This window comes from Taudactylus pleione, unplaced genomic scaffold, assembly GCF_031769625.1.
Source record: "Taudactylus pleione unplaced genomic scaffold, aTauple2 ptg000290l, whole genome shotgun sequence".
Lineage (NCBI taxonomy): Eukaryota > Metazoa > Chordata > Amphibia > Anura > Myobatrachidae > Taudactylus > Taudactylus pleione.
In genome coordinates, this window is record NW_028284692.1 from 214,758 (window position 1) to 286,846 (window position 72,089).

At 44.0% G+C, this 72,089-nt stretch overlaps 1 protein-coding gene across 1 annotated transcript; it reads left to right on the plus strand.

The window, feature by feature from the left end:
- The first annotated feature begins 996 nt into the window (after positions 1–996).
- On the plus strand, positions 997–56,858 carry LOC148511777 (protein-glutamine gamma-glutamyltransferase E-like). Its single transcript, XM_088482742.1, has 13 exons — positions 997–1,054; positions 1,386–1,559; positions 2,349–2,591; positions 5,342–5,460; positions 5,994–6,122; positions 28,143–28,320; positions 32,246–32,375; positions 34,113–34,216; positions 38,652–38,894; positions 43,180–43,545; positions 48,839–48,996; positions 54,617–54,750; positions 56,372–56,858. Exons 1-13 carry the CDS (start codon positions 997–999, stop codon positions 56,553–56,555), a joined length of 2,220 nt encoding a protein of 739 aa, XP_088338868.1. The 3' UTR covers positions 56,556–56,858.
- The last annotated feature ends 15,231 nt before the right edge of the window (positions 56,859–72,089 follow it).

The window sequence follows — 72,089 nt, forward strand, 5'->3', positions numbered from 1 at the left end:
CCTGGGGATGATTTTTTGTTTAATATAATTTTCTAGGCTTGTCAAATTCCAATTAGTTCTCACTTCATTATTACCTATTCCAGTAATCAGCCACAGAGTGTCAAGTCTTTAAGAGTTTTGTACTTTACAGTAAACAGGGTCACTCCGCAGCCTGCACCACCCATTATCATTCACAGTCCCCCTATTCACAGATATAATGTGTCTCTGTAGGGACTAAGGGCCTGATTCAGCTTGGAACACAGTCACTAATACACATGCAATCGGCTGATTGTTTCGCACTGCGCATGCATACACATCGTAGTTCGCGTACAAGCCATTGCGATCCGAACTATGTTCGCAGCGGCTACGCAGACCCATTGCAGAGTGATTAACAGAAAGTGCCATTTGGGGGGTGGTGATAGGGAGGTGGTCAGCCAAACGTAAGTGTGCCAGTGCGTTCACACGTCGTTTCAGGGGCGTGCATAAATTATCCACTGCAAAGCCATACGCAGTGTAAGGTCTCATAGCATGCGTGGCTGTTAGCAATTTCTGAGTAAGGTCAGGCTTGTGCAAGTGTGCGTATGGGTCCGATGGTACTCGATTATACCGATGGTTTAGCTATTCTGCTCAGAATTACTGATGTGCGTATGGTAAATTTGCCATCCTTATGTACTGCTGGGTTTGCATTGCGATCGCAGTGGAGTGTATTGCTATTGCAGTTGAACTGTGTGCATACGCAATATTGCAATCCGTAGATGAATCAGGCCCTGAGACCACGGAAAACTAAGCAACTCATCTGCTTTATATGAATTACATTTCCATTACGGACCTGCTCTGTACAACTTCTAAGTATGATGAGAAGATAACTAGCAAAGATTAGGACAGACTACAGTAGTCAATATTAACTCATCTACTGCTTTTACTACCCTTTAGATATTCTTCTATCACCTTAATAGGAACATTTACCATTGGATCAAGCTAGCCATAGACTGTACGATAGCTAGCCCATCAGACGACATGGACGAGGGAGCGAAATTAGAGCACCTCCATACACTGCAAGATGTACAGTATGGAGGTGATCTCCATTCACTGCCCGTAGTCATCTGAATCAATACCAGGGGCGTAAATTCATCTCAGTTGCCCGGAGGCAGGTTTAGTTTGGCACCCCTCCCTCCAAAAAATTACTTTCTATAATATACTGTTGGTTAAGTAATATTTAATTTAATAAATATATCAACTTTTTAAAGATAACAACAGTTTGTCACTACTCAGTCTGCTTGCTTGTTGACTTTGCACTCCTATCAGTGGTATTATGCAAATCACCTACTGTAGTTATTTTTTTCTTTAAGCTTCAGTTAATAATGTCTAAAATATTTTTTGATTGAAACTGTTTTTATTATTTACAGCTCTAAAATTGAAATCATTCAGTATGGAGGATGCATCAAACATGGAGGAACACAGGACAGACTATTACAACAGCAGCAAACTGATACTGAGGCGAGGACAGAAATTTAGGATAATACTTCACTTTAACAGGCCCATACAGAAAGGAGACCAGGTGCAATTCACTGCTGGCATAGGTAACAATGAATAACTGGATCTGCTAGTTGAGGTGTTTCAGCTATGTACAGTACTCCTAGTTTCCTCCCTGCTATATACTGACACAATGGGCTCTATTTATTAACATTATTTTTACTAAAATAAAATGAAAAAGGGTGTTTTCACACCCTTTTCACATTATTTTAGTTTCATCTACAGTTACTATAGGGCAATTGGAGTAGAATTCGTAAAATTCTACTCCAACCCCTAAGTGTCACTTATTTTTAGTAATCAGATCGCATTTCCCATAATTGTAATTGGAAATGTGATCCGACCAAAGTTACTTTCACATTTCATTTACACTTATTGATTTATCCTTACACATCTATCCTTTACACTTTACTATCACCTTTTTTCCCCTTTTCGTGTGATGCCGTGGGGATGGTCCTTGGCTGGCAGTTTTTGGGGTGCCTTGCTTCTCGGAAGTGAACCCCTTAATGTTAGGGACGCCAGTATAGAGGAGCCTTGACGATTGGCCTGGCGCTTATTCATATATTTGCAAATGTACAGTATGTAACTAATACCTCTGAATCTCTATTATCATGTAGGATTTAAGTATTTTTTTATTTTGCTACAGTGTGCTGGGGGGCAAATCCCTTTTTTTTCTGCTTCCAGGCACATACCCAGCAATATTAAAAACAAGTTTAAAGGTGCAGCTAGGGTTATGTTTTATCTGGCCCCCCTTCTGCTAATTTTGGTCTGTGCTGCAGCCCCTACTGAGCAACTACCACTGGTCATGTCTAATTCCATTGTGCTTTTCTCATTCACAGGCCCAGCCCCTCTGGAGTCTGACAACACACTGAATGTCTTTCAACTCTCTGGCTCAACAAAAAACACTTCCTGGGCAGCTGTAAAAGAGTCCAGCTCCTCCGCTGATGTGACTGTCATTATCACCAGTCCTGCAGATGCACCGATTGGTTGTTACAAAATTAGTCTATGTATCTACTCCAAAAATAAGCGGCATTGTTTCAAATTAAATGATGTCATACTTCTATTTAACCCTTGGGCTACAGGTAAACCAGACAATCATTATAAACAGTGCAATACTTTAAGTTGATCTGTCACCAGGTCCTCTAATGTTAGTTTAATACTTAATTAAAAAAATTCAGTTCCCCGGAAACCTTTTGTGCCCAGGGACGGGATGCACCAATGTCAAAAAACGTGATCAAACCTCTGAAAGTGCAGTTTTTTGGGGTTTGACGGCATTTCTCATATGCACCAAGCCCCAGAATGCGATACTGTCTGGGGCTTGGATGCAATGAGCAATATCATCTTTATTCATAGCTCCCCCCTGGGAGAGATCCAATCAGATCACTCCCTGCGCCCTCCCACAGCACGTGCATGCGCAGAAGGACGCCAGAGGGACTTCTGGGTCATAGACCCGGAAGTCTCTCTCTCACGAAGAACAGTATGCCGGTGTAATTAGAGAGCGCATTCCCTGACCGACTTTCCCTCAGCAAAGCTGGATGGAGTAAGTGCATAAAGGGTCTCCTGGGCAAAAATTATACAAGAAAATCTCCTTGTATTTGATACTGCTGTAACTATGTATTATAGCCATATAATGACAGGTCCTATTTAAATGGCATCATTCTTAAAATCACATGACACATAATGTGATATCAGTGATAGATAATATTATGAAAGTGACATAATCAGTAATATCATTAATTATGAAACTTGCCATGTGAGTTTAATCATTCTGTCACTGTTTAACCCTTGGGATGTTTGTATACCGCATTAAGAGCAAATTGTTTTTCTGTTTGTTAACAGTGATCTATATTCTATTCCTTCCAATAACTGGAATAATATTTTTTGACGTATCTATGTTTAAGTATGTTTAAGGTTCCCATTTATTAAAGGAAGAAAAACATTTCCCCCAGTGAAAAGTAATGTTTTAGCCGGATATAAGGCGTCTTCCTAATTACCAAGCTTTTATTTGCTATTTAAATTTCGCCACCATGATACAAACTGTGATCACCGAAATCAGGGCCTATAATAGTTGGCAGCTCAGCCAAAAGTTGGCAATATCTTTACAATATTGACAGTATTTTTCTCATCTTTGGCATCTTTTACAGACGTGGCACCGTGACCTCATAGGTCACGCACGCTGCGTTTGCCTGCCTACACATCTGCTGGCCAGCCCGCTCGCACGCTGCTCACAGTAACTGATCACACAGTGGTGAGCTGAGTGTGACAGCAGCAAACCCTGCCGATGAGGGACAGAACAGGGACGACAGTCTCAGCTACTGGCCGGTAGGATCCATTGACTGTTTTGTTTTTCTCTTGGAGTCAATGAGATTTTTTTTATGTGCGGAGCAATGTGATTGTTTACTTTTTCTGAGGGTGCCAGCCAACCTTATTGTTTTTTCAGTGGGGAGCAATGTGATTGTTTTTTTTTCTGTGGGGGCCAACGTATGTGTGTTTTATTCCTGTGGAGGCCAAAGTGCTGTCTGTGTTTTTTCCCGTGGGGGATTGATGGTGTGCACTGGCAATTTTAAAATCTTGTTTGGTGTGCCGTGAGTTGAAAAAGGTTGAAAATCACTGAAATAGAGAGTAATGAGGAGCTCACAGTGATTATTTTCCAGGGCCTTATGGTAGATATGATAAGACATAAAGGGCTCTATTTACTACAATCCGCATATTGAATGCGGATTGTAGTGTGATATTACCGAGTGAATTCGCATTGCGAATTCATGCAATATCACAGGGATTTACTATAAATCCCTTGCAGCGACAGAGCTTGCGATAAAGCTCTACCCCTGTGGATCCCATCCGCACTCTAGTCGCGGTATTTTCGGAAAAAATACAGCGACTAAGAGCCCGCGCATGCGCCGACCCACCGTCGCTGCTACCCCCCACCGATGCTAAGCCCCGCCCCCTGGCGCTATGCCCCGCCCCGCGATCGCGGACCCCCGCGACCCCCCCCCCTCCCTTCATTACACTTACCTGCATCCTCCTGGCCTCCGGTGATCTTCTCCGGGCTTCCCGATCAGGTGATCTCCCATACTGCACTGAGGCCCGATCACCTGATGACCGGGCAGCAGGGCACGATGGGAGACCAGCTGACCGGAGAGGAGCCATCACCGGAGGCCCGATCACCAGTCCCTGGATTCAGATAAGTAAAAAAAAAGTGTTTCATTTTTTTTTTTTTTACAGCAATCAGCTTGCGGTCTATTTAGACCACACAGCTGATTACTGGTACCTGCTCCCGCCTCTGCTCTCCCCGTTAGAGCAGAGTGGGAGCCCGGTAACCGGGGTAGACCCTGGATAACGCCACCTCCAGGTGGCGTTAATATCACAGGGCTTCCCCCGGTATTTTTTTACAATTTATTTTTAGTAACTATGGTCGGATCACATTTCCCATTAAAATTATGGGAAATGCGATCTGCTTTACTAAAAATAAGTGATAATTAGGGGTTGGAGTAGAATTTTACTAATTCTACTCCAATTGCCCTATAGTAACTACAGGTGAAACTAAAATAATGTGAAAAGGGTGTGAAAACACCCTTTTTCACTTTATTTTAGTAAAAATAATGTTAATAAATAGAGCCCAAAGAAAGAAATGAGTACACATGTAATACAGTTACTTACATGTTTATCATCACTTAATCAGAGGGCTGACCAGTATCATTAAGAGCACTTATCATCCTCCATTACTTGATTTCAATAATTACCCATCTTTACATACATTGGTCTTTATTTATTTGAGTAATGGCCAAAATAATAATTTTAATTAGTAAAATGAATATCTGTGTATTTTCAGATGATGATGTCTTTATGGAAGATGAAAATGAAAAGCTTGAATATGTTTTAAATGATAATGGTGTCATATTCTATGGTGTCTGGGATTCTATCACGTCATTTGGATGGAACTATGGACAAGTAAGAATATTATTTAGGTATCATAACTGAAATGAACTGTTTTTTAGCCTCAATAAATTAAATAATATTATGGATTTGGTAACTAGGTGTAATTTTTTCTATGTAAAATTTAACACAATATCTGGTGGTTTCGTCTCCTCTACAAATAGAACCCAGATCAACTTCCCAATTAAGTTTTAGGGGATCTAACAACAACTGGTAACAAGTTAGTATTAAGACTAGCATATATAGAGGTGATTTGCCCCCTAGGGGTATATTTACTAAAGTGAGAGTTTTTAGAAGTGGAGATGTTGCCCATAGCAACCAATTAGATTCTACTTAACATTTAAATAGCACCTTCTAGAAGATAATAGCTAGAATCTGATTGGTTGCTATGGGCAAAATCTCCACTTCTAAAAACTTTCACTTTAGTAAATTTACCTTCTAGAGCCAGTGGCATAAATTCATCCCAGACGCCCGGAGGCAAGTTATTTATTATTGCTATTATTTTCATGACTTCCTATGAGTTCAGACTGTTATATGTTTTTGTACAGTTCGAAGAAGGCATTTTGGACACCTGCTTCCAGATCTTAGATAGAAGTTTAAACTACCAGGAAAATAATGTCCTTGACTGTTCAAAGAGAGGTGATCCTGGATATGTAGGGAGAGTACTCAGTGCAATGGTAAGAATATGTGTACAATAGTTATTATTTTGTATTAGTACATACTGTATCAGTGCATCATTCGGTAGAGTTGTATTATCTTGTATTCTGAGCAGTACTCAAGTAATGGATCCCTTCCACCGCCAACATCTAGTAATTATCTCGATCTGCATCTGGACACTAAGTGTACTTTTATTTGATACCATGCTGGTCACTCACTACCACTCATACCTTACCATGCTGATAATTTGCTATCACACATATATTATTATGCTGGTCACTCACTACAACTCATATCTTACCATGCTGCTCATTGACTGCCACTCATAACTTCCATTTTGGTCATTCACTGGCACTCATATCTTACCATAATGGTCAGCAGTACTGTAACAGAGCTCTATGCCGTCCTGTGCTGGCCCTGCCCCTTAAATATGTGTCGTCACGTCATGCCCAAGGGCAGGGGCCACCGGCTCCAATAAGTAGAGCAGCTACACAAACTACAGGGTGCCTGTCTGGAGTGTCCCTAAGAGCTAGTAGCTGCAGGGTGCCATTCCAGGTGCCACATGCAGGTGCTGTGAGGCAGCGATGATGCCGCCCACAGGACCTTGCGCTCTGTGCAGCGGAACCACTTGCACACCCCTATTTAGGGCCCTGCTGGTCAGTCGCAAACACTCATATCTTACTATGCTGGTAATACACTGCCACTCATATCTTACCACAATGGATATTTGATATCACTCATATCCTGATTAAAGAGGAGAAATGCGACTGGCCCTAATAGAATAGGTCTTGGGTCTGCAGCCAAGAAGACAAGGATATGCCTCCCACAATACTTCCAAATCAATAAAGGTTTCTGACATAGATCTGTCTGCAACGCCTTTAGCTAAGCTCAATAGAAGTGAAGTGAATACATTTTATCCTAGATATTGCATTATCCACAATAGGAACTCTAATAAACTCCAGGGGGTAGATTTACTAAAGCTTCTAAAACAGACAAGTGGTGGTGTTGCCAATAGCAACTATTTCGATTCTGTTTTTCATCTAGAATGCAGTAGAGAAATGATAAACAGAATCTAATTGGTTGCTATGGGCAACGCCTCCATTTTTAATTTTTAGAAACTTCAGTTTTAGAAACATTTTTATTGTTGTTAATGGATACCATAGAGCAAGGACCTAACTAGGGCTGTGCAAGCGGTGCCGCCATACAGAGTGCAGGACCCTGTGGGCGGCACCATCGCTTTGCTACGACACCTGCATGTGGCTTGAATCTGGATGCAGGTGTCGCTGCCCCACGGTACTTGCATCCAGCGCAGGGCCCTGACACGGCATCATGCAGCCACTAGCACTACTGCAGAACTGCCTGAAGTGTTCAAGGTGTGCTCCAGACATGTGCCCTACAGCCTGTGGAGCTGCCAGGAGCATCTTTAGGATGCTCCTGGCAGTGCTTAACTTACCAAAGCTGGTGGCCATGCCCCTTGGGTGTGATGTCATGATGTCATGGATTTAGGGGGGGGGGGGTCTGTGACGGGGCAGCATACAGCCCTATTACGGCACTGCCATACAATAAATGAACTACCTTTGAACCTCAAACACCACATAATGAACATTCTATGTTTTATATATAAATCACTACTAGTGAGTAAGAAGATTGACCTATCATTGTCAAGAGGTTTAGATAAAAGGCTGATCACTACCTGCAATTGGTAATCTTTTTGACTAACTACAACTCTTATCTTACCATACTAGGTATATCTTATCATGTTGGTCACTCACTGCTACTCATAACTTACTATTCTGGTCATTTGCTATCACTCATATATTACTGTACCTTGCTAGTCATTCTTATACTTCACACCTGCAAAACTGACCTGACTTTTCCTGGAGTTCAGATTTTCAACAATCGAGAGCTTAGTAAGAAGGTCTGGATTAAGGGCCACATAGGCCTGGAGCTGAAAATGCTCAATGGCCTATACTCAGTAGGGGAGGAGCTGTGTGGTATCAGTGCCATGTTGGCATGTGCACCACAAACACTATCAGCCCCAATGTCTCTCCAAATACAAAAAAAAAATAAAAAATGCATAATTTGGGAGAAAAAGTAGAAATACAATCTTGATACTTGTGATTTATGGACAACCATGTGGGGAGCTGGGCACCATCATGCTCCCATGTTGATGGGCCTATTTTTATGTGGAAGCCTGGAGCTGGAGCTCCATCCACCCCATTGTTAATCTCACACTGTTAATAAGTAAAGAGGGGACTTTTTTAAGACCAGTTTCTAGAACTCCCAACATTTACAAATGCCAAATCGGGACAACATAAGCCCCATTCTCAAACCACCCACACTCCACATCAACCCTACCCCAGTCCACCCAGAAATACCCACTTTTGTCAGTACTCCTCCCATTTTGTGGTCTGCGACTAAGTACTGTCCCAGAGCAATTGGGATGTATGTATGTGCGCAGCTGGTGGGCCCGCAGGAGAAATCAGTTATTTCTCCGTGGGTTTCCTCTTGTTAAATAGGAGGGAGCAATGATACATACTTTTCTAGCAAAATGCTTGATAAATAGACCCCATAATGAGATACTCTATATACTCCTGCACAGTCAGCTCTATTACTGATAAACGTAATTATCACGTTTTCTAATTACTCTGTACAGGAAGATATTTTTATACAGGAAAGACAATAAGAAACAATTTAATGTATATTTATTTATTAGTTTAAGCAATGTGCAGCTTAATATCAGTACCGTAACTAGGGTTGAGTGAGGCACAGGGCACCGCAAGGCAGGGGGCATCATTCGGGCCTGTCAGTTTTCTGTTTTATAATAATTCTTAAATCACTTGCACCAGCGGCACCTGATAACTGAAGGAACCGACAGGGTTGGTAAGTATACCATCCCTACCCCTCTAACCCCCTAACTCTAACCCTCCCTTAGTGGTGCCTAACCCTAACCTCCCCCATAGTGTCTAACTCTAACCTCTCCCCGATGGTGCTTAACCCTAACCCCCCCTTCCCACACCCTAAACCTGCCTAACCCTAACTCTCCTGCCCATAGCCTTTCCCTAACCCTCCCTGGGGGGGTGCCTAAACCTAAGTCCCCCCAGGGGTGCCTAAACCTAACACTCCAATCCGCAGCTATCACCTAACCTAGTTTACCTTATTTCAGGATGCCGACTGTCGGGATTTCAGTGTGGGGCTAAAGATAGGTGTCAGGATTTCAACGCCTATCGTTAATCCCGGGTCGGGTCGGGCTTCCACTGTCGGTATTGCGACGGCCGGCATCCCAGCCGCCAGTAATCTGACTACATCCCCTAGTGTGGACTACTCCACCAGGCCATCAGTAGCTGGAACTCTCACACTGGCCCTCTCCAAATCGCATACTAGTGCGGACTACTCCACTGCTCCATTCTCAATATTTTATGCAATTCAGAATATGAGTTTAACATCTGAGTGTCACAGGATTAATATAACTTTTTTTATTTTATTTTTTTTTTCTTAATTTTCAGTACTTTTTGTATATTATTGCATGTGACTGGGACCTCTTGATATTTTACCTCATTTCACTTAAACTTTTTGCAAAGGAAAAAAATGGATAAAACCAATTATAGAGAAAAGGCCCCCACGTGGAGTGATACAGCGGCCGATCCAACGGATTGGAACAATATCGCAGCTATATCGTTCCTTTGTGGGCATGATATCGGCACCTGCACGCTCCTATGAGGTTGTCCGTCGCTCCTCCAGATCTTTCTGTCTGCACAAGAGATCTGAGGAATCGACAGACAATCTCATGCTAGTCTATGTGGAGGGGGAGGAGGGCTGGCATATCGGACGGTCGGGCAGCGGATCGCTCTGTGTGTGGGCACCGTCTGATATGTCGGTCGTCGGATCGTGCATTGCATCACTAGGTGCACATTGCACCATGTATGGTGCCCTTTAGACCATATTCCTCATTCTGAAAGCTGCAGAACTATTTATGCAGTGGGTCTCCTGTTATTCACTTTTCATTTTACCCTTGTATTGTGGGTTGTGGCCGGCCGAAAACAGGTGCATTTCAATGGCGTTGCAGGAGCGTGCATAAATTAGCCACTGCTGTGCCATACGCAGCCTGAGGCCTCATAGTGTGCGCTGAAGTTAGCAATTCCTGAGTGAGGTCTGACCTGCCTTAACTGTGCGTATGGGTCTGATGTTACTCGATGTTACCGATTATTTAGCTATGTTGCCAAAGTATATGGATGTGAGTAAGGGGACTTGGGCATCCTTATGCAAGGTTGCGATCGCACTGCGAATGCAACCATTTGCATATCAGCGCTGATATTATCAATTCCGTTACGTGCGTATTAGCAGAATAGCGATCCTTGCTGAATCAGGCCTTATGTTCATAGAATCTGTAAAGCGCCTTGAGTCCTATTTTAGAAAAGTGCTATATAAATAAAATATTTTGTATTATTATAATGGTATGCGTTTGGCATCCCTAATCGCCGGGACGCCGACGGTAAGTAGCAGGGTTGGGGGAGGGTTTGGGTTAGGGGTTAGGCACTAGGGGGAGGGTTAGGGCTAGGCACTAAGGAATAGGTTTAGGGTGCGGGGAGGGGGAGGTTAGGTTCAGGCACCAGGGAGGTACGGTTAGGTTTAGGGTAGGGAGAGGGGGAGGGTTAGCATAACGATCACCAAGTGTCGTTATGTTAACCCTGTCGGGATCCAGGCGTCGGGATCCCGTCTGTCGGTATTACATACCAATTCCGTTATTATAATGATACTAATTATTATTACTACTACTACTACTACTGTATCACCCCTATATGATGATATTATTAATTTGCATTCATTATAAAAATATAATGTTTCCCTACCAATTCTTGATCACATATTACTTAGAGGGATTCAGTATGATTTACCGCCTAGCCTAAACCTAACCTCTCGAGGGGGGGGTGCCTAATCCTAAATCCCCCCCGGGAACCCTAACCTAACAGTCCCCCACCCCGCGTGGCTGTCCGTGCCCGTTGCCTGGCTTACCTTCAATCGGTAAGCCGGGTGTCGGGCTCCCGGCATACGGAAAATGACAGGCGTCATTTAAACCTTGCCGGGATTATACAGTCGGGAAGCCGGTGGTCGGGATTACGTCCATTGGCTTCCCGACTGTTTCCCACTCAGAGGCATCGATCAAATCTCATCATAAACCCCTCTCATTTGCATTATCACCTCAGTCTTTAGGCTCTAAGCCTGCAGGTCTCACACCTTTACCTATACTTTATCTAAGATGAGCTTTCATCCTCTCATCCTCCCCACCACCATATTACTTCCATTACCAACTCTGCTCTCATTTGCCTCGCCAGGCCTTACTTCAGCCTTTTCACCTTTTGAGAGCATTTATTAATAAAAATAAAGACAGCTTCAAGCAAAATATATTTAAAAAATAAATATAAGATTTTATTTAAAGTAAAATGTAACTTTTTTATTTAGTCTGCATAATAAAATAGGGAATTCTGGACAAAGATTGGTCCAGAATTCTTACCCTCTTGTCCTATAAGAGGAACAAGAGGGTGTGGAGTGATAGATAGACAGTACTAAGTTAGACAGTCAATAGATAGACACCAGAAGGTAGACAGTAAATAGGTTGATGGGTAAATGGTCGACAGTGCTTTGGGTCTACATGGTTAAAAGGTTGACATGGTCAAAAGGTTGACATGCAAATGGTGTTTATCTATTGACTGTCTATCTAGCCCCTTTAGCACTCATTTCTGGTGCTAAAATAGGTGATGATTGCAATGCTATATTTAGTAAACAGCTCTAACGTTGTTTCTAAAGTCCCCACAGGGTTTGAGCTCTATGCACATACGCAGACAGTTGTCATGTATGTGCATTAGTCAGGAGTCCACCACTGGACCTCGCTGGACAGGTAAGTGATGGTAAGTACCAGCAGCATATTCATATGTATCACAGTGATACGAAACAAAATATGCCACAGACATTTAGTATCTCTCTTACATGGAGCCCAAACTATGATATAGATTTACTGATGGCAGAATTGGATAAAAACAAATGACTAAAGCACAATATGCTGTAATTCTCTCACACCTCTGCACATTGATAACAATGGAACAGTTCGCAATACTGGCATACTGGATTTAGGAGGCAGAGCATAAAGAATTTAATTAGAAACAGTATAGTCCCATCCAACACCCACCTCCCAACTGGAGCACTGTGTAAAAGAATTAATTAGGAACAGCATAGTCCCACCCAGACAGTGCCCACCTAACACCTATAAGAGATGTCCCAGATGCAGCTGCTTTGGGCTGTAATGACACTGTCCCACTAGGTGTGAGATTCTGTTTTTATCCAATACTGCCCAGTCCCCAAGGTCATAAGTCATTTTAAAGTAGTCACGCTGTCTGCCAAGGCATGGAACTAAGCTGTCCTTGTCCAGTCACTAACCTTATGCAAGTATCTCCTACTGCTGGTGTGTGGTGCAGTGTCAGTGAACTGGTAGCGTATGAGAGAGGCAGCAACAGAAAAGCTCTGATATAGGCAGTTACCATTATGACATCACAACAGGGACGGTTCTCCCATTACGCAAGGTACGCAGCTGCGTAAGGCGCCACATAGTGAAGGGCACCTCAGCTGTGTACCATGCGGGCCACGGGCAGAGTGTGTCTCTGTGACACAGCTGCACCGCGTATGTAGCGCTGACCGGACGGAGTTCAGTCAGAGCTACACAGCACAAACACACAGCCACTGGCGCCAGCAGCCGTGTGTTTACTTTAGCAGCTTATGAGAGTCAGACAGACTCTCATCGGCTGCTGCTCCCACTGCCAGAGCCGGACATCTTCCGGCTCCCGCAGTGGGTAATGGGAGTGACGTCATGACGTCACTCCCATAATGCAAAGCGGCAGACGGAGGAGCTGATATCGGCGGCGGGACCAGGAGCAGGAGCGGGTTTCAGGTAAGTGTTTTTTTTTTTTTTTTTATTACGTCTATACTGGGGGCACTACAAGGGGGGATTACTACTGGGGGCACCACAATGGAGGGACTACTACTGGGGACACTACAAAGGGGGCTACTACTGGGAGCACTACAGGGGGCTAATACTGGGGGCACTACAATGGGGGATTACTACTGGGGGCACTACAGGGGGGGATTACTACTGGGGGCACTACAAGGGGGGAATACTACTGGGGGCACTACAAGGGGGGGAATACTGGGAGCACTACAGGGGGGGCTACTACTGGGGGCACTACAAGGGAGGATTACTATTGGGGGCACTACAAGGGGGGGAATGCTATTAGGGGCACTACAAGGGGGGGAAATACTACTGGGTGCACTACAAGGGGGGATTACTACTGGGGGCACTACAAGGGGGGGATTATTACTGGGGGCACTACAAGGGGGGCTACTACTGGGGGCACTACAAGAGGGGGGACTACTACTAGGGGCACTACAAGGGGGGGGACCACTACTGGGGGCACTATATAAGGGGAATACTACTGGGGGCACAAGGGGCTCTGCACAGGGGGGACCACTACCGGTGGCACTGTAAAAGGGGCACTGCATAGGGGGGGGGCGCCAAAAAATATACTCGCTTACCGAAAAATTTGGGCTAGGGCCGACCCTGCATCACAGCATGACCTCACACACCCCAAAGACAGGCCAAGACTGGTTATTTCTGGTTTGAGGCCCCTGGTGTCTTTTGTATGACTGACCTAAGGGAAATGTGATGTCACTCCTTATTTACAACTATTACATTCACATCAAAATATTATTTTTTATATTAATCTTTGGCTATATGGGGCTTTGTATGAAACCAATTCCACTGGTCTCGTTGTTTTTTAATGTTACAGTGTATCAGTGATTACCTGATTAAACACTATTTATGGCATTGACTTTCCTCAGACGTACTGTATTGTGATACTTTTAAATAAACATCATATTGGCCATAAAACTCAACAACATATTCTCCCTTCCCCATTAGGATCTGCACAGCAGCTATTAAATGTGTTGTCCAATTGTCAAGTAGAACTTTACTTGGAAAAAAATATATATATTAAAATATTGTAATATTAGTTGTCAAAAATCACAAGGTCAACAAGTGAACAGACCTATATAAGGTCACCAGAGACTGTATCTGGGATCTCCGGTACTCTGCTTGATGCACGGCAGAAGTCACTAGAGCACAGTAAACAGCTGAAATTGATTAGTTCATATTCATGTGACTGCAGTAACCAGTCAGAAAAGCCCTGGTGTGGGCCTCCTAATGGGAGGGGATGTTATAAGTGCACCAATCACACCTGTAATTCAACAAGCTACAGCCCTGGGATCCAGGCAGCTCACCTCCATTTGCTATTGCTATGTTATTATGACTATGACTGATGGCCTCTCCAGCTTCATTCCAGGTGAGAAGATGTAGGTCCCTCTTCTGGATGAGCACTGGGAAACTATTCTATGCACCCTGCAATGTACTACTATGTTGACGCTGTTTCTATAACTTAGCTTTATATTTTACATATATTACTCCTTCCAGGATGGCTACATTTGGAGGCATCTTGTGCAGTAGTGTATTTAGTGTCGGACTGGGGCAGGAAAGGCCCACAGGGGGGAATGCAATGGTAGGACCCACTGAAGTGAGGTGGTGTAAAGCTGAAGGTGTGGCTAGCCGATTGAGGGGGTATGGCAGAAAGCATTACATTGCCAATATTATACAGAGTGTGTTGCAGTGACCACCATATAATCCAGAGGGGAAGCAGTCAGAAAGATAAGCCGGGCGACGGGCGCAGACAGCTGTGGGGGGGAAGGTTAGGTGCTCGCGGGGGGGAATTAGGGTTAGGCACCCCCCCCGAGAGGTTATGGTTAGGCTAGGGGAAGGGGGGGTAGGGTTAGGCATCCCCGGGGGGGGAAGTTAGGGTTAGGCACCCCCCCGGGAGACTTTGGGTTAGGCTGCGGGGAAGGGGGGTAGGTTTAGGCACTTAGAGGGGGGTTAGGGTTAGGCACTTGGGGGGGAGGGATAGGGTTAGGCACCCCTAAAGGAGGGTTTGGGTTAGGGGGTAAAAATAGGTTAGTTAGTACTTACCTTTGTAGCTTCGGATCTTCACCCCTGCAATGCTTCCGCTGTCAGGATTAGAACCATACTGATCCCATCCAGAGAGCAGTTATTTCCATATATTACAGGGAGCATGCAGTGAACATCATATAATGCAGAGACCATCAGTGACCCATAATATAACACAAGTAATATGAATACCCACCACGCACACACACAGCCTGAAGCAGTAACTGTGTGCCTGCTGCCACCCGCAGGTCCCGCTCAGACTCCCACAGCATGGTTATTTCTGTGCAGCCAGTTCTAGTGTGTGTGACTGAAGCGCTAAGTGTTGCTGTCTGAGTATGCACATAGCTCTGGGAATTGTAGTTCTTACGCCCAGACATCATTACTTCCCAGAATCGTGACAACACTACAACTCCCAGCATGCCTTGCTTCTGTATAACGGTAGAGTGGCGTCACCAAGTCAACCAATTGGAGAGCAGTTGTGTAATAGTACAGTCCATTCTAAGTATCTCCAGTCTCCTCTCCTCTGCCAGAGCACAGCAGGTACAGCAGCGCAGCAGTGTGACCCACAATGTGAGCCCGGCAGCTGTTCCCTCTAGGCCCCGTCACTGCTCCTTTGTAGCAGACTTGCCTACCCTCCCGATTTGGCCGGGGGCCTCCCGAATATCAGGTGCCACTCCTGGCCCCCTGGAAAGGCAGGCAAGCCTCCCAGCGGCCGCCCACCCATCCGGTCCCCCTGCACTAATGATAGAAACCCCCGCAGAGGGGGGGCGGTGATGCCATTTGCACTGAATCATGTCATCGTGGCCCTGCCCCCTGCTTCACAATGCCACAATGATGCGAACGTGCAGTTGCGCCACTGTTCCGGCCCTCAATACTTAGTCATTGCCCGGCCATGCCCCCGCTGTACACGGGCATTCAGCTCCCTCCTGGAAGGCAAGTATGCTCTGTATCCACTTATTGCCCGCTAAAATAGAAAGGTTACCATCGAAACGCCGTCAAAAAACATTGATGGTCTGCAACCATCAATTTTCATGTCCATCCCTAGTACACTCTAAGTAGCACATATCACCTGACAATACACAGGCCACAATAGTCTGTGTACAACTGACAATACGCAGGTCAACATAGGCAGGTCACACTAGACAGCATACAATCACATATATAACAATCAGAGGTGCCAAGAGGGGGGGGGGGGGCGGGTACAAATTACCCGGGCCCGGGCTTGCTGGAGGGGCCCAGCGGGGGCCCGGGTCTGGCACCGCTACCCCCCTCTTACATTACACAGCAGCCCAGCACACGCTGCTGTGTGCTGGGCTGCCCTGGAGTCTGCTCGCGGCTGCTAAGAAGCAGCCACAGTAGTCTCCTACAGTGTGCCTGTGGGGGGAGCGATCAAGCTAGTCGCGCCCCCCACTGGTTATGCGTCAGGCTGAGGGGGCTCACTGCGCCCCTTCGCCAGCGCGCAAAACTTTTTTTACCCTAGGGGATGTGGCCACGCCTCCTGTGATTAGGCCATGCCCTCTTTTTCCCAGGGCCCGGTGCGGCTCTTAACTGGCCTTAGAACAATGCAAAGGTCCTAGTGTACAATACATACAAAACATATAAACATATATAACAATATACAGGTCACGCTAGACAATACACAACACAAACACCTATAGTAATGTATATGTGTTGGGGTGACGAGGCTTCCTACCCCTGGATCACGGTATGCAAAACACTACTCCTGTGCTCTACCAATTCTCCTTACAGCCGGCTGGGAAGATAAGAAAAATCAACACATTCTGTGATGAATCCACTTAGCTCTCCGAGGCACATCCTCTTTGAGCTGTCTTTTATAAGTTCAGAAAACTGCTGTCTCAAACATTTGCCAAAAATGGTTTGACAGATAAGAATACATATGATTGATTTCACAAGTACATAGTATGTGTCAATGCATCTTTCAGTTTGTCGTTTTTTCAGTGTCCAGACTTAGTATCCTATTCTGGGATCCTTCAGCTGCTGTTGTCTTGTAACTGCTCGTTCAGTATACCGTAATGTGCTTCCATCTCATGATATTTGTGTAAAGGAAAATGGCTTTTTCTGATGAATCATACAGTATGTTTTAAATAAACACTATAAATTATTATAGACTCTCACAATCCCCTCTTTTTATTAAAACATACTATCTTTCCCTTACTGGAGTCATGGCTTTCATAGTAACTATATTACTTCCATAGGCACCCTATGCAAGTAGATGCATGCATCATTCATCACCAGAATACCAAGAATCCCGGCGCATCTTTCCCTAGAAAGAGGGGTTTCTTCCAACATCAGTACTACAGAAAACACATTTCTTCTCAGGTGTGATAAATGTAATTCTTTCACACGCTGAACACTTTTCCCACTCGGAGGCTCTCTTCTTATGTGTGACAAAGAGCGTCCCTACCGTGCAGATGCTTTATTTACCATTTTCCTAAAATCATAAGATAGATAGCAATTCCACAAAATGAGCAAAATTAATACAATGATTATAACGATTACTGGGTGAATGAGACCACTAAACATCCTTCTGTATGCTTGTTCTTTACCTGTCATTAACTGTGTTTGTGCTTTACCCTTTTGCATATTTTGATGCATGGTTCTGAGAGAACATTTAGTCCAATTAAACAGTTCAGAAACATTTGTTGACAGGTAAAGTGTTTTAACCAATGTGCTATTGAACACCTGTAAATATTCATTATCCCAAAATATACTGGCCTGTAATGGGGTAAATACTGTAGGCATCCATATAGCTTCCATTGTAACTAAACTTCTCCATATCTTCTCCTGCATTATTCATTTTGCTGGCTAAAGTTTTTATATCTATACTATTAAGTAACCCTATACCTGTACCTGATACTCCTGACAATGTATCATACCATTCTCTCTTTTGTCTGCTATAGCATTTTGGATCTGGGGGGAAAGAAATATTAAATCTTAATATAGTGGTTTGTCTTTTGGTACCCACTTTTACACAAGTGGAGGGAACTTTAACTAGTGAGTCATTTCTTATAGTAGGCTTGCTACTTAGGACGTACATCCTTGTCATTATTACTGAATTATTTGGTAATTGCGTGGTATTAGTGCAAACTAGCACTACACCTCTTTCTATAGTTGTTGGGCTTCCTATGGGTATACCAGGGTCCGTACTATTGACACACTGAATACCCTATGTCCACGTTTTCTTAAATTCTTTATAACCCGTAAACTTATCAGTACAACACTTAATCTTTATTCCACTTATGATAGTAATATTATCATGCTCCCTTGGTGCCCAGTAGAGATGCCTTATATTATATTGTCCCAAACTTTTTACATATATTGAACCTCCTGACCAGGTTACATTAAATCTGTGTAACTGGTAAGTCTGGTTTCCATAGACTACCCAAGAGTACTCTATTTGTCCTCCTGTTGTCCCCTGGTGTGTGTGCAATACTCTTAGACTAAGTATAGCCAACATTATCACACAAAAAGGATTCATGATGGTGGTTCAATCTTGACCGTCAACTTCTTGCAATGTGAGGAGTATATCCACGTGCTCTGTCTTCCAATTTTCACTGAAGTTGGTGTAGTCAACAGAACCTGATATGGACCATCAAATCTTGGCTCCAGAGACTTTCTGACATGTCTCTTAGTGTATACCCAATCGCCCGGTTCCAATAAATGTACACCAGGTACTGCTTCTGGGTCTGGAAGGGAGGAGAAAACTAAAAAATGGATGTTATTCACTTGATTACAAAGAGTTGCTTCATAGTCTGTTAAATCTGCATGATTGTGCTGCAACTGTTGGGGAAAACTAACACCCTGTCTTAGGAGGTCTTAAGAATAGTATCTCATAAGGTGACAACTTATGTTTCTTACTGGGGGTGGTTCTTACTGAGTATACAGCTATGGACAGAAAGTCCACCCATGTCTTACCTGCCTGTGCCATAATCTTTTGTATCTTTAGTTTGAGGGTACCATTTAGTATCTACATGCCCACTGGCCAGTTAGAGAAGAGGACTGTACAAACGAGGGTGTACTCATATGTCCTCACCCTAGGCAACTGAATATAGTCTATCTGCAGTCTCTGAAACGGGTATAATGGCTTTGGTGTATGCCTTTGTGGTACTTTTACTGTTTGTCCTGGATTGTGTTTCCCACACACCTGGCATGATGATACGTATGCTGTAGCTGCTGCATTAAAGCCTGGTGCTATCCAGTGCTGGAGCACCGTGTTTACCATGGCCTTCTTTGAATTATGCACTGGACCGTGGGCCAGCTGGGTCATCAGGGGATATAAGGCCCTTGGGAGGCACCACCTGGTGGCTTTAGCCCAATGCATATTAACACAGGTGGCTCCCTCTTTCTCCCAGCCTCTCTTTTTGTCTTCTGTGGCTTGTTCTTGATACTGGTGTAATGTCTGTATGTCCAAGGGGTCTTTCTTTGTGTCTGTTTCTATACCATAGAGGGCTGGGATAGGTAACAGGGCAGCTTGCTTAGCCGCAGCATCTGCTTTGGCATTCCCCTTGGCCTCAGCTGTTTTCTCCTTGGTGTGTGCTTGCACCTTTAAAATGGCTACTCTACTTGGAAGCTGTCAGGCTGCAAACAACAATCTAATGAGCTCAGCATGCTTAATGGTTTTACCAGCCAAGCCCATAAAGTCCCTACTCTTCCAAATAGGCCCGAAATCATGGGCCACACCCCAGGCGTTCCTGGAGTCAATGTAAATGTTTGCTGTCTGATTTTCAGCCATTATAAATGCCTCAGTGAGTGCCCTCAACTCTGCTTCCTGTGCTGAGCAGGAAGGTGGGAGTGGTTGCTGAATCAATACCTCATCTAAGGTGGTGACGGCATACCCTGTTCTTGGGGACCCTTCATAATAATATCCAAAGCCATCTACAAACAATTCCCAGTCTGGATTAGATAAGGGAACATCTGTCACATTTTCTAGTTACTTCATTTCCATTTTCATAAGTTCAAGACAATCATGGTCAGAAAAATTTTGATTTGTGTTTTTATGTGACTGTATTTGCAGTACATTATCCCCCTCATTATCCTCACTGTTGTGTTCCTTATTGCCATTACCTGGTATGTTATCAACAGGTGTATGTATGCCTCCCTCACTATTCCCCTCTTTTGAATCCTGCATTGGAAACAACGTAGCAGGATTCAACACCGTGCACCTGTTAATGGTCACATTGGTAGGGCTTAGTAGGGCTACCTCATACTTAATTAACCTGGCTGCAGAAAGATGCTTAGTTCTGGCCTGGTTAAGTATTTCTGTTACTGAGTGGGGAACCTGTATTATCAATGAGTGGTCCAGCACTAAATCTGCTGCCTTGTTTTTAAGCATAGCTGCAACTGCTACTGCTCTTATACAGCAGGGTGCTCCTTTGATTATACTATCAAGCTGCAATGTATAATGTGCAAGGGGCCGTTGTTTACCCCCATGTTCCTGCACTAATACCCCTTCAGCATGTCCTTGTGTTTCATGACAGAATAACATAAAAGGCCTGTCATATCTGGGTAATCCTAGTGCTGGTGCTTGGGTAACTGCAGTTTTTATCTACATAAAAGCTTTCTTCTGTTCTGATGTTAACATTACTGTTTTGTCTTTTGTATCTGTCAACGCATCATAGAGGGGCTGCATTATGAGGGATGCGTTGGCAATCCATTCCATCAATACCCTGTTAGAACTAGAAATGCTCTGAGTTGCTTGGTGGTAGTGGGCTCTGGCACTTTCTGTATAGCTGATATCTCATCTTGTGTCAAATGTCTTGTACCTTGAAAAATACAATGTCCTAAAAAGGTAACTTGTGCTTGAGCTATTTGCAATTTTTCTTTTGACACTCTGCAATGTTGTTCACACAGAAAAATAAGTAATGATTTGGTTTCAATTTGACACTGTCCCTCTGCATACAGGAGCAAATCATCCACATACTACAACAACTGGGTGGTCTCAAACTGTGGTCTCCACCCTTGCAGTATGATGGACATTGCCTCTGTAAATGCAGATGGAGAGGTTGCCCCTCCTTAGGGTTATCTAGTCCAGCAATACTGTTTGCCCATACTTGTAAAAGCTAAATAAAGCTGACACTCTGATGTAAGAGGTACCGAAATAAATAAATTAGCCAAGTCTATTACTGTAAAATGAGTTGCTGTTGCTGGCATTTGGTTTAATAAGGTGTGTGGATTAGGCACTATAGGTATGTCCACCACCAACCATTTGTTTACCCCTCTTAGATCATGCACCATCCGGTATTCCTGTTTACCATCTGCCCCCACCTTCCTTTTTACCAGAAATAAAGGGGTGCTCCATGGGGACCTGCATTCTCTTATAACCCCTGTTTTCTGATATGCAGCAATCTGCTGCTGTATGGCCTTTCCCTGATCTCTGGTCAGTGGGTATTATTTAATCTTTACTGGCACTACACCTGGTTTTAAGGTGAGTGTAACAGGTTGTACATCCAATAATCCCACATCTGTTTTACCTTTAGACCATAATTTTTTTTGAGGGACTTCTGAAAGCCAGTCAGGGATCATCACTTCTATCTGTGTCTGGTGTTGCAGCAAATATATTGTGCTGCTAGCTGACACTGAAGATCCTGCCCTGTACTTCCTTTCAGTATTACATTGCCATCCCTGTACTCAATGGTAGCTTGTAATTCATTAAGGATATCTGCTCCTAACAAATTAACTGGACAGGATGTGGAGGTCAGGAATTCTACAGGGACTTTAATTTCTGCTGACCCCACTGCAACTTTTATGGGCTTTACTAACATGTAAGGATACGGTATGTCCTGTTAGTCCTGTTCCATTAATTGTCTGATTTGTTACATATTTCTTGGGAACATCTTCTGCCCTTAAAATGGTACGGCTTGCGCCAGTGTCTATTATACAGTCAATTTGTTCCCCCCCAGGTAGTGTCAATTGTATTATTCCCTTGGGATCTGAGGTATTAATAATGGATTGTGGGGGACCTGACACTGGACAGCCTATTTCCTATGGGCTATGTGCTGTTTGAACCCTTACTCCAAATTGCTCCCTTTTCTCTGCCCATTACTTATATTTCTGACAATCCCTTTTCATGTGCCCTGCTTTATGACAGAAGAAACATAACCCTTTCCTTTTTGCTTCTTCTGGAGATACTTTCCTATTATCTCTAGGGTCTATACTGAATTTGGGTTCTTACTCTTATCATAACTACTGCATTCTGGGGATTTGGTTCAAACACCTCCTGTGTAGTTACAGCATAAGCCTCTATAGATGTGTTTTGCTATGGGGGTGGACCTGTCCCTTTCTGAAAATACATCTGTTCACCCCCACAGTGTTCACAGCCACAAAGTTCATCATTATTGCCTGTGGCTTCTTACACACTTGTGTCCTGTGTCTGTTTTTATTAAACATCCAAGGCATTAAGGTACCTGCCCACCCTTGTATGGGAATGGGGCTGAAATTTCCTCCTGCATAAGGCAGTGGAGGAGCTGGTGGTGTAACTGGTGATAAGTGTGGAGGTGATGGATAATGAGGTGATCTGGTTAAGCCTTGTTGATCACAGGGTTCCCCTGACCAGGGCACTTGATTCCCACAAAACATTAGATACACATTTACCACCTCCTGGGCATTTCCTGCCATCCCTTACTGGTGTGGTAAATGGAGCCAAACTTGGGTATTTTGGGCTTAAATCAGGGGCTGTTGGTGATGCCTGTTGATTTACAAAAGGGATCACTGGGACAGGCCTCACAATATTTGGACCACAATCTTCCATAAACTCAGTGTCTTGTGTTACCTCCTGTTCTTTATGTATGTCTTTGGCTACCTCTAACCAGGCCTGTACTTGCTTGCCTACTTTCTTACACTCTATCCAAGCCTTGTTTTCTTTTGCAAAGGTTTCCCATCTTACAGGATCCATGGAACCCACACTGGGCATCCCTGCTTTCTGTAGTATCTTTTGAATATCTTTATGTGCACTTTTCCCCTCCCTGGATTCGACTAGATCCGCAGGAGCACATGGTAATTCTTTTACCATGCCTGTACTGCCCTGAGCCCCTATTATGGGTTACCGCTCATAGTCTTTCCTGAATCCCCTGAGGAATCTTTATTTTATTCAAAAGAACATTCACTTATTCCTGCGTTCCTACTGGGTAACTATACAAAAAAACCTGTCTTATCAGCTTCAAATGTCTATCAGCTGGCACCCCTTAATAACTGGACAAGCTACTACTGAACTATCCCTGCACAAATTACTGGGTAGCTAATTTATTAGTCCAACCCAGTCATTATCTATCCTGGTAGCCAAATATGTTGACACCCTATGAGGCAAGCATATACCACAGGGATCCTCTGATTTATTACAGCTATTAGATCAGGACTTATAAATGATCTGGTTTTCTGTAATATCATTACACAAGTACACCCCTCACACTTTAGCTATATGTGGTTCATATATCAGACTCTAGAGACCTGTTATCCCAGTCCTTAAAAAGACAATACAGTATTCCCAATGTCACTATAACACTCCCACAGATTATGACCCACTGTTCTAATTTTTTACCTTCTGGCATGCTACACAGATGAATAACATGTACATCCCTCCAGCCCCAGGCGCCCCTAGGGGTACCAACGAGGAAACGTGAAGGACCTTATCCCGAATCAATGGGCACCTTTCTCTGCACTCCTAAACACTTTTGCTGTGTTTAGGCGCTAGGTGTCACTTATTACAGCTACTATGAGAGCAAGGAGATCAGTGAATGTCTCAACCCAGGGATCACACGTCTCAAACGACAGGACAAGCCTCTAATAGCAGGTGAGAGGTGCAGTCTTTGGTTGACCATTTAAAGATCTGGTTCCTTTATATACATCTCACAGTTAGCACACATACAATCACACTCATTTTACTCACTTCAAGACAAGACAACTTATACTAAAAGAGCAGGTTTGGCATACAATATATTCATAGATCCCCGATTAGCCCATCCATACTGAACCCCACAATACTAATTAGGAAGCGCAGAAGAGAGCATTGAAAAGCGCAAATGCGCATTTATTTTTCAATACTCACCGATCGGAATTTGCTTCTGCAGTTCCAAATTTTCAAGTGGACATCCGTCAGTACAGACAGGCAGTTGGGGATCCCAGACGAGTCCCCAAGAAATGTTGGGGTGACGAGGCTTCCTACCCCTGGATCACGGTATGCAAAACACTACTCCTGTGCTCTACCAATTCTCCTTACAGCCGGCTGGGAAGATAAGAAAAATCAACACATTCTGTGATGAATCCACTTAGCTCTCCGAGGCACATCCTCTTTGAGCTGTCTTTTATAAGTTCAGAAAACTGCTGTCTCAAACATTTGCCAAAAATGGTTTGACAGATAAGAATACATATGATTGATTTCACAAGTACATAGTATGTGTCAATGCATCTTTCAGTTTGTCGTTTTTTCAGTGTCCAGACTTAGTATCCTATTCTGGGATCCTTCAGCTGCTGTTGTCTTGTAACTGCTCGTTCAGTATACCGTAATGTGCTTCCATCTCATGATATTTGTGTAAAGGAAAATGGCTTTTTCTGATGAATCATACAGTATGTTTTAAATAAACACTATAAATTATTATAGACTCTCACATATGTATCACTATATAGTGGACAGCACAAATACAGTACACATAGATAACAAAGCATAGGCCACACAACACAGTGTATAATATACATTTACTGTAAATGTATATTATACACTGTGTAGTGTGACCTATGCTTTGTTATCTATGTGTACTGTACACTAGGATAGGGGTGCTGGGTCAGGTGAGGGGTGCTGACAATGTCCTGTGCTAGGAGAGGGGGGAGTTGTGCTGGGAAAGGGGTGATGTGCTGTGATCTGTGCTGTGCTGGGAGAGACTTAAGGGGTCCTGTGATATGTGCTGGGAGAGGGATGCTGTGATCTGTGCTGTGCTGGGAGAGACTTAAGGGGTGCTGTGATATGTGCTGGGAGAGGGATGCTATGATCTGTGCTGTGCTGGGAGAGACTTAAGGGGTCCTGTGATATGTGCTGGGAGAGGGATGCTGTGATCTGTGCTGTGCTGGGAGAGACTTAAGGGGTGCAGTGATATGTGCTGGGAGAGGGATGCTGTGATCTGTGCTGTGCTGGGAGAGACTTAAGGGGTGCTGTGATATGTGCTGGGAGAGGGATGCTATGATCTGTGCTGTGCTGGGAGAGACTTAAGGGGTGATGTGATATGTGCTGGGAGAGGGATGCTGTGATCTGTGCTGTGCTGGGAGAGACTTAAGGGGTGCTGTGATATGTGCTGGGAGAGGGATGCTGTGATCTGTGCTGTGCTGGGAGAGACTTAAGGGGTGCTGTGATATGTGCTGGGAGAGGGATGCTGTGATCTGTGCTGTGCTGGGAGAGACTTAAGGGGTGCTGTGATATGTGCTGGGAGAGGGATGCTGTGATCTGTGCTGTGCGCTATGATCTGTGATGAAAGAGGAGTACTGTGCTGGGAGCGCAGCACAATGGGGAAGAAGCCACAGTGGGGAAAGGAGCCACAGAGCTGTGAGGCCATGCCCCCTTCTGTGAGGTTACACCCTTTTTTCAGGATCCCATGGGGGAGGGGGGGGGCACCCAAAACCTTACCTAGAGCACTACTTTGGCTAGGGCCGGCTCTGGTAACCACTGTGCATCCGCTGTTGCCAATAGGCTGTTGGGCAGTTCCACTGGTGCTAGGGCTCTGTATCAATCTACTTTCTTTCTCAAGTTAAACTGTCTCTGTCTCTGCCAGTTCTTAGAGGCCCGACACCATCCTGTACTGAGGTCACTCCCCCTCCTCTGCTGAATGGCTGACAGGCATGCCTGTTTTCAATCTCTGCTGCTGATTGGACAAGAACACATAAGCAGCAGGTAGTAATGTATACAATCTATTGTGCTTCTGACACAGCCGGGGCCCAGAACACATGCTGTGCACCATCCCCCCCTTCCAGCCAGTGCAACCGTGGCCCTCTAAGCCCCTCCCCCTTACTGAAAGGGGCATGGCCTCAGAGCTGTGGGGCCCACTGGGGAATTACCTGGCTCTCTGCTGGGCCAGGCCAAGCCTGAGTGTATCTATAAATGGGTGCACAAGGATCCCTGGGTGCAGGGGGACCCATACCACACACCCTAGTCTCATTAAATATACTTACCCTGTGTGGTGTCTGAGGCCACCTCAGAGCAAACCAGGAAATTAAAGAGTTAATCACTCACAGGTAATCGGATGTATTAAACTTCACCTGTCCAGACCAATAATGATTGTATATTGGGACTTTAAATTTGCAACATAGTGAGTGTTAATCCATTCTTTCAATTCCACTGACGAAAGTGCCTGGAGCACCATGGTCATCAATGACTGTGCAGCTCGTAATCTGGACCTCAATCCTTGTGGAAGAGCAGCTATACTAATACCATTAAAGGATTGAGAGTATAAGGTACAGTATATGTAATATAATATATGCAGAAGCATAATTTAGCCGGCATAAGTTCTGCTTCACACTATCAGTTAATAACTTCATGACCAGGGCCGTAACTAGGGTGGTGCGGCCGGTGCACTCGCACAGTACGAATGCCCTTTGGACGGAACCTGCGATTACCCCCTCTAATTGCCTTTCATCTACAGCGGCTGCCCGATTCAATGTATAATAGTAACTGTGTGACCGGCTCCTTCTCTGCCGGGCACACCGCTACTATTACACATTACAGTGAGCAGAGCTGCAGGTGTCTGACTCTCAGGCCCCTGAGCTCCACCCCCTCCCCTGTATGCTGCAGTCTCTCCCAGTCTGGTCCCGCAGTGCCCTGCGCCGAGGAGCCGTTCCGTTGTCGGCGTTGGGCTGCAGCCCAGTCAGTCACTGCAGAGAAGGAGCCACAGTGACGCAAGTAAGTGCTGAGAGATCTGGGGGGCTTTGTACTATGTGGCATTATGTGTAAGGGAGAGGGTGGGTGGGAGTTGTACTGTGTGGCATAATGTGTAATGGGGAGGAAGTTGTACTGTGTGGCATAATGTGTAATGGGAGGGGGGAGTTGTACTGTGTGACTTAAATGTGTACTGGGGAGGAAGTTGTACTGTGTGGCATAATGTGTAAGGGAGATGGTGGGTGGGAGTTGTACTGTGTGGCATAATGTGTAATGGGGAGGAAGTTGTACTGTGTGGCATAATGTGTAAGGGGAGGGGGGAGTTGTACTGTGTGGCATAAATGTATACTGGGGAGGAAGTTGTACTGTGTGGCATAATGTGTAAGGGAGAGGGTGGGTGGGAGTTGTATTGTGTGGCATAATGTGTAAGGGGAGGGGGGAGTTGTACTGTGTGGCATAAATGTGTACTGGGGAGGAAGTTGTACTGTGTGGCATAATGTGTAATGGGGGATGAATTTGTACTCAGGGGCGCCGAGAGGGGGGAAGCGGGTACAAATTATCGGGGCCCGGGCTTGCTGGAGGGGCCCGGCGAGGGCTCGGGTCCAGCACCGCTCCCCTCCTCCTACATTACAACATCCCAGCACACATTGCTGTGTGCTGGGCTGCACTGAGAGACTGCTTGCGTCTGCTAAGAAGCAGCCACAGCAGTCTCCTATGCCTGTGGGGGGAGTGATCAAGCCGATCGCGCCCCCCACTGGTTATGAACCGGGCTGAAGGGGCTCTGGCTGCAAAACCTCTTTTTGCCCGGGCCCGCTGCATTTCTTGGCGGGCCTGTTTGTACTGTGTGGTGTAATGGGGGGATTTGTACTGTGTGGCATAATGTGTAGTGTGGGGAATTTGTGTGGCATAACGTGTAAGGGGCATTACTACAGGTATGACCATACCTTTTTTTGGCACGCACGCCTGCGGCATACGCTGTCCCTGTTTACGAAGGGGGGGGGCACCGAAGCACTTTCTGGCACAGGGCACCAAAATGTCTTGTTACGGCTCTGCTGAATATACAGTAACTAACTAAAAAGAAAAATAAAGTTATCACTAAAACAATGTCTGCATTCTTCCTTGCTGCAGATAAACAGCTTTGATGATGAAGGAGTACTGGAAGGAAGGTGGTCTAAAGGAATGTCAGGTGGTGTTGATCCTCTGGATTGGAGTGGAAGTGTTGATATCCTCACCAAGTGGCGCAAAGGAGGATATAAACCAGTCAAATACGGGCAATGCTGGGTATTCGCTGGAGTCATGTGCACAGGTGATTTACTGTATACAAAATATAATGAACATTATGTAGAACTGAAAAAGGGGGATTAAAAAGACATGTGCCTAATAGTGTAGTATATTTGATAAAGTGATAATTGGTGCTCAAAAATGAATGTGCGTACCAAAGGAAAGAACTTTAAAGCTTATCTGGGTTCCGATGGTATATTTCAAATATTGGTGGGTATATGGGATGTCATCTACTGGAACACCTTTGAGGGAGGCTCATTCAAGCCGGGAAAAAGATAAAGTAATATAGCGTAGTATGTTTTTATATAGAAGTAGTGAGACAGGACTACAAATAGCTGCGTACCATATTTTGCAGTAAGGCATTGTGTACCTGGTGGATGGGGTCATGTTGGAGGGTATGTGAAGCATGCCTGTGCACAGTTTCTACTCCTCCAAGGAATATTGATGAGGAAAAAGAATATTGGGAGATACTTTGGTGACATTCACTATATGCTTGTTTTACTGCAAAATATGGTACGCAGCTATTTGTAGTCCTGTCTCACTACTTCTATATAAAAACATACTACGCTATATTACTTTCTCTTTTTCCCGGCTTGAATGAGCCTCCCTCAAAGGTGTTCCAGTAGATGACATCCCATATACCCATCAATATTTGAAATATACCATCGGAACCCAGATAAGCTTTAAAGTTCTTTCCTTTGGTACGCACATTCATTTTTGAGCACCAATTATCACTTTATCAAATATACTACACTATTAGGCGCATGTCTTTTTAATCCCCCTTTTTCAGAAATCACCTAATCCGCTGGCCATAACGGAACACTAAGAAGACTGCTGCCGCCTTTAAATGAAGGATCAGTGACTTATATTTCATACCCTTTATTTCGGCACATTTACATTATCTCTATACACATCCCATAGAGGGAACAAGTTTATTTGTGCGCTGTCCCTACACACAACCTCACATTATGTAGAACTATTGGTTAGATGAGATAGGTGGAAAAATATTCACTTATTAATCTGCAACAATAACACAAATTTGCCACTTATTGCTGAAAATCTATTACAGCTGCTATTTATTTTTAAAATATCACCAGAGCAGCTGCACAGTGCTGGCTGGTAGCAGTAATGGTAATATTTCCACTTTGCCGTTCCAGTCTTGATGGATCGAAGTATTAATGACCCAGCTCTTTGGATTATGTATGAGCACACGCAGGGGAACTATAATCCCTCACTTGCACTTTGAAGTTTCTCTTAAAAGTTGTACTAAGAAAAAGATATTAAATATATTAAAAAAAAAGAAAATTTTCATGACATTGCGATTTGAAAAAAATATTTTATTTAAAGGTTTTTTTTCCATTGAATATTTCTTTCTATTGCCATCCTCAGATCACCATCATCCTGAGATGGTGATTGCATCACATGTGTCGCAGTGTTACATATACTGTGAATTCTTGATAAATAGGCTTCCACAAGCAAAGGTGCTGTCTGTGGCAGTAAGCCTTTTCTGTTTAGGGCTAAGCAAATTGTTTAAGATATATTGCAAATATATAACCAAATAACCACACAATGCATCCCCTTCTCCTATGGAGGAGGGAAGTGGCCAAGGACATCGTACATCAGCAAAAGTGCAAACAATGTGTGTCACATCGTACACGATCAGTCAAAATCTTTCTGCAAAACCATTTGATCTATGATGACGATACACGACGCCGGGGACGCACATCGGCATCGTAATCGTGTATGAAAACACCACTTTTTATTAGAGATGAGCGGTTCGGATTCTGTGGAATCCGAACCGCTCCGAACATTGGGGATCCGAGTCCACCCGAACCCTGTTCGGGTGTTCACCGCCTGACTCGGATCCCCGTTCGGGGCTGAACGGCGGCCGCCTGATGTCGGATTCTCACTAGAGAATCCGACATCAGGTCTCCTATTGTGTAGGGCAGAGCGCTGTGATAGCGCTCTGCCCTACACAGACACAAACACACAGCCGCCAGCGGCAGCTGTGTGTTTGTTACAGCAGCCAATGAGAGTCACACAGACTCTCATTGGCTGCTGCACGGAGGGAGCCGGCTGGAGCTCACACATGAGCTCCGTCTTCCGGCTCCCTCCGCAGTGTGTGACAGGCTCAGCAGAGCGGATGGCGCGGGAGCGGGGAATCAGGAATCAGGTAAGTTATTTTTTTTTTATAACTTGTGAAAGTTGTGCAAGGGCTGGGGGTGCTACTGGTGGGGGTCTGCTACTGGGGGGGTCTGCTACTGGGGGGGCCTGCTACTGGGGGGGCTATACTACTGGGGGGGTCTGCTACTGGGGGGGCTATACAACTGGGGGGGTCTGCTACTGGGCGTCCATACTACTGAGGGGCCTGCTACTGGGGGGGGGCTATACTACTGGGGGGGTCCGCTACTGGGGGGGCCATACTACTGAGGGGCCTGCTACTGGGGGGACCATACTACTGTAGGGGCATACTACTGGGGGGGCTTACTACTACTGGGGGGGCCATACAACAGGGGGAGCCATACTACAGGGGGGCTACTACTGGGGCAGCCTACTACTGAGGGGGGCCTGCTACTGGGGCAGCCTACTACTGGGGGGGCCATACTACTGGGGGAGCCATACTACTGGGGGGGCTGCTAATGGAGGGCATACTACTGGGGGGGCCTGCTAATGGGGGGCATACTACTGGGTGGCATGCTAATGGGGGGCATACTACTGGGGGGGCCTGCTAATGGGGGGCATACTACTGGGTGGCATGCTAATGGGGGGCATACTACTGGGGGGCATACTACTGGGGGCACTGTATAGGGGACCCTACTACTAAGGGGACTGCATAGGGGGCACCACTGCTGGGGGCATTGTGTAAGGGACACCGCTACTGTGGGCATTGTGTAAAAGGGGCACTACTGTGGGCATTGTGTAAAAGGGGCACTACTGTGTGTCGTAACATAAATAAGAGACACTACTTTATGGTGTAATGTGAATCAGGCCCTATGTGCGGTGTAATGTGAATAAGATTGTGCACTGTGACTCTTTGGGCCGTAGCCCACTATGTAAACAAGTACTGTGACTCTGCTGGCCGTACCCACTGGGTGGGTGCACTACTTTTCATTTCTGCCACTGCTGTGTGGCAATGTGTCATAGATGTGCTTTATACTGTGGTGACTGTGTCATTGTGCCGCTGCTTTGTCGCTTAGTAACCAGTCAGCTCACTGCAACCTTTGGCCAATAATGTTGAAAAGCTGTGATATGGTCTAAATTGACTGGAAATTAATGTTATTGAGGTTAATAATACTCTAGGAAGAAAAAAAGACCAATTTATGTGATTTTAGCTTTTTTTGTCAATTTTTGTAAAAAAAAATCCAAATCCAAATCCAAAGCCAGTCACCGCAGTTTGGCAAATCCAAATCCAAATCCAAAGGCGGACGACGAATTAGAACCAAATCCAAATCCGGCAAAAATGGTCCGGCGCACATCCCTTCTTTTTATATGATTGGTCGTTACGATCCATCGAAAATGGCCATACTGTGTATCAAATCGTGCCGTGTATGGGGGCCTTTAGTAATAAGATGCGCAGCAAGAGATATTTTCACTCCATTGATAAATTGGTATCATAGATTGTTTTTATTAAGCTACAGAAAAAACATCAAACCAGGGGCATATTAAGAGGGGAGGGAGCCCGTGTGCAGTGTCTGCTCGGGTCCCCTCCTCTTTAGCCAGCAGTGCAGGTAATAGACTCTGGCTGCAGCGCCATTTTCCTGGTGATTTGTGCAGTGCTGACATGGGACTCCAGCAAGGTAACTATTAAAGAACATGGGGGTCAGGTGTGCAGTGTGGGCCCCCCTGGACCCTGGGGCCCGGGTGCACTGAACACCCTGCCCTCATTATAGATACACCACTGTTTCTAACCAGTAATCTTGTGTGACCCAACCTATTTTCATCATTTTCAGTGCTCCGATGTTTGGGGATTCCTACAAGAGTGATTACAAATTTCGCTTCAGCTCATGACAAGAATGCAAATCTGAGCATTGACATGATATACAGCAATACTGGAAGATCAATGACTAAAGACTCCATGTGGTATGGAAATATCATCCATTTCTGTTATTTATGTTATGGATGTCCTCACCTGGCCTAGCCATTCAGCAGCATGGCATCACTGGCGGCATCCTCAGATCTTTCCGCATGGTCAAAAGATCTGAGGATGCGACGGAGGACCTGCGGGAGCAGACGTCGGGATCGTGATAGTGGCTACACACTACACGATTTGAACGATTTGTCGTTCTGATGCGTCGGAATCAGACAAATCATTCAAAATTTCGTCTAGTGTGTACCCAGCATAACAGTTTCATTACATTATTTAGGGTAATGTCATAGAAATTGATTTCTTTGGTGTTAATTCTTTGCTAAATAGAGAAAACCAGTGATAGTCAGCATTTTGGATCTTTACCATAGACCACTAGCTCACAGAAATGTCCCTACGTTGTTGTATATCATTACAGGAACAGAACAGTGTTTTTCTGGCTGTAACATTGTGACATGCTATAGCAATGTGTCACAAGCCTAACATTGTGATTCTGACTGTGGGCCTGATTCAGAGATGTACGCTAACCCGATGGTTAGTGCACATCTCCGATGTTTGGAGGACTGCGCATACGCAGCAGGTGTACTGCGCATGTGCAGCCCTCTGACTGCAAGTCAACTTGCAGTGAGTCCCAGCTGCAGCCTGATTGACAGCCTGCGGCATTTGGGAGGGGGAGTGGGGACGTTCCCTGGCAGGGTTCCCGGAAACGGGGTGCGTCGCCCCCGATTTCCGTGAGGGACAAGGGCAGGGTCTGCGTGGGTGCACGCAGACTTCCTGGCCTCGCAAGCTACCAGGATTCGACCAGGCTGCGGGAAGCTTTACGGTTGCGATTGTTTCGATGGTGACCCCAGGCTGCGACATGGGTTGCAGAGCTGGGATCACGCAAATGCAGCAAGGAGGTGTGTGACACCTCCTTCTGCATTTGCATTTTAAAAGGACAGAATTGTACAGCAGCTTGTGTGCCGCTTGTGTGCCGCTTGTGTGTGGCTGTGCAATTCTGTCCATCTCTGAATCAGGCCCTGTATCTCCAATATTCTGTGTTCTGTTTATACTATCACATTGTTTTTGACTGGTTATTATAATGTTGTATTATGTAATTATGTATTATTTGTTGTTGTATGTGCATAGTTTAATATTATATTAACTGAGTTCTTTGTTCACCCCCTATGTATGGCACCGTGAACCATTTATAGTTACAAATAATAATAATAATAATAATAATAGTAAACAAGGTGCTAGAAGTCAATCCCAGTGAGTGGTGAATAGCACATATTTATTTTTATGAAAAAGCCCTGAAGAGTTACAATTGGAATATCTTTTTACTGCAATTCGTCATGTCCCTGATGCTACAGTAGGATACAGGTTTAGTGCCCCTGATGCTAGGACACAGGTTTAGTGCCCCTGATGCTAGGACACAGGTTTAGTGCCCCTGATGCTAGGACACAGGTTTAGTGCCCCTGATGCTAGGACACAGGTTTAGTGCCCCTGATGCTAGGACACAGGTTTAGTGCCCCTGATGCTAGGACACAGGTTTAGTGCCCCTGATGCTAGGACACAGGCTTAGTGCCCCTGATGCTAGGACACAGGCTTAGTGATCAGTGATCAATATATTTCCGGAAGCTGCCCATGCACAGCTTCAGAGGTGATGTTAAAGGATCCAGACATTTGTAATAATTACATGGCGCTCAATAAGGAACATAAAAACTATTTTGTTTGGCCTTTCTTATCCACAGGAATTATCATGCTTGGAATGAGAGTTGGTTCAATAGAAAGAACTTGGGTCCAAGCTATGGTGGATGGCAAGTACTAGATGCAACACCACAAGAATTAAGTGGAGGTAAATTCTTAACAGACTTTCTATTGCCACATATCGCTGTGATACAAATATAATTAATATACAGTTTATTAATAAAATGTCACAGAGGCACCTGTCATTGCACTGGCAGGCAATGGTAAGAGACGTCTTATGGTGCCCATACATCAACAATCACAAAAAAAATATTCACAGATTATGTGTTTTTTTCCCCAGAATTAACAATTTTCCAATCCACCAATATGCTCCCATACATTGCCGATATTTTTTAGTGATTTGCAGATTTTTTTCATCCAAAGATCAGATCTGCGAATCATGAAAGTGCCAATTTTACTAGTAAAATATTAGTAACGGTCTGCAAATCGGCTGATTGTTACTATACACTAGCAATCTACAGCCAATTTGTCTGTGAAATCCAAATGTTGGACAACCTGATTCACCAATTCCAATATTTTTTTGGTGGAAATTGGCAATCGGTGAACACCATACATTGCCTATTTTTTTTTACAATCATCTACAAAACTTGGAATTGCCCCAATTGATTGCTGATGTATGGGACCCATTACTGTTTTGTCAGACAATTCTATACGCATTTGCGCATATGTGAGCTGGCTTATCTCCCTATAATAAATTACTCAAAATTTTTAGTGGAAAGTAAGGCAGTGGTAATGTACATCATAATGTAAAGGTGATTTGCTACACTATTTAATGTATGTGCAACAGTACAGAATCCTGATTATGTCTTAGAAGTCTTAGGCCCGAAAAAGTATCACCAATTGCGCATTTTCACCAGGCGGAAACTTATCTCCATATTCAATTGCAAACACTCTTCGCATACATGAAAACACAATGCAATGCAATATGCAAAAAAGATTAGGCTCTGAATAGGTGGAGAAAAAAAGTGAAAAATCGCTACGTTGGGGGTGCAAAGGTGGGGAAACCACTCAGCACCCCTGGGACAGCCCGCCCCCAAAGATAACTGTGTCAAATAACCCCTAAAAAAGTTGAGGAACACCCCAAAAAAGCACTTTGAAAATGGGGGCAAAAAAGTGCAAAGTGGGGGTACAAACTTAAAAACTAGCAAAATAGACTTTTTGGGGGTCTGCAAGTATGGGGGAGGTGTTTTATTGATTGCAGGTGTTTGCTGAAGGTGCTATTCTTCACCACTTGTGCAAAGACACTAATTAGAAGATATTGACACACTTTAAGTACCCCAAATAGCTTTAGTAGGGCTATTCGGGGGCATGTACATTGATCCCCAATGTTAGTGCATCTTTTAGGGGGTGTCAGGCTGATTTCCCCAATTCTGACAGCACTTTTCGACTGGTTTGCATTCACCGGGTTGCGTTTTCACGTCTTTTGGAACTGAATAGGGTGAATCACGGGGACGCGCGCGATAAGTTTCTGCGGCTAAAATATGCGATGTAGGCGAAAAGTACGGCAGGTGAAAAAGTATTGCGAGTACAAAACTGATTAAATACGGGCCTTAGTAGTAAAAAGAAGTATGTGTTCTGTATAAATAGGTATTTTACATCCAGTTGGATAGCCAGTGACATGTTTTGCTTTGTAGTTTTACCTTACTGCCCTATATTAGAATCACTTAGGATACTGTGTAATGCCAGGATTGGATTAAGGATTCAGCAGCAGTCTACTCACCTCTGCCTGTGGTGGGGCGGTGATCTCACTGCAACTGCGATCACTCCTGCGATTAGTAATGGGGCCCAGGCCGGCTCTCCACACATCTGCTGTGAAGTGTGAACCCCTCCCACGCACCCCAGTCTCTGGGATATCTCTCATGCTCTAATCACAGTTCCACCCTTTGAACCATATTGCAGTCCAGCTGCCCCAGTACCAGTGGTTAATTTACCTCTGCCTCCAGACCGCTCATCAATAGTCCTCCAGTGTCTGTTGTGTGTGACGTCATTACATGACATCAGCAGAGCTGCTGCTGGCTAAGGAACAGGTAGGGCCAGCAAATGGGGACTGGGTGGTCAGAGTCTGTGCACTTAAGGAGACACCATTCAAGCAACGGTTGTGGTCCTGTGGGGGCCAAAATTGTGCAGGGGCCCTGTGCGACCGCCCCACCTATAATGCTATTGGTCATGGATTAAGATGTTCTGGAAGGAGTGAGTGTGACATACTATTTGTTCAAAATACTAAATATTATTTGTTCAAAATAGAAATAGTCAGACCACCACCAACAGTGGTGAGAACAAAAGTTATATTGTTAAAAAACAATCACTTTGAAAAACCTTTTTTGATATTGAACTTTTTTCCTGAGTAAAACAAAATATTAGGCTCTGAATAATCTTTGTGAAATATTGAGCAAGGGCCGCTTATTGTTTACCCCTACTCTAAGGGGTAAAATTTACTGAAGTGAGAGTTTTTAGAAGTGGAGTAGCTGCCCATAGCAACCAATCAGATTCTAGCTATTATCTTCTAGAAGGTGCTAGTTAAATGTTAAGCAAAATCTGATTGTTGCTATGGGCAAAATCTCCACTTCTAAAAACTCTCACTTTAGTAAATATACCCTTAATGGCCTGATACAGAGTTAGGACCACATAGTACATAAGCAAACAATGAGTAATTTGTTCTTGGAATAAACCATGATGCAATGGATTTATTTTTTTGCATGTAGGAAATACTGGCTTATTTTGCATGTAGTGAACAAATTGATGTTTTACCATTGGGTAATTTGTGGGTGACATGCAAAAGCAACCAATATATACCCTGCATGCATATTATTTATATATAAAATAACTATATTTATACCCCTTGCATTGCAGCATGGTTTGTTCCAGATACAAAGTTACTTGTTTTTATCACCATCATCGCCAGTTTTGCCTCCAGCAAACACCTGCAAATTACTTTTGGGGGGATGTCCCAAGGCTGCAGAGGTGTTCCCGCAACTTTGCACCCCAAACCCCCAAAACTGCACTTTTTTCCGCCTCCATTCAGTGGCAAATCCTTTCCGCTGGTTACAAGGCGCAGACTTTTCGCACCGGCGGAAAGTCTTTGCAATTGAATGTGGGGAATATTTCTCACCTGGCGAAATGACGTCATTGGCGAGAACTTTTCGCCGATCTCGGCTTTTCACCGGCAATTGAATATGGCCCTAAATATTTTTCTGCCCCACCTGCAGTGCAACTAGATATGCCAAGGTGCAAATTGCTCCTTTTTATTTGCTCATAACTCTGAATCAGGCTTTAAGTTGCAAATCAATATTGAGCGGATTGAATTATCTGCTGAAGCCACCTGAACACATTACCTCCCACTAGCTGATTTGTACTTGCATCCTATGGAGGTGTGAGCAGAAATCAGCAACCGTCACTGGCCGGCAGCTTGCGGGTAATTGCCTTATATGTGCTTGAAAAAGAGCGATATCATCTGCCCAAGAGAAAAATGCTACATCACACCAGAAATTCATTTGTGACATGAAAGCTATTGGGCCTCTATTAATACTTAACTATGAAACCTGATTTCCTCTTTGGGTCAGTTTTGCAGACTGTAGGCTGCTGTTGTCAATCCTAAAATGAAAAACGATGACACTTGAAGTAGCTGTAGCTCTGGTATCTCCTGAGGGTAATAATACCGCATTATGCTAGTAGAGAAAAATAAAAATAAACTTTATTAGTCTATACTTTCTCTCTGCAAACCATCATGTGACTTAGTGACAGTAACATACATATGAAAACAATGTATAGGATGTAATTGTTATCATGTACAATGCTTTTAAAAAGGAGCAGTGTGTGTTGTGTTACAAATAAGCATCTATAGTTCAAGAGAGATAGCAGTACGGGCATTTAAACTACACAATATGTAAAAGACTAAATTAAACTAACCTACCGCTGGCCATCCCTACTTGTCCCTGAGCTGTGTGCTGGGGAGCCTCCTGATGACATAGAGCACATGATAGGTCTGCTCAGCTGCCGCCTGAGCTTCCCATCCCTCCCCCTCTGCACATAGGACAGCACAATGCCAGGAGCTTCTGTACAGCTTTAAGTTCTTTTTGAGAACATTTTCAACAGCAGGAAGCCTCACCCAATGTGCTCCCCTGTGTACATAGTGGTGTTTATAACTAACCAAATGTTACTGTATGGTCTCTTTCACTACTCTGTAGCAGGTTAGGCAGTAGATAGTTTCCTAACTAGGAAGGCAGAGTTTGAGTGGCAGCTTAGTAGACTGTGCAGAAATGCACTGTGGATTGTAGATTCATTTATGAGCCAGGGCCAGCAATGTCATATAGACTAAGATGACAGTATTCTCAGCTTTTTAGCAATTATTTTATAGGACCAAAGATGGGGGATGAGTTCCAGCTGAGTGTTATGGGATGGGGAAGTAGTACTTTATTTTAGCTTATAGAAAAGGTGTAGTGGAATGACAGGAACACAATAAGCAATATACTGTATAATCATCTTCTCCATGCTTCTGATTGTACTACATGTTGTCATTGCTCCAGGCATCCACTGTTGTGGCCCTGCCTCAGTCCATGCCATTAAAGAAGGAGACGTCGATCTTGAATTTGATGGTCCCTTTATTTACTCTGAAGTGAATGGAGACTGCATCACCTGGGTTTACTATGACAAGGATGTAAAGGAGAAAGTATTCACTGATACAGAGACAGTGGGAAAAAATATCAGCACCAAGGCTGTTGGGAGTGATGAGCGGATAGACATAACAGACAACTATAAATATCCAGAAGGTAAACTAAATCAATCATGTTTCTCTTACCAAGAAGATTCTGTATTTTGTATGCTGGCTGCATTTCTACATAGATTGTCTGTGTTTCAGGGAGCAGGTGTTTGTTATGCCGACAGCTCTTATAGGTTTAATGGCATCTAACCAGTGTAGGTCTCAACCACAGAAGAATTGAGGTGTTGCCCCATTGAGCTGTCCCTCACACTTAAGTTGAAGATAGTTCCCTGACTGGAAAGTGCCTGGTTGCTTTGCCTGGTTACAGTGAAATGAATAACCATGTGGTAGAAAGAGAGCTATACTATTGAATTGCTTGCCTTTTCTTTTGTGCCAGTAAGTGCATAAAAGTATATAAGCACCTCACAGCCCAATCCTGAACATCTGAGAGACAGAGAGACTACTGAGTCCTGACCATGAGAGGTGTTGATAAGGTAATCAGGAGATTAAACACTTATCTACCCATCTAAGTCCAGAAACGTAAAACAACTGCTATCTTGTTATGGAATCAGTATGACATACCGCTGGACCTAAGCCTGGCAGATTAAATACCGACGCTGGAAATCCGGCAGATGAAGATCCCGACGGCGCCTGGTAAGTATCCTAATCCTCCCCACTCCCCCCTAACCCTAACCTCCCCCCTAGTGCCTAACCCTAACCTACCCCTAGGGGTGCCTAAACCTAACCCTCCCTCCTCGCTCCCTAAACGTAAACCTCTCAGATGGGTGCCTAACACTAACCTCCCCCCGCGGGTGCCTGACCCTAACCCCTCTTTCCTTGGTATGCAGTCGGGATGCTGACAGTGTAAATACCAACCGTCAGCATCCCGACTGTCTTATCCCGGCAAGGGTCTAATGACAGGCATCGAAATCCCGACGCCTGTCATTTTACCTACGCCGGTAGCCCGACGCCCGGAATCCCGATCGAAGGTAAGCCGGGCGCGGACAGTCGCGGAGGGGGGTTAGGGGCTCCCGGGGGGAATAGGGTTAGGCACCCCCCCCCAGGAGGGTTAAGCTAGGGGAAGGGGGGTTAGGGTTAGGCTCCCCCGGGGGGAGGTTGGGGTTAGGCACACCCCGGTAGACTTAGGTTTAGGCTGCGGGGAAGGGGGGATTAGGTTTAGGCACTTAGAGGGGGGCTAGAGTTAGGTACTTGGGGGGGAGAATAGGGTTAGGCACCCCTAAAGGAGGGTTAGGGTAGGGAATTAGGTTAGCGGCGGTAAATCATACTGATTCCCTTCCCCTAGCCTAATACTTTCCCCTCCTCGGGGACTCCCGGGGGGACTTAGGGTTAGGCACACCCCCAGGAGTCCCTAAAACTAACCCCCACGTGGCTAACATGTCCTGACGCCCGGCTTACCTACGTTCCGTATGCCGGGAGTCGGGATTTCAGCGTGGTGCTGATAATAGGCATTGGTATTTAGACTTCTAACATTAGTCCCATGCCAGGATTTTCACAGTCGGGTAGCCAGCGGTCGGCATTTCGACCGCCGGCTTCCTGACTACATACCCTTGTTGTTGCATCACATAAACAAGTTTAGCATCCAACACCCTAAGACAAGCTGCAACATGTTTAGAGCTTATAGAAGTGGGTGATTTCCATGTGACTCCAATACATTCAGTCTGAGGTATGTTCACCCTTTCGACCCATCTTAATAAAAGGATTTTTATGCATAAGTGATGTGCTTTTAGTATGCATGGGTGATCAGAATGAACATTGCACAATTCATGAATGTAACATGTCCTGTATTCTTGCATGAACGGTGTGTCAGGTGTTCACTCACAATGATTGTGTGTACTGTTGGCATGCTCAGAGGTTCCACAATCTATATTTGTAGTTCCTGTTATGCTGCATGAACAAAGCTCAGACTCTAAGTACCATAGGTTATGGTTGTTATTCATCGTAAATTGGGAAGTCTATCTTGTCTACTGCACAGTATGTGCATGGATTTGGACACTGGCCACTGATTGGTGAGAAATAAAGTGACAGCATGTACAGTGGTCACCCTTGCTTTCACCATTTCATGGGTCCAGGATTATTCATAGCTATGAGCACAAAGTTCCATTTAGGTTTATGTTTTGACCTAAATGACGTTGAAAACTGAGGACAGCATGTACTGTAGGTGCCAAGAATGTTCACTATAATACATAGTTAGCAACTGAGTAATTCTCTGTGTAGTATATACAGTAAGTACTTGATGTGGAGCTTTGTGCAATACACTTTCAACAATTGGACAATAATTGGGGAAATATGATATTTGTACATTATATGGCTTGTAACTGAGGGGATATCTCTGAGCAATATCTGCTGATGACTGAGATGGATATTTGGACACAATAGGGCTGTCAATAGGTGGTTACATTGATTGTAATGGGAGGATGCCCTAAATACACATTCATTAGAGAATGTGTAACTTAGGAATATTGCTAATAATAATATTGTTTTCACCATAGCTCAGTATTCACTTTTAAACAGCAATATAAGTACATCTATTTTTTACAAATATTTTCAGTTAAAATATATATTCTCCCTAATGGCATGTTACCATCTAAATTCACACCACTTAGGCTTTTCTTGCACTGTACTGCATATATGTTATATATTGTTTATATGTTTGAAAGTGATTAATTTGCTGTACACTCCCAGTACATGGTGAGGGACAAAATATATATTTATTGTCCATATCATAACCTTATCATAGTCACATGGACGGCACATGTTTGTATGACACATTGTATGTGCAGTCCTGTCCTGTATAAGTTACTGTATGCAAAAATATAACTTATTGTGTGGTCTTTTATCTTAGTTATAATATCAGTGAATGGAGGAAAGGAGGGATTTTTTTCTGCCTGACAAATTATATTGCACAGTTCTTTTTTTTTAATGAAAAAATGTGTGGGTACTCAGAAAACAAAGTTGACTGTACTCAATTAAAATTCTAAGTTGATACGGCATTTATAGTAGCTTCCATCCACTGGATAAGTGCAGATACTTATATTAATTTCTGTTTGATTTGATTGATTTCTTCCTGTTTTTGGAACTACTGTAGTCACAGGAATTAAAAAGTAAACTAAGAAAAAGGTGCCGGTACTGTGTACCCCTATACACTGACAATGCTCCAGGTATTATGTATCCTAATGACAGTCAGTACAGCATTTAAAAGACAATGACAAAAGATTATACAGATGTTCTATTATACTAAAAAAAATTATTTGATTTCAGGAAACGAAGGGCAATATTTATGTGTTTTCAGAGGGTACCTGCAAATTTTCTACGGGGGACCTCAGAAAATGTCAGAGATATCTGCTGTGATATTCCCGTTTTCAATTGCTTAAATTGCGAATTTACCATTTTCTGTAATGTGAAGCATTCTGGAGCTAAGATGGCGTTAACTGTTGTAGCGTAAGGGCTACACTATGCAACGTTTACTGGGAGAGGGATCCAAAGCATCCTTCCCCTGCACTCTCCATTCGCACATGTGTAGTCAACAGCCATGCACGCGTGTTAACATGGCTGACCCCGAAGCTGAAAGTAAAGTGATCTAATTAGCATTAATAAATAGGCCCCTAAGGCCAGGTACACATCAGAACAACATTGATAAGATGCAATGGTCGTTCTAATTTCCCATCATCCCAGAGCAAACGATACAGAGCGCACACACTATGCAATCCTCCAAATAACGGAACAATATATTGTGTAGTCTGATTGCATATGAGTAATCGTTGCTTCTGTAAACACTATACAACCATCTTCCAGTTGAGCGTACACACTGAGCGATGTGCACCACATCATTTACGACATCTTCCCATCTGATGTGCAGCTTATCAGACGAGAAGATGCAATGATGACACATGTGAACGCTCAATAGAGCGTACACACTATGTGATGTGGACGTTATGTCATTCCAGTATATCATTCAATATATCGCCTAATGTGTACCCGGCCTAAGAACATTTTGATGACATATTACAAATATAGGAACAGTGGTGCCTAAGTGATTTCACATTCAATATGCTATTACATTTGACCTATAAAATTTGTTAAATTACAATTAAAGACATACTGCACATCTAATATAGCCAATTTGATAGCTAACCCTTATATTTATATAATTAATATTGAATATGTGTAAAATGTAAACAACATATAGAAAACTATATTTTTAAATGGGTTTTATTTTCACTATAAACTATTATCCCTAAGAATTTATTCAGTCACGTTTAATGTTTCAAAAAATATTGTAATCCATACATTTAAAAAAAAGTTTCCTTTGATTAATTGCATCTTCCCTTTCTCAGAATCTGCTAAAGAACGGTCAGTCTACTTAAAGGCCCGAAAAAAGTTGTTAGAAATGGGGATTGTTAGCAACAACAGCCATGAAAAACGAGGCATTGGAAAAAAACGGCGCAAAAACAAGAATGTTGGATCACGATCCGAGAACCCTGATGAGGAGAAGGAGAAATTCGACATTCAAGGGAAATTTGAGCTGACTTCATCCACAGCATTTGGAGAAGACATACATTTAACGCTGAACTTGAAAAATTCCACCAAGAAAAAGCAAACTGTAAATATAAAGCTAAGCTCCTCTTCTATCGAATATACTGGCAGACCAGTATATGAAATATTTTCGGATACATCATCTCTTATCATGCCTCCCATGTCAGGTAATATATTAATCTATGTAAGGTTGTCTACCAAGTCAGGATCCCCAGTACCATGCTTTCCAATGCAGTGCTTGACACCTTATAGAATGATCATACTAAGATCCCATGGGGCCCTAGGCAAGACACTTTTGGGGCCCCCAAGTCAGATCCATCCGTATTCCTATTTATTGACGCTATACATGTCCCCAACATTATTTATCCTCATATTCAACATTATGATATATATACATATAATAATTTATAAATAATAATTTATAAATAATTAATTATTTTATTTCAACTTTACACAATGAAACAGAATATATAAACATACTGAAACATACATATTATTGGTTAGATGAGGGGCTACATTTACTAAGCAATGGATTTTGCAAGCCACTAAGCCTCTATAGCTTTGACCAAGAAATTTAAAATGGCGATAATATTAATTGCAAAACCATGAGTGTTAATATTTAAACTTTTGGAGTCAAAACTCTGACAATCGGCTGCTTGCAAAAAACGCTACCTAGTAAATCTAGCCCAGGGTGTTTAGAATTTATTTTACACTATATAACTTTATGTATTTTGTTGAAGGTTTGATTGTAATCTATGCAAGTATGTAACTTTTTATTATTTAATTAATCTATGATGGCATTGGATGGCTTTTTTTTACTTAAAATACACAGATTGTGTTATTAAGGCATCCTTGTCCCATCAATATTAACCTTTAAAATAAAATATTATTATGTTATGCCCACCAACTATAGTAAAACATGTCACTGCATTTATTATTGTACTGTATATAAACCATGCAACAAATTTATGTTCTACACTTATAGTGCATTAGAATATGATTGTATGCTTGAGGATTTGTTGTATCCACTTTAGTACATATCTCCCCTTCAATCAGTTGCATCTGAACAGAGATTTATCACTGTGTCATGAATCCCAATATTCAGGTGACAATCTCCACTTTCCATACAGTAGTAGACTGCAGCCCCGATGAGATAATTCCATGAGGCTGTTGGGCTGTAGGTGTCTAGAAGCCTGCTTATCCAATCAAAGCTCAGCACATGCTCCTCTGTCCTCTTGTGCCGAGTCTCACGGGACTGACTCATTGCTGATAACTCAATCAGCCGTGACTAGCACATCCGGAGGTGCAGCAGACATCCGCATTAAGTAAAGCAGTGATTCCCAACCTCGGTCCTCAAGGCACACTAACAGTCCTGGTTTTGGTGATATCCATGTTAAAGCACAGATGGCTAAATCAAAATAACTGAGGTACTACTTAAGTTGCCTGTGCTCAAGTATGGCTATACTTAAAACCTGGACTGTTAGTGTGCCTTGAGGACCGTGGTTGGGAACCCCTGAAGTAAAGTGTCGGGGCTAGTTTTCAGCTTACCTCAGACCATTAATTAAATTGCTCCAGTCACTTTACTCGGGAGCTGTTGCCATGGGTAAAGGACACAGCTAAGTGAATGCCCCCACTAATGGGTCTCATTTGCAGTGAACTCCACACACCTCACAGCCTCACTTTCTGGTAAGTACGGTGGTGGCCCCACTTCCCAGCTCATGACTCACTCACACACTAATCAATGGTTTAGGACCATTACCCAACACTGAAAGTGCATTCACTTCCGATATTTGAAGTTTTATTGTTTCTGCGTGTCTAATATTACAATATAAAAATAGCTGAAAACCCTTTAAATATTTATAGTATTTAGCGAAAAAATAGTTATAAAAATAAACTCAGGGATATCCCACTGCATATAAAACAATTACCAGTGTGATCCTACCTTAAAATGGCTCGAGTTGAATTCCTTGTGGACAATTGACACCATTTACACATTGGACAACCTCAAGAGTTTACACAGAAGAAAACATGAAGATGACTGACCATTGACTGAAACTCTTGTGTAGTCATTTACCAAAAAGCTTTCACAAAAGGCTAATGGAAAAAAGGGTATTGCCAAAGGATAATGGAAAAAATGATATTGCCAAAGGATAATGAAAAAAGGGTATTGCCAGAACTGTATTGGTCTATATGGGTCTGATTTAACTAAGTGTTATTTCAAAGAACTATAATAAAGTACTGCATAGCATCTTTCAACTTGTAGTATTACAGGCTATATTCTAATTTAAAATACAGAGAGCATTATGGTGACCCGTTTAGAATAGGGAGGCTGTTCTAGTGACCTCTATGCACTAGCAAGAGAATGATATTGTCCAATTTAAAATAGTGGATTCTAGTTTCCAATTTACAAAGCAAAGAGAATACTAGTGATCACTGTTCAATATACAGAGCACTGATAATTACATAATACAACACAAAGTATTGTAGGTTCTGGAAGTGTAGGTAAGTAAGCATTTCACAAGTACAGTCAGGTCCATAAATATTGGGACATTGACAGAATTTTCAGATTTTGGCCTCTATTCACCACCACAATGGTTTTGAAATGAAACAAACAAGATGTGCTTTAACTGCAGACTTTCAGATTTAATTTGATGGTAATTACATCCAAATCGGGTGAACGGTGTAGGAATTACAACGGTTTCAATATGTGCCTCCCACTTTTTAAGGGGCCAAAAGTAATGGGACTATCAACTCAAAAGCTATTTCATGGACAGGTGTGGGCTATTCCCTTGTTATTTCATTATCAATTAAGCAGGTAAAAGGTCTGGAGTTGATTCTAGGTGTGACATTTGCATTTGGAAGCAGTTGCTATCAACTCTCAATATGAGACCCAAAGAGCTGTCACTATCAGTGAAGCAAGCCATCATTAGGCTGAAAAATCAAAACAAACCCATCAGAGAGATAGCAAAAACATTAGGTGTGGCCAAATCAACTGTTTGGAACATTCTTGAAAAGAAAGAATGCACCGGAGAGCTCAGCAACACCAAAAGACCCGGAAGACCACGGAAAACAACTGTGGTGGATGACAAAAGAATTATTTCCCTGGTGAAGAAAAACCCCTTCACAACAGTTGGCCAAATCAAGAACACTCTCCAGGAGGTAGATGTATATGTGTCAAAGTCAACAATCAAGAGAAGACTTCACAAGAGTGAATATAGAGGGTTCACCACAAGATGCAAACCATTGGTGAGCCACAAAAACAGGAAGACCAGATTAGAGTTTGCCAAGCAACATCTAAACAAGCCATTACAGTTCTGGAACAACATCCTATGGACAGATGAGACAAAGATCAACTTGTACCAGAGTGATGGGAAGAGAAGAGAAGGAAAGGAACTGCTCATGATCCAAAACATACCACCTCATCAGTGAAGCATGGCGTGGGCATGTATGGCTGCCAATGGAACTGGTTCCCTTGTATTTATTGATGATGTGACTGCTGACAAAAGCAGCAGAATGAATTCTGAAGTGTTTCGGGCAATATTATATGCTCATATTCAGTCAAATGCTTCAGAACTCATTGGACGGCGCTTCAACGTGCAGATGGACAATGACCCGAAGCATACTGCAAAAGCAACCAAAGAGTTTTTTAAGGCTAAAAAGTGGAATGTGATGCAATGGCCAAGTCAATCCCCTGACCTGAATCCGATTGAGCATGCATTTCACTTGATGAAGACAAAACTGAAGGGAAAATGCCCCAAGAACAAGCAGGAACTGAAGACATTTGCAGTAGAGGCCTGGCAGAGCATCACCAGGGATGAAACCCAGCGTCTGGTGATGTCTATGCATTCCAGACTTCAGGCGGTAATTGCCTGCAAAGGATTTGCAACAAAGTATTAAAAAGTGAAAGTTAGATTTAGGATTGTTTAGTTTGTCCCATTACTTTTGGCCCCTTAAAAAGTGGGAGGCATATAGAGAAACCGTTGTAATTCCTACACCGTTCACCTGTAATTACCCTCAAATTAAATCTGAAAGTCTGCAGTTAAATCACATCTTGTTTGTTTCATTTCAAAGCCATTGTGGTGGTGAATAGAGGCCAAAATATGAAAATTCTGTCAATGTCCCAATATTTATGGACCTGACTGTATATTCAATAGTTGAAAGACTAATCCAGCTGAACGTAAACCAAAAACAAAAATGAGGTGAATTATGGGGGAATCATTGAGATAAGGGCTACATTTAATGGCTAAAGTTGGGGATGTGGTCAATATCCTGACGGCTGGGATTCTGGCAGTCAGAATGCCGATGCCAGAATCCCGACATCTGTCAGAAACAGACAGCACAGACGGTGTAATGGTCAGCATTACTGTCTCACAGCACTGAGGTCCTGGGTTAATTTCCCACTTCGGCCCTAACTGTGTGGAGTTTGTATATTCTCCCTTTGCTTGCGTGGGATACCTCCGGGTACTCCGGTTTCCTCCCACTAGGGCCGTAGCTAGGGTAGTGCGGCCGGTACCATCGCACAGGGCACCACAGGTCAGGGGGCGCTGTTTGGGCCTGTCAAATTTCTGTTTATTATCATTCTTGCTTGTAGCTTCCTCTTATTTCATCCCCAGCATCTCCTGGCCTCTCCTATATCTTCCCTGGCCCTTCCCCATGAAGTCATGGCCCTTTTTTGGGTGCATTAGGTCCCTTTGAAAAATAAGGGGGGCGCCAATGCTCTTTCTGGCACAGGGCACCAAAAAGTCTAGTTACGGCTCTGCCTCCCACACTCCAAAAATATACTGGTAGGTTAATTGGTTCCCAGCAAAAATTAACTCTAGTGTGTATGTGTGCATGTACATGTGGTAGGGAATATAGATTGTAAGCTCCACTGGGGCAGGGTCTATGTGAAGGGCCAAATATTCTCTGTAAAGCGCGGCGGAATATGTGTGTGCTATATAAATAACTGGTAATAAATAAATAAGCCCGGCGCTTGGCATCCTGACCAGCAGAATCCGGAAGGTAAGTACCGGGGTTAGGGGGAGGGATAGGGTTAGTGTTAGAGGTTAGGGTTAGGTACTAGGGGGAAGGTTATGGTTAAGCACTAAGGGGGGAGGGTTAGGTTTAGGGTGCGGGAAGGTTAGGGTCAGGCATCGGGGAGGGAGGGTTAGAGTAGAGAGAGGGTTAGGATACCTACCGACAGGAGTCGGTATCCTAACCCTGTCGGAATGCCGGCATCGGAATTTTGACCACCGGGATCCCGAGCGCCAGCATCCCGTACCCATCCCCTAAAACTGAAGCCTTGTCTTGAGTTAACAAATCTGTTTAAAACAAACACATGAGCTTTGTCAAATAAAGATTAACTGCATACAGGCTCCTATTTCTATATTCAATTTCATGATTTCATCTATAATACTTTAAGGTAAAACACATCAATATGGGGTGATCATATTATATAACCAGTTTGTTTATTCTTTACAGAGAAACAAATCCCTGTAAGGATTTCAGCTGCAGACTATGAAGAGGAACTGACAAACCATAATCTTATTGAAGTTGCTGCTTTGTGTGAATTGAGAACTGGAAAAAAAATGCTTGTTCGGAAAGTAATCGTCATAGAACAACCACCATTGAGCATCCAGGTAAAGCCTTTGTTACTACTATATAATAAGACCCAGCCTACTGTACATGATGCAAAATGCGTTCTGTTTGAAAATCCACTAGCCTGCTCTAGAGTTCCTTGCATGGGATGTGGTCATAATACAGACAGTCGGGACACCGGCTCTTAGAATGCGGCACCGAAATCCTGACACCTGTCAGAATCCAGACAGTAAGTAGTGGAGTTAGGGGAGGGTTAGGCACTAGGGGGAGAGTGAAGGTTAGGCACTAAGGGGGGGGGGGGAGATAGGTATAGGGTGCGGGGGGAGGTTATGTTTAGGCACTGGAGGGGTTAAGTTTAGGCAGTGGGGAGGGAGGGGTAGGGAGAGGGGGAGGGTTAGGATACTGACCGACAGGTGTTGGTATCCTATCCCTGTCGGGATGCCGTCGTCGGGATTCTGACCACCAGGATCCCGAGCGCCAGCATCCCGTACCCAACCCCCTTCAATGCTCCTGTTGTACTATCTTAGGTACTAAGTAGATAATAAGCTTACTGTAGGGTCTCACTGACCTGGATGAATTTTGCACGGCCTTAACATATGCATAAATATTTGGTTGCAAAAACGGCATACTTACATGTGTATGTTAGGTCACACATATCTCAATATAAGTCCAACTCGAAGCACATCAAAATATATATTTATATATATACTGTATATATATCTATCAGCCATACAAAATGCCCCATGATAGCCTAAAGATGTGACTTGACCTTGTTAGTGGTAAATACGTACACAGTATAATGTAATGAATTGTCGTAAGCACAAGAGAGAATAATGTTTCTCAATGACAGTATTATTGATAAATACAAAAGTCTGTTTGTCCATTTAAAATATAATCAAACACAAGCGCCCCCACATCCATCACTTTTATAAATCCAAGTCTACTTTTTCCAATTTTTCCAATTTCCTGCAGTAGTCAAAATGAAAATGATAAATAATAATCATTCATGGCTTGACACTATCTAGCCCTGATGCTAATGAATGACGTACTATCAACTGAAGGGGTCAACACACAAACAAGCAATCAGTTGTCATCACCATCATTATCATTACCACCACGTAAATTTACCCCAGACTTCAAGTAGCCACAAAAGATGTACCTCCTAAGAAACGTATCTGGGAATGCATCCCAATCTCATTAGGTCACATCTCTTGGGGGTGTGCTAAACATAAGGAAAGTATCCACTAGCAGATAGTGGAACGACAGTACAATTACAACATTGTAATCGTACAGTCGTTCCTGATCCCCTGTAGTGCCTACACTGGGCCTGATTCAGACCCGCTCGCGAGCGCTGAGCGCTCGCAAGCGGGTCGATGTTGCCCAAGTGCGCATGCGCACGACGGATGCAGCTCCATCGTGCGCATGTGTGAGACCCAAATAACGACGGCCAAGCCGTCATTATGGGTCTCGCACCAAAGGGGGCGTGCTGTTGATGGTGATTGACAGCACGCCCCCTTTGGTGGGCGTGCCACGGGCGTGGCTGCCCAGATGGAGGCGTTCCCATGGGAACGCCTACCGTCTGGGGCCGGCCCCACTGACATCACTAGTGATGTCAGTGGGAGTACTTTTGGCTCTGATAGAGCCAAAAGCACTCCAGGGCTTGCGGCAGACGAGACCCTACCATAAGGGTCTCGTCGCAAGCCCGATGGTCGCGATGGTCTTGACCATCACCCACAGCTATGCGAAGGCCAGGAGACCACTCCAAAAAGTAAGAGGGACGGCCCTGATTCGGAGCGAGCGCTCTGTCAGAGCGTCCGGCTCTGAATCAGGGCCTCTGAACGATGTGTCATTCAGTGCAGGCACCCTCCCTCATCCCTGAACATGGCCAATATGTTGTTATTGGCAGAGTTACCGGCATGTTCAGGCGATGATTGATGTCGGAAACGACCAGCGGGAGTGCGCATTGCTGGTCGTTTCTGACATTTTCATGCCAGATTGGTGAACGATTAATGAGTGATTGAAAGATAACGATATCGTTATCGTTCAGTTGCTCATTTTAATCGGCAAGTGGATACCTGCCTTTATGGTTACACACAATAATGAACTCTTATTACGTTTGCCTGCCACCATTTCACCTCTCCTACAGAGTAAGGAGCCGCAAGTCTAAGATTTATTTTATTATTTGAAGAGGTGAGAAAATGAAGGTGTTATGTAACATTTGTCTGAAAAATTACTTTTTTTAATGGATGAGGGTGTTATGACCTAGGGATTTTAGTAACAATGTTATTTTAAATGTTAGTAGTCTATTTACTGATATATTTTGTGGATAAAAGTGCTATGTCCATTTCATGTCAAATTTATCTTTAACTGTAAATATCTCAGTTTATTCTAAATGTAACCTAACCCTTTCATCCACTCGCCTCTTCATTTATTAACTGATACTTATATAGTGTATTTTGTTGCGCTTTACAATTGGGAACAAAACAGTGATAAAACAAGACTGGGAATTAACAGACAGACAAAGAGGTAAGAGGGCCCTGCTCGCAAGCTTACCATCTCATATTGAGATATAGGTACATTGTGATATGCATATACTGTATGGAAATGTCTATATTTACACAGCAAACATTCAGCCATAATACCAACCGTAGTCTTTTAATATCCATCACTACAGATGCTTAAAAATGACTGTGTAGTACATTATTATTATCCTTTATATGGCACCACAAGGGTCCACAGCGTCTACAACGTACATAAACAGGAACAGTATAAACACACACACAAAAAACCAACATGACCTAAAGTACAAAATATTGCAGAACAAGGACAAGGTTAATTAATATAGACATGTACTTAAAAATATATGAGATTTATTAATAACAGCTAATGAATTTACCCTTATAAAAGGGAATAAAAACACTTCAATAATAAAACTTCAATGGTGAAACACCCCAATAATGGGTACAGAACAAATAGGTAACCACTGGGGCCCCTTGACCACCAGACCCTGTATACGAACCTCCGTATGTTTTCAAGGGGATGGAGACATGGGTTCCAATGCATAAATCCTGGTATCCTGAGAAATTCTGTTTGTGGTAAAACTATATAATAAATTGGTTTTGTTTAACAGCATACAGACATGACAGGTTAACACGAACAACAGACATTACTTCCCTACATCATCTTCTTCTCCTGGGAGATTCCTGTAACAAGAGAGTGGCTAATTCAGACCCGCACACGAGCGCAGGACGCTCGCAAGCGGGTCGATGGTGCCCTAATGCTCATGCGTATGACGGAGGGAGCCAAGCTGTCGCTTGGGGTCTCGCACCAATGGGGGCGTGCTGTCGATGGTGACTGACAGCACGCCCCCTTTGGTGGGCGTGCTGGGGGCGTGGCTGCCAGACGGAGGCGTTCCCATGGAAATGCCTACCGTCTGGAGCCAGCCCCACTGACATCAGTAGTGATGTCAGTGGGAGTGATTTTGGCTCTGATAGAGCCAAAATCACTCCAGGGCTTGCAGCAGCGAGACCCTACCACAGGGTCTCGTCGCAAGCCCGATGGCCGCGATGGTCTTGACCATCGCGACCATCATCATGGACTCTCGCTATAGATGTGGGTGGTAACCCACAGCTATGCGAGCGTCCAAGAGGCCGCTCCAAGTTGAGGTAGGAGGACCCTGATTCAGAGCGAGCGCTCTGGTCAGAGCGTCCGGCTCTGAATCAGGCCCAGAGTACATTACTATGTTAGTGACTGACAACACACTAAGACATTATGTAACATCGCCACCTGCTGTCCCTCCAGTGTAATCACTCAAACACTTTAAAGGTGGGTACACACTAGAATATCGGGCCGATTTGTTGTTTCTGGGCAAATTGGAATGGCAAATCGGGCATATCGTTAAGTGTGTATGCCTAATTTGCACGCTCCAATGATCACATGCGATATGTTCTGGTTGGCAGTGCTGCACAGTCAATTAGAAGATATCATATGCAATGCCATGCTGGCAAATGCAACATGACATCCTACATCACGATTTCGCACCCTGCATCGTGCAAGTTTGTATGCACTTGCTGATGCAGGGTCCTGTCGCCCGTCAGGGTCCTGTCACCTGTCGTGCAAGTTTGTATGCACTTGCTGATGCAGGGTCCTGTCGCCCATCGGATCGGCCGGCTACACATCATTCTAATGTGTAGCCAGCTTAAGTCTCAGGGGGGAGATGTACGAAGCCATGGAGAAAGATTAAGTACCAACCAATCAGCTCCTAACTGTCATGTTGCAGACCTTGTTTGAAAAATGACAGGAGCTGATTGGCTGGTACTTTATCTCTATTCACTGTATCACTCAGTCTGTTGCAATATCTCAACAGGGGAACACCTACAGTACTAGTTGTGGAAGTTGGGTAGAAGTGGAGTCATAAGAGGAGAGAGAGAAAGAACAGTCAGAGAGGTAGGACGATAGCCAGGAGAGGGTAGTATCAGGCACTAGGGGAGTGAAGGATTTGTAGGAGTGGAGGATGGTCCACAGTGTCAAAAGCAGCAGATAGAATAAAGGAGAATTATCAGAGAGTAGTGGCCCTTGGATTTGGCAGCAAGGAGGTCATGGTCATGGCCAGGGCCGTAACTAGGGTAGCGCGACGTGTGCCACGGCCAAGGCCGCCATCAGGGGGGACTGCTGGGCATGGGTCCCGGGCCCGAAACACTCTGGGGGCCCGCCCACCCGCTCCTCCTACCGCCTGTCCACTACTTCCACCTTGCTAAACTTACGATCACTGACAGGCTCGGCCACCCGCGCCCACTCCTGCAGTATATCCTCTCACTATCTCACCAACACCCGTGGCTGCTGCTGTGTATATTGCTGGCTGTGGGAGGCAGGCAGAGTGGATGCTCCCAGCCTGCTCTGTGCTGCTAGCCAATAACACAATCAAGCAGCCGGGAGCATCCTCTCTGCCTGCCTCCCACAGGCAGCCATAAGCACCACAGCAGCGGCGGGCAGTTGGAGAGGTAGGGAGAGGATATAGTAGTGAGCGCAGGTGGCCGCGCGCTGGTAGAAGCGGAACCCCGGCCCAGCCTGTCAGTGACTATAAATTTAACAGGGGAAAAGTAGTGTGTGGCCCCTCGTTGTGCAGAGGGGGAGGGAGATTACTCAGAGAAAGGGGAGGGGGGTGAGGCTCTGTATAATGGGGGCTGGGTGGGCCCTGCCTATTTGGCCCGTCCCGGGCCCCACGATATCTGAAGGCGGCCCTGGCCACGGCACAGGGCACTGCAGGGCAGCGGGCACTGTTCGGGCCTGTCAATTTTCTGTTTATTATCATTCTCACTTGTAGCTTCCTCTTTTATCCCCAGCATTTCCTGGCCTCCCCTATCTCTACCCTGGCTCTTCCGCATGAGGCTATGGCCCTTTTTCAGATGCGTGTCTTACTGTATGTCCCTATTTGAATAGGGGAGGGGGGGATGCCAATGCTCTTCTAGCACAGGGCACCAAAAAGTCTAGTTACTGCTCTGGTCATGGCTGACTTGTTTCTGTGGAGTACATGTCTATATTGCTCCCACTCACCTTAAAGCTCACAGCAGGGAACAGAAGAAAACATGATTACTTATATAAATGTTATTAAATGAATTACAAATGATTTGCATTTTCTTAGACTATATTTTTCTTGTATAGGTGTACAGTTACGCATCTGTAAATTACCCTCTTGAAGTTGAAATCACATATACAAATCCATTGTCTACTTTCCTAAATGATGGGGTCTTAAGCCTAGAGGGCAGTGGCTTAATCAGGAAAAAGTTAAAGAGAAAGTAAGTAATTTTGTGATGTAGGAGGCAAGATTGCTACATAGTTATCAGTCACAAATCAGGAATGTAGTATGTGTACAATACAGCAGAGGACGGTGTCTTCATAATCATAACTACAGTAGGTATGTTTTTGGTTATTGATGTATGATATTATAAAACATGTATCACATTAGTGTATAAAGCGTTTAGTTACCATAGAAACATTGATTGAACAAGTGCTGTTGTAGCTGCTTAATACTATATATAAAGGTATACATTACATGCAAGAGGCAGATGTTCTAAAAAGTAAATTTACTGTATATGTAAGAGCTTTAAATAACAATACATCACCTGCACCACTACAAGCAAGTATTATGAACATCAAATTGATCTCTTAGCAGTATGAAATCCTAGAGGATTGATCCATCTGCGTTAAACCTATTACCTGTCTTTTCTTGAGTAATCCAACTCTAACTAGACATTCATTCAACAGGGCTATTATATCAAGTCATTCTGTCCTTCTGTTTCTGCATGTTTGAGAGCAATTTAAGTATCCCATAGAAAGCAGGAGATATTGGAGGTATCTCCTGTTTTCCGTCCACCAGCCCTCGCAGGAGCCATCCCCATAATCTTCTATGGGGATGGTATATAACAAGCTGCACTTTGCGGATCATCAGATGGCGTTAGCCCTGCCAAAGAGGGATATTGCAATAGTCAGGAGCTTCTGATGTTAATCGTGAGATTTGTGCATTGCACGTGAGCAACTGGATAGCTGTGCAGGAGCAGTTGCCCAGCTGGGCTGCAAACCTGTCAGTAAAGTGATTGTGAATTCGATCACTTTTCTTCTTACTAATCACTGGTATGGACTCTTATTGGAGCCCGTGTACAGGTGACTTACAATGGCACATTTTCCTATTAAAGTATCCTTATTGTTGTGATATGCGGCGATAAGGATACTTAATTTTCAGTGGCTGCCCGCAATTTTTTAAAAACATGCCCTATAGTCTGCCCATTTAAAAACCTAAGTACTATCTCACTGCAATGTCACAACTTCCACCATTATGTCAGATTTCTGTGTTGGCTGATTAGAGATGTACTGTACCTATTAAACCCCAGAAATTGACATTTCCTGAAATCAGTTTAAAAAATTGTGCATTTTGCGAACTGTTGCTGATATTGGAAAATTAGAAATTAACTCTTAGTTGTCGCTTATTGTGTTAATAAGAAGTGAAGGTTCGCCCTAATGTATTAAGAAACACACACAGAGCTTGGTAAATCTCACTATATAGCAGCCTCTATAGATTTGGGGGAACCACAACTCTGATATCTGCGGTGGTGCCCCTTACATACAGTACATACTGGGGATGCTTACATTTTGTGCGTGTTCCAAAAAACAGCCGTATTCTGAGGATTTCTTGCAAGGTCCCATATTCACTACATTAGGAGATTTGAATGAATAACAGCAATTTCTCTGTCTCAGCTTTCAGTTTCAGAGTGGCTAGGATTGCATAAGGGTCAGCTTCCTCTATTCTTTTACTCCTATATTATATTTTGACCTGCCAACAAGGAATCATTTTATAGTACTTATTGATAAATTACAGTCCAATAAAAAGTACTAAGCGTAAACATTTCATTTTTTCTGCAGAGTTCCAAAGTTGAACCCCAATGAAACACGCACAGTAGTGGTGAATATTAATCCGTACCAAAGTGGAGCAAGACAGCTCATGGTGGATTTTACTTCCAAACACTTTACTGCCATTAAGGGATTTCACAGTATAGAGGTGGCAGAAAAGGATGCAGAGGAAGAGGAGTCTATGACAGTAGAATGAAGCAGTGGACAGTCACTCTGCAAGATTTGTATATGGCAAATTGGTACCACAATATATATAATCCTTAACATTAGGTAATCAAATCTCTTCTTTTAGTGAGATACTCAGTATCATCCCCTCTTGTAAGTATGTGAGCTCTAAAGCTGGGTACACACTAGGTCGATGGACCTGCCAACCTATCTAACGTTTGGTTGTCATACACACTTACCAATAGTTCTGCCGATGTGTGTCCATGCTGTCAGTGCTGACATCACAACCGCGAAGGCATTTAAATTGCCCGCACAATTGAAATGTCAATCACCACTGGGTCCCTGCAGCAAGTGTACAGGCGATCGGCGGGTCACCCGTACACACCAGCAGATATATCGGCATCGGCTGTGCTTGCAGGCCTAATCCGATATGTCTGTGAACAACGTCGTTCACAGACATATTGGACCTCATTCAGAGTCGGTCGTTGCGGCCGCACGGTCATAAGGTAAAAGGGGCCGGATATGCAAATAAAGCGCTCGCAAGTTGCGTTGTTAAGATGGGATCGTTAGCTGGACGAGCGAGGGGAGGATGCGGCCATAAGACTAAAAATACGCCCCTTTCTCGTTCGCATTACACGTCATCTCCAGGCATATAAGGATTAATCGAGACCACCGGAGCTGCTCGTAGAGCTTAAGGTTGACCATACCCTCTCTTAAGCACTACGATCAAGTCAGTGTAAAAACTTCCCATGTCACGTGTGCCATGACACTACTTAGTTAATTATGCACTCCCATAAAACGCCGTTCGCATAATTAGGCACGCCTGCATTCGGATCTCCACTCCCCCGTTCACAAGCACCTTCCCCTGTTACCACCCACAAACGCCTCATCCTGTCACTCAAACTAACGACCTGGCCAAGTTGAAGGAGAGAACAATTTCTGATCGTAATAGCTAGTTTGCACACGCGCATTGCGAATTTTACGCATGCGCAGTTTAGCGAACATCAGTGGTGTACGAGCCAGCGACCGCAACGACCGACTCTGAATGAGGTCCATTGTGTGTACACACCAGCCAATGCACTATAGTTATATCGGCCATTCAATGGAACGGTCAATATATTGTATTTATCAGTGTGTACACAGCTTTACAGACAAGGCCCTCTTCCCTATTGTTCTCCCTCTAGCTCTATCCATGTCTCCAGTGTTCCACCCTCTTTTCTCGTTTTCTCCTTCAGTAAATTTGCTTGCCCATACATTGGGTATAGAAACACTGACTACTGAATTTACTCCCCCACCCCTATGAGTCCACACTGCTTGCACTTTCAAATCGAGCTACAGATGTACTCCCCTCGCCGATGTTGTATTACTATAACCCAGTCTGTGATGTTATACTGCAGCAATGTTTTGTATTCTTTGCTATGTACTTACGTTATGTACAGCTGTTGTGTATTGTACTAGTGCTTTGTTATTTTACAATGTTTTTATGTGTACCCTTTTGTACTGCACTCCAGACACTTTGTAGTACCTTATAAATAAAAATGTATGATAAAAATAATAATATAATGTTTACCAAAGAAACGCTTACTTGTTTTGTTAGCAAAGCTTATTTTCATTACATTCATAATTCTTCAGTACAAAATGCAGTTATTTGCTATAGAGCAGAGCTACCCAAACTCGGTCTTCAAGGCACCCTAACAGTCCAGGGTTTAAGGATATTCATGGTTGACCGCAAGTGACTTAATTAGTACCTCAGTCAATTTGATTTAAAAACCTATGCTCAAACCAGTGGCGTAACTTCATCCCAGGTGCCCGGAGGCAAGATAAATGTTGGTGCCCCCCCCCCAAACTAAAATGTACCACCCCCAGCACCTATGCCAGCCCCAGCTGCCGCCGCAACCCTTCTGCAGTTCCTTTTATATAATGCCCCCAGTAATGGTGCCCCTATGCAGTGCCCACCTATGTAGTGCTCCCCAGTAATGGTCCCCCTATGCAGTACCTCCAGTAGTGAGCCCCCGGTAGTTGCCCCCAGTAGTGAGCCCCTGTAGTTGCCCCCAGTAGTAAGCCCCCTGTAGTTGCCTCCAGTAGTGAGGCCCCTGTAGTTGCCCCCAGTAGTGAGGCCCCTGTAGTGAGGCCCCTGCAGTTGCCCCCAGTAGTGAGTCCCTGTAGTTGCCCCCAGTAGTGAGCCTCTTGTAGTTGCCCCCAGTAGTGAGACCCCAGTAGTGAGACCCCTGTAGTGAGGCCCCTGTAGTGAGCCCCCAGTAGTGAGGCCCCTGTAGTGATGCCCCTGTAGTGAGACCCCTGTAGTGAGCCCCCAGTAGTTGCCCCCAGTAGTGAGGTCCCTGTAGTTGCCCCCAGTAGTGAGCAGCCTGTAGTTGCCCCCAGTAGTGAGGCCCCTGTAGTTACCCCCAGTAGTGAGGCCCCTGTAGATACCCCCAGTAGTGAGGCCCCTGTAGTTGCCCCAAGTAGTGAGCACCCTGTAGTTGCCCCCAGTAGTGAGCAGCCTGTAGTTGCCCCCAGTAGTGAGGCCCCTGTAGTTGCCCCAAGTAGTGAGCACCCTGTAGTTGCCCCCAGTAGTGATGGCCCCCACCGCGCGCGCGCACACACACAAAAAAACCAAACAAACATTTACCTTTATCCCCGCTCCAGTGCTGCTGCCGTCCATTCCCGGCATCATTACGTCACTCCCATAGTGCACTGCGGGACCCGGAAGACGGAGCTCACTCCTGAGTTCCGTCCCCGGCGTCCGCTCCTCGGCACTATGGGAGTGACGTTATGACGTCACTCCCATAGTACACTGCGGGACCCGGAAGACGGAGGGAGCTCCGTCCTCCGGCTGCCGCCGGGGGTTTGAATAGGAGCCGGGCGCCCGCTGGTAACACACTCAGCGGGCGCCCGGCAAATGGAGGGTGCAGGGGGTGCGACCGCACCCCTTGCACCCTCCGTAGTTACGCCAATGGAGGTGGAGCGCCGATCAGCGGCGCTCCTTCTCCATGCAGCTCCCGGGGACAATGGAGCCAGGTGCCCCCTTCAGGGCTGACGCCCGGCGGCAAATGACTCCATTGTCTCCGGGAGTTCCGCCACTGGCTCAAACATGTATTTCTAGAAAACCTGAACTGTTGGGGAGCCTTGAGCACCACATTTGGGAACCTCTACTATAGAGATTACTCCTACCAAATAAGACAATGACATGTAAGTAAAGTGAAGAATATGGATAATTGAGGGTATCATCCAGGTATGATCAGCCTACATTGGTGCTACTACTAGCAGCCCAATGTATAATCCTCTTACACTGTAAATGCAATGTTGTCTACTAACAATAAGGAGTGTTCTACAATAGCAAAGAAAACGAAAAGAAAAAAAGGGGAAGGAGATCCTTCTGGCTTCACTCATATTGTCAATCAAGAATCAACGGCATGGGAGGTCATTACCTGTCACAAAAAATTCCATTCTTTCAGCATCCGTTATAATATTATACAAGTTCCACCAAGTTAAAGCAGCCCTGTGATAAAAGTAATTTGAAATAAACACACCCCAACCTTAGAACAATATCACAAGACCTACAATATATAAGATAAGAAACATGAAAACAAAATTTGCAAAATAAAGGTAAGACTAAGGGGCATATTTATTAAGCTTTTTTATTTTGCAAAAATTATCTAGAAATTGCAGTTTCTGCATAATTTTATTAGAGATGTGCGGATTCGTACACATCCGAACTTAAGGTAAAGAAGTGATTCTGATTCCCGGCTGGGTTCTTCCCACCAACTTCGGATCCCAAAACGAGGCAAAACGTCATATTCCCAGCGCCATCTCTCATGTGTTTTGGATTGCATATAAAGGTCCCTACCTCGTGATTGGGCACCATTTCACACAGAAGACCAGTGGGAGAGGGTGTAGGACTGTGGGCTGGAGCACTGTGAGGTACTGTGTTTTAAATAAAAAACACTTTAGCAAGCCATCAGGTCACCATTAGGTTGCCATTAGGATTAGGTTAGGACAGGGGTGACCTCGCAGCAAGGGTCAAGGGGTCTGTCTTGCCGAAATCACACATAGTATCCCCAATTCAAATTACTCCACACAGCAGCACAATCTTACTCACATTACACCACATAGTAATGTCCCATATTCACATTACAATGCACAGGTCGGGCCGGCTCTGGTAGTAGTGCCGCTTATGCAATGCCCCCTGTAGTTGTGCCCATTATGCAGTTCCCCCTGTAGTAGTGCCCCTTATGCAATGCCCCCTGTAGTTGTGCCCCTGATGCAGTGCCCCCTGAATTAGAGCCCATTATGCAATGCCCCCTGTATTAGAGCCCATTATGCAATGCCCTCTGTTTTACAGCCCCTTATGCAATGCCCCTTATAATAGAGCCCCTTATGCAATTCCCCTGAAGTTGTGCCTATTATGCAATGCCCCCTGTATTAGAGCCCATTATGCAATGCCCGTGTATTAGAGCCCCTTATGCAGTACCCCCAGAAGTGCCCCTTTATGTAGTGCCCCAGTAATGCCCCTTATGTAGTGCCTCTTATGTGTGTTTTCATCAACATGTATATCTTACTAACTGCTTTGGGGCTCATTTATATTTGGATGCAAATCAATTTTATGGCACTCCTCTTGGGCAGCACAGACGGTGTAATGGTTAGCGTTACTGCCTCACAGCACTGAGGTCATGGGTTCAATTCCCACCATGGCCCTCCCTGTGTGGAGTTTGTATATTCTCCCTGTGCTTGCGTGGGTTTCCTCCCACACTCCAAAAATATACTGCTAGGTGAATTGGCTCCCAACACAAATTAACCCTAGTGTGTGTACGTGATAGGGAACATAGATTGTAAGCTCCACTGGGGCAGGGACTGATGTGAATGGCCAAATATTCTCTGTAAAGCGCTGCGGAATATGTGTGCGCTATATAAATAACTGATAATAATAATAATAATAGATGTACTGTAGCAATACACTCCACTTTACCGCCATGCTCATAGGTGGTGCTTTTATAATCTCCCTGAAATGCTTTTTCAAAAGTAGGCAAGTATGTCCTTATGCACAGAGGAGTGAGGCCTGTGCTACACTGGGAGTACTGGTGACCCCTCCCAGTGTAGCACAGGCCTCACTCCCCTGTGCAGTACTTATCTCTGTTCATGCTGGGCACTGCTGCACACCGTCAGGGCTCCCGCTTTCACTCCCGCGTAGACGCTGCCTGCAGTCTGCCGCTGACTGGATCTAACTACTGTGTTATCCTTCCAGTATAAGAGACAGCATGTGCTGTAGTCAGTGGCGTCTCTCAACCTGGTGACACCCGGGGCGAACCCAGCAGAGGAGATAGTAGTGCCGATTAAAAGGGGTGCGGCATCAGTGTTAGTCACACTGGGTGTCCGGAGATGCAGACTGCCCCCGGGGACCTTCCTGTGTAAAGTGCCAGCTCCCTTGCTGTGTCAGAAGCCGAGTGCTGTAAGTAATGCTACAGTGCAGCACCTGGCTCCTATCACTGTGGAGGAGCACCCGTCTTGTGACATCACTGGCTGTGGTGTCCCCCATCATGTGCACCCAAAACAATTCTCACAAAGACGTCACAACCCTCCGTCTGCCTCCGGAACTGACACTGTACGCATGCGCCATGTCACATTCTCAGTATGAGTCTTTTGACAATGTGAAAGACTGCTCAGATCTGTCCGGAGGGGGATTTATTCATTTATGTATTTCATATGCTGCTTTTTTATTTGCTCATGTGAGTTTCTATAATTAAATAGTTTTTTTTTCTTGATCTACATATTGGCAGTGTTGTACTATATGTTTTATTAATTTGTTTCCATATGCCTGGTGTTATCATCCAATAGCGAAAGAGCTGATGTGGAAACTTACAAGATACCTTGATGGGCTTTTCTTGTATTCATTTGAAATAAGGGTATACAGTATATAGCATCTGGCTTTTGGATACTCTATTTCCCCTCCCTCTGGAAGAAAGATAATTACACCCAATTCTTTTCATTACACAATAGGATGGACAGTTTTATGTTATAATACACTATGGCCGGGATTCAATTCAAAGCGATGCTGAATATCCCTGGGGAGGGAGCTCCCAGAGCTATTCAATTCAGTGTGCTGTTTGGTCCGACTAAAGGATTTCTCCTTGCACCCTCCTGAGGGTACGAGGAGAAAACCGACTAAAGTGCCCGCTGAGCAGCTGTTTACCAGCTTAGCGCGGCGCTAACAGCCTCGCATCCGCGCTGCTGTTTTCCTGCTTAGCGTGGCGCTAACAGCTGGCACTTTAGTCAGAGAATGCCGGTTCTCACGACTAAATACCCAGGTTAAGTCGAGAGAACCGGAATTCTCTGGCTAAACAGCTTCCTGACAAAGTTAAACATATCGCTGAATTGATTAGCTTCGGGAGCTCCCTCCAAGGGCTATTCAGCATCGCTTTGAATTGAATTGCTTTGAATTGAATCGCTGCCTATATATGATTTGTTTTTCTTCTTATACTGTATGTGTAATTGTATAATTTGTTACTGAATGATTTGTGAGAAGACTACCCATTCACCTAAAAAGTATCAAGTGTCACATGCACTGTTTCTTTTTTAATTATCCACTTTTTTTGTCTTTCTGGCCTGCTGCTGCCATTATCATCTAACATCCGATGTCCCAGATATGGTATAGGACTATAGGTACTTCTAGCTTCTCTTAGGGTTCCAGTTAGAGGGAGTCCACTGTGTGCATTTGTATATACAGGGGTTTAGAGAGCGCCGTGGGGCCCTGGTAAAGAGGCGGTGTGGCCTAATTGCGGGAGACGTGGCCACGCCCCCTTGAAAAACAAAACAAAAAACATACTTTTGCAGTGCTGCGTAGCGGCTCTGCACGCCGGGGACTTGGCGCTGTGAGCCCCTCAGCTCGGCGCAAGACCAGGGGGGGGTGCGATCAGTGTGATCGCTCCCCCTCTCATGCATAGGAGATTGCTGTGGGTGCTGCTTAGCAAGCAATCTCCCACACGCTGTGTGCTTTGTGCCTCGAGGGAGGGAGGAAGGGAGGCGGGAGCGGGGCCAGACCCAGGCCCCCGCCGGGCCCCTCTGGAAGCCCGGGTAAATTGTACCCGCTCCCCCCCTCTCGGCGCCCCCGTGTATATAAGCTTGACATCATCATCTAGAATACTGTATCTGATTTCTGTTGTGGCAGAATTTATCAGTAAGTTTGTACTGTATTTCAAACCAACGCATCTCCAAGGAGCAAACATAATGTGCATCTGCTGTACATGCCATTACTGTAAGCTGTTGCTGACTGTGACACGCCACCTCTGACTAGTTACCCCCCCACCCTGTTACTTACTACCCAAGAACTCCCACTGAAATTGCCTCTCCCTATGTCCAATTTGTGCCACAGTAACCATCGGGACACATGCACAGTGCGTCTCGGACGCATCAAAGACTGAAAACATTGACCGCTTGCATCTAACATCAACACTGCATCCACCGCTGAATCAGGGCCCATATTTGTAATGACCCACTCTTTTCCACTACAATTAAGCGAATAAGTAAAACCGTGACTACAATCTATGTGTTTTGGATGTAAAATAACAGTAGATGGGTCAAGATAGACTCTTGATCTTCATTATTTGCTTGATTTTTTAGATATTCCAGATCTAAAAGCTATCCGCAGACTTAGATTTATTTTAGAGCTGTAGCTCATTAACATTCCCACTTTAGTGCCTCATTTATCAGTGAGTGATAAAACTCTCTGCATATGATAAATGGTGCTCCAGCCAATCAGCTCCCAACTGTCATTTTTCAAACAGATGACAGTTAGGAGCTGATTGGCTGCAGCACCATTATTATACGCAACAAGTTTTATCACTTGTTGTGAATGATAAAACTCATTGATAAATGAGGCCCTGAATGTGAAATTATAGCACTTTACATAAAAACAGGCCTAGCACATCCAATTAATGTCATGAGTTGTATAAAGGATGAATGAGGGTGAATCTGATGTAAATGCACAATAATAGTAAGTAGTACTTTGAGATAACTTTTACAAGTCAGCAGAATGTCACAGTTGGGTAGAAATTATTATTATTATTATTATTATTATTATTATTAACCTTTATTTATATGGTGCCACAAGTGTTCCGCAGCGCCTTACATAGTACATAGAACTAATAAGTGAACAAGAAAGAAGTAACTTGCAGTACATTACAGTGCAGGACAAGGACACGATTTATATACATTGCTGCAATAGCGATTAAATCACTCACAATAAGCAGAAATGAATGGGCTCTCACCAGGGACTGTTTTACATTTTTACAATGACACTGAAGTACAGACAAAAGATCATTGCAAGATGTTCATGGCAAAGGACATAAAGAAGGTATGACTGCCTTAATATGGTGCTTTTGAATGCAGCCACAGTTGCATCTTTTGCAGCAGTAACATCTATCTGCGTCTTTATGCTAATGCCGCTATAAAGGTCTTACCTGGTGCACGTCTGTGTGTCCGAGTGTGCAAGGGCTGAGGCGCCCACTCGCAGAACCTATAGCTGCTGCATTATCGCCTGCTACGTCTTTAGACATCCCATCAGTCGCACCGTCAAAACTTGCACCAGCCCTATGGCAAGTGCAGTGTCTCTGTCTGAGTATGGCCTCCTATGTGAGTGATTTAGCACCTGTGCACGCAACCACTTTCAGCTACACGCCCATGAGACTCCCATTAGACGCAGCATCTCCGTGCCTCTTTATAGGCACCCCCCTGTTACCTCGAAGTCACAGACCAGGAACGTCCCTTACATTTCTACTACTGTGTGTCCAAAACTGTTCTGCAGCTCTGTACGTACAAAATTGGGACAAGTGCGCAATGCGACTAAGACGCATGAGCAGAAGAGAAAAATATCAGGTGTTTGTGTACTATGACAGCATAGTATTAGGCCCAGTGCCTGTTCTCCACAATATCATATAATGCTGGTCTTTGTACTGTAGTTAGATGAACAGAAAATTAATGAAAGCTGTCGCACATTATTTTCCAAAAAGTGTTATCCTGTCTACATGCTGAAAGAAGGAAAGAAGTTGAAAAAGAGCAAGGAGACAATAAAGCGCAAAGCAATAACAATCAATCTATCCTCAACCAAACCCACCACAAACTCAAACTACAGTATAATGTACTGCAAGCGTCCATCATCTGCATCCAGACAGGATCTGTAGGCGTAATGACTAAGGGGGTGATTCAGAGGTGAACGCAAAGTAGTAGCAGCTGTGATTTTTCTTGCAGCCGCTAGTGCGAAAATATGCTAATGCTGCTGTCTATTATGACTGCCACCGGCTGCAGCTCTAATCTGCCACGGAGCGCACAAATGCGTACAATCAAGCATACATCGGCCACACCATCAGACTTCTGAGCAACCCTATGGTTTCTCAAAATGTCTGTTCGAATTTGGCCGCTGGGGTCAGAGGAACTGACACCGGCACAACCTCAACACACCACACCACCAGTCACCCCCCATGACTATTGGAACGCATGTGCATAAGTAAAATGTTCTGGTCTGAATCAGGCCCTAAGCTAATAGCTACTACATTTGTAGACTGTTTTGGCCTCCACTGCACAGAACTGGGGTGCAGCACCAATATAATTGTGCAGAGGTATGAGAGAGTGGAACATGCACGGTAGTACCTCTCGTGGGGGGGGGGGGCAGGGAACTGAGCACCGGCCTTCATCAGACCCATGCATACTCAGACTATAGATGCCAATGATGTCTTAACTGTTGATGGCTTTCTGCCATTGGAGGACATCCATTGATGGTTGAGCCATTAATAAATTAGGTCTGTGCATATGCAAATGGTCAGTGTCACCCCAGCTGCTTCAAGAGGGTTTTCTGGGATGATCTCTAGTGCCCTGAGTTTGGCTGACCAGGAGCTTTCTGGTTCCTCATCTGTCTAGGGGCTTATTGATGCCTCCATGGGGAGCCCAGAAGGGGTTGGGTACTGATTATCCAGGCTTGGTAGAGGGGCCTGGAACAGCTGCTGAGGGGGTTAAGTGTCCTCCTTTCAGCTTACGGAACAGGGAAGTATTTTTCATTTTTTGTTTTCCGGATCGGGCATGGTCAGGCCTCACAGATTTCACCACGCCCCTTTCTTTCTTCAAAAATTTAGATTCAGTCTGCAGATTTTCCTAGGAGTGGCACTTTTGCGGTTGTACAGAAAGTATTTGTACATTTAAAAGGGTACAGTCATAAGTACAGTTTTGGGAGTATTTATGATTTCTAAGCATTTGATGCTAAAAAAAAATGTTATATGTTCTTGCGTGATCTGAGCAATGCTGTAGATCTCAATATAAGCAAATTAAGTCTAACTTATTAGTAATAAAGCTAGGGATAATGATCTATAAAAGAATCAGTAATAAGTTAGAGATAATGCTACAAATGTAAGTGCTAAACAGGTTTTGGCAATACTAGTAAAAACAAAATACATATTATGTCCCAATCAGATCTAGGTGTGGTTGTTTCAGAAATATGTTGTTTCAAATGTTACACACCTGTCATGTACATACTGTACTAAACAGACCAGTCAGATCAAATTAGTTGTGCCAAGACTTTATGGTCATTGTAAACAAGAATGGGTAATGTTGCTCATTATATACAGTATAAGGTTTAGTGATATTTGAGTAACACAATAAATGCACAGACATAACCATTAACTTACTACAGTAAGTAAAAACCTTCCAGTGCTGGTATGCTGAACTTCCATGCAGAGCCGAATTTAGACCTCATGGGGCCCTAGGCAAGATACCAGTTTGGGGCCCCCCTACCTCAAACAATCCATAGCACTTTATTTGCATTCCTGATTCATGCAAAGCATCCCTACCCTAATCCTGACCCTAACTCAACCTTAAGCTCAAACCTGACCCTAACCATAACCTCTAACCCTAATACCCTAACCGCTAAACCCTACACCATCCCTAATACCCTAATTCAAACACCTAATCTGACCCTAATACCCTAACCCAAACTGATACACCAACCCTAATACCTTACCCCTAATGCCATAACCCAAACTAAACCTAATACCCTAAGGTTTTACTCCTCATTATCCATTGAATACATCATATAAGCCTGAGAAGTGCTAAGGATTAGAAGGTAGCTGCGAGGTGCCATCTGCAGTGTCGGTTGTGGTGTGGCCATGCCCAGTATTGTTTGTGACTGTGCTCAGCTGAGTACAATGAGTCATCAGCATTACACCTCCCCCTTTTTTTTTAAAAGTACACTATAGGATTTATATATGTAATTGTAGGTGGGGAGTGGACAGGACTGCATTAGCGTATAGTATATTACAAGTACCTAACATGAAAATACCATCATCCTAGTTTGATGTACTAATAATACTAATAATATCATGATCATCATAACGTATATTACTATATGCTTGTAATATAAGGCAGTCCTGTCCACTTCCCAGACACCATCTACCATAAAAAATAAATCCTACATAATTCAATCTATATTAGAGTAGTTGAAAAGGGGCCGGTCTAGGGCCCTGCGAGTCAAAAGGGGCCCATCCACGGGCCCCTTATTACTCATGGGGCCCTAGGCGAGTGCCTAGGTTGCCTTGTGGGAAATCCGGGCCTGCTTCCATACACTGTAGACTGTACTTACACATATCATTCTAGAATTTAGGGGTGGATAATAAGCGGCCCCCAGCTGATCCCAGCATGTCCTGCCACCGTTTTTCTATTTGGCCTTGCTTAAACTGTTGCAATGCATGCTGGGGTCTGTAGTTCAACAACAGCTGGAGGGACGCTTATTGATCACCCCTGTTAGATCCTGCATTGAGTGACACTAACAGATTCCACTATGAGGAGAAACCATTGTTACCCAAATATGCAGTCCTCATTATTCAGTTAAACATGTCACACTTGCTTTAAAATCAGGGACTGGTTGGCTAATTTTATCAAGCACAAAGTATTTGCCCATGAGCAGCAGACTATCCTTGAAAGGTTGTTTTATATTTTGAAAATAATCGCTGGTTTATCTGCAAAAAGATTTTTTGCTGAAGAAAACATTTGTATTCAATGGAAAAAAGGCTAGTTTTCTATTTGCCCTATGCAATAATGAGGTTACCAGCCATGATAACCATATCGGGGGAACCTATTAATCACGTAGCAACTAGCAAGGTGGTACTCCCTGTTCTTGAAACACCATTTTCCCATGGCATTGTCAGAAAAGAATCATTATACAAATGATTTACATTTAGGCACTTTCTAGCTGTAATTTAGGTATTTTTTTATCAATATAGAGAATATTTGAAAATAAGTGATACTTCTAATAGTCAATGGGTAATGTCAGTGCTTTAAATAAAATAGATGCAGTATTTTGTACTATCATGAGAGCCTATGGTTAATAGCATGAAGCAATGGTTATTGCTAATTTCATTTTTCTACATAGATCATTACAGTATATACTATATATATATATCAGTCTGTTCATAGCTTTACAGTCAGTTTGCACATATCAAATGGCTTACTTCAATACAAGGTACTAGAACAGGTATGGTGAATAAAGCTAGACAGGAAGCTGTCCAATTAATTTTAGGCATAAATACAGTAACAATTCCATAGTATTTGAATTACCATTTATTAATTATATTATGAGGCTGAATTATGGAAATATTAGAAGTACACATTAAATAAATGTAAACAGAATTCGTGACTGAGACACAAGTGCCACAGTAATGGTTATCTTAGTTATGTCAGGAATTAAATGCTTACATTGCTAACATGTGATATTTTTCTGGTAATTAATTATTACCGATATTAATCTGAACTAGAATTGCAAGATGTCATATTGTGAAACAGTGGCAGGTCTGGTATTTTTTAATAATGTGTAATTAACAATCCAGCTATATCATTATCAAAGTAAAATATCAGACATGCAGATTAGTCATGCTTAAATTATGTTAATGCATTGCAATCTCTGTCACATGTATCATGTACCTTAGAGAAATAACTATTAAAGATATTCCTATAGATATCCACTGATGGGCATTTGCAGTTGTCACACCAGGGATTTCTCTCTAGTAACCCCACTGGTTGTTGCTACTGACAATTACTCAGACTAAAGAAAAGCGAGCAGTAAGAATATTTCTATATAGAAGCGCCAGAATCTAAATTTGAAGTAATATGTGTTAAAATAAAATATGCAATTAATTCTTATTAGAGTCCCCTTAAAATTATGTTGCAAAATATTTTAAATTAGATAGTTGTTCTCAGTGGCATCAGAAGGATGGTGTGCGTGGTGCGGGCCGCACCCGGGTCTCACCCACCGAGGGGTGACACTACAGTGCTGACTCCTCAGTGACAGGAGCCGGGTGCTGCACCATAGCATTACATGCAGACTCGGCTCCTGACATAGTGAGGGAGAACGGCACTGAACACAGACTGGTCCCCGGGGGCAGTCCGCATCTCCGGGACCCCTGGAGTGACTAAAACGGGGTTCAGGCCACGAGGCCACGCCTCCTACCCGCGAGGTCATGCATCCTTTTGCACTACAATCCTACCTGTACCGGGTGTCACCATGGTGAGAGATGCCACTGGTTGTTCTGTTTATTAATTGGAAGAAATTGTACCTGTATTTGTACTCACCAAATTCATATATTTTTTCTTGTAATTTACAGTATATATAATTTCTATTACTCCAAGTTGTGTATGTATTCCATTTTATTTAAAAAATGTATTCACTGGCTATCAATATTTGCACTTCCATTTAATTACATTTACATAAAATATAGGGTGAAATATAAGGTTATGTGCCCGGAGCTATTCAATTGACTGCATCATGCCCAGCACTTAACCAGGGTGATGCACCTTATTACGACTAAGGGGGTGATTCAGCTTGGGATGGAATTGCAAAGCTGCACATAAGCAGCTTTGCAATTCCATCCTTGTAAATTTTTAAATGCAGCAGGAGGTGTATGAGACCCCTGCTGCATTTGCGATCCCAGCACTGCGACCAAGGTTATAGGATGGGATCACCATCGCAATCCTCGGTCTCGATTTAGATGTCACCGGGCAGCCAGCCAGGTGAGTAAGCCTCAGCTTACTCAGGCTGGCCAAATTGCGAAGCCAGGAGACTGCGTCTGCGAACGCTGCCCCTGGCCTTAACACTCCTGGAAAATTGGGCGGACACGCCGGCCATCCTCGCCCTCGCACTGCCCTTTAAATGCCTCTGTCAATCAGGCAGAGGCATAGAAGGGGCAGCGTGCGATCATGCAGGACTCATTCCTGATACATGCAGTAACACCACGACTAGCCCATTAGTTAATGTGGAATTCTGCTTGCACCTTAGGAGCAGCAGCTGATTGGGCCATCGGGAACATGGGACAGGTCCCGTTGGTCCAGCCCCGTGCTCCATTCAGTGACCTGTCGCAATCCTTGGCTCTTTGCCAACATCGCATCACAGACATAGTGACAATAGTCATCATGAGCTAAGGGGCGCATTAATAATGGTAGTACAGGTTGAGTCTCCCATATCCAAATATTCCGAAATACGGAATTTTTTTTGGCTTGACTGAGATAATGAAACCTTTGATTTGTGATGGTTCAGTGTATACAAACTTTGTCTAAGGCATAAATTATTAAAAATATTGTATAAAATTACCTTCAGGCTCTGTGTATAAGGTGTATATGAATATGAAACATTACTGAATTTTATTTATGTACACTAACTCTGTTTGAGCCACAAAAATATTGAAAATATTGTATAAAATTACCTGCAGACTGTATGTATAAGGTGTATATAATACATAAATGCATTCTGTGTGTATATTTGTGTCCCATTCCCAAGATATCTCATTATGATGTGCAAATATTCCAAAATACGGAGTATTCCGTTATCCAAAATACCCCTTCTGCCAAGCATTTTGGATATCAGAGACTCAACCTGTAGTAATAATAATGCAATTTGATATAAGTGCATTTGTTTAGTCTAAATACATACTTAAATAATATTTAAGACCTCTCCATACTATGATGTGGTACATTTATTCGCACAGTTTAAACAAAGTCAGTATTCTCCTTGTCAATTATTATTCTATTATAACCTCCTTTTTGAGTCATCTTGTTGGAAAAAAATATACAAAGAAATCGTTTCTGGACTTAGGACCTGATTCAGACCTGCTTGCTAAGCTGTGGCTGCTCGCACTGACCGATAGTCGCCTGTCTGCGCATGTGTAAAATTTGCAATGAACGTGCGCAAGCCAGTCTCTGCGATGGGGATTCGGGCGCTTGTAGCACACAGACAGGCCGCTACTTTGAGTGTCAGATTTTGCTGTTTCTGGCTGGTAACTGGGGAAGGTGCTTGTGAATGGGGGAGCGCAGGCGTGTCTGGCCGTCATAACGGAGTTTTGTGGGTGTGCATAATTAGCAAGGATGCGTCACCGTACACGTCACTTGGTTGTATGTTATACTGAACTGCTCGCAGTGCTTGCGGGATGGTAGAGTCTAATACAAGCGCTGCGATCGCTTCCGATGGTCCACGAAGTACCAATGTTAACACACACTTCCTGGAGATGATGTGTGCTACTGGGCGTCTCAAGACACGCTAATG

Coding starts and splice junctions, on each gene's coding strand:
- LOC148511777 (XM_088482742.1), top strand. CDS start 997: ATGGACGAGGGAGCGAAATTAGAGCACCTCCATACACTGCAAGATGTA. Junction 43,546..48,838: donor TATCATGCCTCCCATGTCAG/GTAATATATTAA, acceptor TATTCTTTACAG/AGAAACAAATCCCTGTAAGG. Junction 54,751..56,371: donor AGGAAAAAGTTAAAGAGAAA/GTAAGTAATTTT, acceptor TTTTTTCTGCAG/AGTTCCAAAGTTGAACCCCA.